Consider the following 70,800-nt stretch of genomic DNA (forward strand, 5'->3'; position numbering starts at 1 on the left):
TGGCCAAATTAGTCCCCAGACGGAACTAGGGTCAATCCTTAAATACACATTATTTAGTCCTTAATGTCTAATTTCCTATTATCAGCTAGGACTAATACCTAAAAGACCATTTTTTTTTGCTTGAAAAGGGTATACTTGAACTTTCCACATCCCTGTCCTTGTGGCTGATTATAAAAAAAACTTGGTTTTGTGAGTGATTTTAGCGATTGTTTTGTCCTTGACAGTCACTCTCTGATTTGCAAATTGGTTACGACCTCCAAGGCTCCAAACGTAGAAAATTAAGCATGTCTCTTTTGGCACTGTTGAGGAAAATTAATTGATGGTATGACATGTCTCTTTTGGCACTGTTGAGGTATGATGTTCTCCATGGTGTCGAGACTGGTGATCATACAAAGGACTCACAACGCAAGTTGTATCCAATGTTCTAAAAATCGGTCTAGGCGGTCTCTAGGCGCTAGGCGGTGCCCAACCGACTCGCCTAGGCCCAAGTCGTTTAAAAAATCGGTAGACCGACTAGGCGGGTCTAGACGGACTGATTAGGCGGTCCAGTCAACTTTTTTTATTTATTTATTTTTTGGAATGATTAAATGTCGAAAATTAAAAGCCTCGTGTAGGTTTAAGATTTGAATGAGTTTAAAAGACTAAGTCTAATGTAAATTATATGTCATTATAACAAAGAATATGTTTTTATACGAAGTCGATTGTTTGGGTAAGAACTCACCCGAACACACTAACGATCTTGTTAGGGAGATTGTTGTAGAATTGTTGAGACTGTACCTTCAATGGCTGCCACATTATCCAAATCGTTCTCACGGAATCAAGTCTCTCAAATGAGCGTAGTTCTTTGTTTGAAATGATTATTGGGTATTTATAGGAATCTTATTGCTTAAAATACCCTTTCCTTATTTGATGAGATATTTCCCTCTTTGTATGAAATCTTTCCCAAAGCTTCATATGGAAAAAATCTCTTGACATATCTCCGGACTCGCTATATATAACTTGGGTGTCATATTAGTGGCAAAGTGTCATTGCTCCAATAAGGGGCATGCCCGAATGCCACACTAGTTGGCAAAGCGGACCGCCACGATGCGGAAGGGCAAGGCACGCCTCATTAGCGGGTGGCTCTTATAGTAGTACCCAATGATAGTCGTTCGTAGGGGTACGAGTACATTGGTGACCGCCTGCCGCCTGCCGCCTGCCGCTCCCGCAACACCGACCTCACCAGGTCGCTCTTGAAAGACCAGCCCGAAACGTTGGCCGAGCTGTACGCTCGAGTGGATAAATACATCAAGCTGCAAGAGGCTTTGTTAAAGCAGAAACGCGAAGCAGAAGAAGCAACAGAGGAGGGAGAGGTTTACGAAGTCGCATCATCCTCTAGGAAGCGACCCCGACAACAAGGGCAACCCTCCAGACCCAAACCAAGAAATGATCGGGAATTCGCCGTACTCACCAGATCTCCTAGTTACATACTAGAAAAGATCAAGCGTGCTGCATTCTACCGACCAGAGATAAGACAGCCAGCAGATCGCCCAGACCAGCCCTACTGCGCTTTTCATCGCGCCAATTGCCACGAGACCGACGTCTGTTGGGGGCTCAAGCATTACTTACAAGACCTGGTCGAAGCTGGGCACATCAAGCAATACACTAATATACCAGACGGCGACCTGCGCCACAAACTCATGGCCCGCAGGATTCGAAGCAGGTCCCCACCCAGACGGAGCGCTCCGAGATCTCACGGCCGCCCTCCGCGGCCGAGGGCGCTCCTTAGCGCGCCCATCAAGATCATTTGTCGGTCGTCGTCGAGGTCGCGAAAGCACGATGAGAACCATCCACATGATCACTCTCCAAGACGATTCCGTCTCCAGTTCACGAGAAAAGAGAAGGCGCGTCGGAGCCCTCCATGAAGTATACAATTTCTCTTCACAAGCTGCAGCCGTGCCCCGCAGTTCAAGGCAAAGAACAGGAGACATCACCTTCTCGGAGGCCGACCTCAACAAGGTCTGCCTCCCGCATAACGATGCACTCGTGGTCCACGTCAAAATCAGTGACTGGACCGTCAAGCGAGTTTTGATCGACCCGGGCAGCTCTTGCGATATTCTGTTCTACCACACGATCCAAGAGATGAACTTACCAAAGTCGGTCTTCATAGACCCCATTGCACCCCTCTTCGGTTTCAACGGCTCCAGAGCCGATCCAATAGGAGACATCATCCTCCCAGTCTCAGTGGGATTCCGGGAAGATAAAGTCAGCTTCAACACGCGCTTCAGCGTCTTAGATACCAAGTCGTCCTATAACGCCATTCTAGGACGACGTTGGATACATCAGATGCAGGCCGTACCATCCACGCTGCATCAGGTCGTCCGTTTTCCCGGCCCAAGGGGAATGATGGAACTTCGAAGCAACCAGCTCGAGGCCCATCACTGTAACCAGATCATTGCAGCAACCAAGACTACGAAATCTCCCATCTTCGTCAGCAACGAACCTACCAATTATACAATGGCCAAGGATTTAGTGGCTGAGGTGAGAGCTAGCGCAACAAAACAGTATATTTGGGGGCTCCAAAGAAGAGTTTTCGATCCACCGACCCGATCTCAACCGCTACCAAAGCACCAGGCGTACCGACAGTTCAAATCCCGGAGGTCGCCCCATTGGGCAGCATCACGAACAAGCACAGCCTCGTGCTACCACCACCACCTCCCCTCTAACCAGCAGAATGGCAGGGAACTACCCCAGTTCCTGTTGTCACGCCAACAGCAGTCACTTCTGACCCTGTTGTCGTAACCACAGCGGACGCCCAGTTCCTTTGACTACTTCAGCCAGCCAGCGCACCAACACAGACTCTGCGGAGAACAATCCTCCAGAGAGCGCCCAGAACGCGCAGCGCCAAGCCCCAACTCAAGACAAGCAGCAAGTGAACCTCGGAACAGAAGACGACCCTAAACTCGTCTATGTGGGAGCCAACCTCGACCCCACACTTAAGGCTCAACTTGTAAACTTTCTTTCCATGAATAAAGATGTGTTCGCTTGGTCGTATATCGATGTGCCTGGGATGGACCCTAATGTTGCATGCCATCGGTTACACGTCAACCCCAGTGCCAAACCAGTTCGACAGCGTCCTAGACGATTATCATTACGCTTTCAAAAAGCGATCAACGACGAGGTCGATAAGCTCAAACAAGTAGGTTTCATTCGGAAGGTCGACTACCCAGAGTGGGTCGCCAACATAGTGGCAGTCCCGAAAAAGAATGGCACAGTCCGTTTGTGCGTCGATTTCACCAACGTCAATCAAGAAACTCCAAAAGACAGCTTCCCCCTACCAAGAATCGACCAACTCGTCGACCAGACTTGTGGGCACGAGCTGCTATCATTCATGGACGCGTATAGCGGGTACAATTAGATACCACTGGCTGAAGAAGATCAGGAGAAGACATCATTCATCACCGAGCAAGGCATTTATTGTTACAACGTTCTCCCGTTCGGACTAAAGAACGCCGGAGCGACCTATCAGCGGCTAGTAACTAACATGTTCCAGGACATGTTAGGCGATACCATGGAGGTCTACATAGACGATATGGTTGTCAAAAGCAAAAAAGCAGCCGACCACCTCACTCACCTCGAGCAAGCGTTCTCTAGACTACGACGAACCGGAATGAAGTTGAACCCTGAGAAGTGTCTTTTTGGAGCGTCCTCCGGAAAATTTCTCGGATATCAGGTCTCACAAAGAGGCATCGAAGCTAATCCAGACCAAATTCGGGCATTCATAGACATGCCCGACCCGCAAACAAAGAAACAGATACAAAAGTTGTCAGGTATGGTCGCTGCACTCAACCGATTCATATCCAGAGCATCAGACAAATGCCGACCGTTCTTACAGATACTAAAGAAAGGCGAGCAATTCTCATGGAACGCTCAATGCCACCAAGCATTCGCCACCCTCAAGGAGTACCTCACAACGCCTCCCGTCCTAGCCAAACCAACCGACGGAGAAACGCTGGGCCTCTATCTGGCGGTCTCCGATTTCGCCATCAGTTCGGTCCTATTCAAGGACGAGCACAAATCAGAAAAGCCGATCTACTTCACAAGCAAGACACTCACTCCAGCCGAGAAGAACTACTCTTACATAGAAAGAGCCGTCCTTGCTTTGTTATACTCGGCAAGAAAATTCAGACCGTATTTCCAAGCTCATCCAATCAAAGTACTTAGCGATCTCCCTTTGAAGCGGATTCTCCATAAAGAAAACAAGACTACCAGGATGGCACTATGGGCCGAAGAGCTGGGCGAACACCACATCGACTTCGTCCCGCCATTATCCACGTATGGTCGGTCGTTTGCGGACTTCCTAGCCGATTTCGGTCGGCGACCCTAATGGGAAGGCGACCACGAGGTCGACCTAAGAAAGCGAAAGCACGCTAAACCGGTCACGGTCTCTCTATATCGTCGATGGTTCCAAAGAACCTCGAGGCAGCGGTATGGGAATCGTATTAGTCTCCCCAGAGGGAGCTATGGTAGAAAAGGCAGTTCGTATCGACTTCGCCACGTCCAACAATGAGGCAGAATACGAAGCACTAATAATGGGAATGCGCGCAGCGATCCAGCTCGGAGTAAAGGAGATCCAAATCTTTAGTGACTCGCAACTAGTCGTTCGCCAGGTTGCAAAAGAGTACACTACCAGTGAAGGTAACCTCTCCAAATACCTTCAAGTTGTTAACAATTTACTTCCATCATTTAGCAGAGCGACGATACACCATTTTTTGCGTGACGAGAACCGTCACGCCGATAGCTTGGCGTACTTAGCCACTCAGACACCGAACTGTGTCCCTCGACAACTACTTATCGAAGTGGTCGATCGACCAGCCTACCAAGCGGACCACGTCTGCACAATCAGCGACCTACTCCCACTCTCTGAAGATCAGACGAGTCAATCCTGGATGCAGCCTATTATACAGTACATCCAGTACGGCGCACTCCCAGAGGAGCGCACCAAAGCCAAGAAGGTTCCACACCAAGCACGTAGCTATTGTTTGGTGAACGACAGATTATTCCGCAAATCCGCAGGGGGACCTCATCTAAGATGCATCAGTCCAGAGCAAGGCCAGCTAATTTTTGCTGAAATTCATGAAGGAGAATGTGGCAACCATGCTGGAGGTCGCTCACTTGCCCACAAAGCGATCTCCCAAGGTTACTTCTGGCCTCGTATGCAGATTGATGCTAAAGCGTATGTCCTCAAATGTGTCAAATGCCAAACATTTGGGCACAACATCATACAGCCAGCTCGCGAACTGATTAACATCGCGAGCCCTTGGCCGTTCCACATGTGGGGCATGGACATTATGGGACCATTCATCCCTCAGAAGAGCACCGGCTTCCGCTTTGTCCTTGCCGCCACAGACTACTTCACTAAGTGGGTTGAAGCAATTCCATTAGCCCACGTCAAAGAATCACACGTCCGAAATTTCATCTGGACTCATATCATCACCCGGTTTGGCCTACCACATACACTGGTGATGGACAACGGCTCCCAGTTCAAAGGGAAAACAGTCAAAGAGTTTCTGGCCAAATGGAAGATCGTTCATGCATTCTCCACACCTCAGTACGCTCAAAGCAACGGACAAGCAGAGGCCAGTAATAAAGCCATTTTGGAGAATTTGAAAAAGAAAATTGACAAGAACAAAAGCCAATGGCCCAATCAGCTGGAGAACATACTCTGGGCTCATCGCACTACAGCTCGCTCAAGCACGGGCGAGTCACCATTCTCACTATGCTATGGCACAGAAGCCGTCATCCCCACCGAGCTGACAATCACGACAACCCGATCTGAACTTGTCGAATCAGGCCTTAATGACTCAGTTCTAGCTCGAGAGATCGATCTCCTCGAAGAAAGGCGCGACCTAGCAGCCATCAGAGTGGCAGCCTACCAGCAGGTCCTCAAGAGATCTTACAACAAACGGGTACATCCAAGGTCTTTTCAACCGGGGGATCTCGTTTTGAAGAAAACTCAAGATGATGCGAAGCTAGCTCCAACATGGGAAGGCCCTTACATAGTGGAGCGCGTCGTAGGCAACGGCGCGTATTGGATTAAAACTCAAGAAGGAAAACTGCTGCCACGACCATGGAACACATACTTGCTAAAGCAATTCCATCCATAGTTGTCTTACGCATTGTAATTCCTATTCCCAGGCACTACAAAGTTCATATGAAAGAAACTCAAGATTGTTATCATAAATGGTGGATCTACTCAAATCTCCAAACCATACCTCTCGCACAGCAAAGCAGCTTACCAAAACACGCTCATACGCGCAGGACGCTCTCAGGAGCTTACAGGCGTATCGCCTCTCCGAGTCTCGCTAAGTTGAGGACCTATACATCTAGGATCAACTAAGCGAGAACGCCGCTCGAGTTAATAACGGCGCCGAGGGGGCTAACCACGCGCTCATACGCTAGCTAGACGCCTCGGAGGCCGCTGGGTCATCGCTCTCCGAAGTCTCGCTAAGTTGAGGACCTATCTGGCTAGGATCAACTAAGCGGAGAACGCCTCGAGAAATAACGCCGGGGGCTAAACACGCGCTCACGCGCAGCCAGGCCGCTCTCCGGGGAGCTCACAGGGCTCATCGCCTCTCGAAGTCTCGCTTTAGTTGAGGACCTATACATCTAGGATCAACTAAGCGGTAGAACGCCTCGAGAGCACAACGCCGCCGAGGGGGCTAAACACGCCATACGCGCGGGGGGACGCCTCTCAGAGCTTACAGGCGTGATCGCCTCTCCGAGTCTCGCTAAGTTGAGGACCTATACATCTAGGATCAACTAAGCGAGAACGCCTCGAGCACAACGCGCCGCCGGGGGCTAAAACACGCCATACGCCAGGGCCGCTCTCGGGGAGCTCACTGGGCTCATCGCTCTCCGAAGTCTCGCTAAGTTGAGGACCTATACATCTAGGATCAACTAAGCGAGAACGCTCTCAGGAGCACAACGCCTTCAGGGGCTAACCACGCGCTCATACGCGCAGGACGCTCTCAGGAGCCCACAGGATCATCGCCTCTCCGAGTCTCGCTAAGTTGAGGACCTATACATCTAGGATCAACTAAGCGAGAACGCTCTCAGGAGCACAACGCCTTCAGGGGCTAAACACGCTCATACGGCGGGACGCCTCGGGGAGCCCACAGGGTCATCGCCTCTCCGAAGTCTCGCTAAGTTGAGGACCTATACAGCTAGGATCAACTAAGCGAGAACGCTCTCAGGAGCACAACGCCTTCAGGGGCTAAACACGCGCTCATACGCGCAGGACGCTCTCAGGAGCTTACAGGCGTATCGCCTCTCCGAGTCTCGCTACGTTGGGAGCATACACTTTTCGAATCAACTAAGCGCGAACGCTCTCAGGAGCAGAACGCCCTCAGCGACTAACACAAACTCTCACCCGAGCAGGACGTTCTAGGGAGCTTACAGGCTCATAGCCTCTTTCATTCTTACTAGACGGGGACCGATACTCCTAGGGTTAACCAACGAAGAACGCTCCCAGTGAGCACCATAGCCCACGAGCTTACAGGGGCAAAAGCCCCTTTTCGTCCTACAAGGTCAAACGCTTACATAGCGTGTTCCCATACATTATCATAGCAGCATAACATGTAGCAAGAATACATTTCAGAAGCAAAATGCGTACACAGAATCAAAGCCATGAACAAATCAGACCATAACATATACAGCATTAATCAAGTGTTTCACCAAAAGAAGAACACATATCGGATCCAGTGACATCAGATCCAGAGCACCGACCTGCTGGGTCTACCCAGAAAATCCAGGTCGGTTACCAAATTACAAATACCAAAGGGAACGAACTGCCACTTTCGTGGAAACCAGTTCTCCAAAACTCTAAAGAAGCGAACTGCTCGGGCAAGCCCGAAAACGCAGCTCTAATGTTTAACCCTCATAGGGGCAACGAATACACAGATCCAAAGAAGCGAACTGCTCGGGCAAGCCCGAAAACGCAACTCTAATGTTTAACCCTCATAGGGGCAAAGAAAACACGTGATCAAATCAAACAAAACAAAAAGCGCATCCTCACCAATAGACCGAAGCAGCATCACGGAGCGACCACATGTTTATCCTCAGGAACAGTGCTGGTTGAGGGAACATGCCGGGCAGCTCGCAGAACAACACGCATACCGGCCTCTTGAGCACCATCCGCCTTCTTCAGCTAACAATATTTCGTCCGGCTTTGGCATTACTCACTGAGGCGGCGTATATCGCAGCGTTCGAGCCTTTACGAGCAACCCTCTGGCATTGCTTCGCGTACTCGGTCACCTCCGTGATCTCCATTTGCAGATCAACAACAGACGCAGCAAGTTTTTCATTTTCATCAGCAACAGCACGACATTTAGCCGACATAGCTTCCAGCCTTCTCTTGTCAGCTACCCGAGCAGCTCGCAGACATCCCAGCTCGACTCGGGCATCAACATCAGTTTCAGCGCGTTGCACAACACTCTTCAATTTATCATAACCAGCAAGAAACTACAAGTACGGGAGAACAATGAATATCACTCAAAGAGGATAACTGAGAAATCAACAAACATCGTACTCACCAAACAGCTCGCCATGTCCATGGTCCCCAGGAGCGTATCCATATCTTCGTCCTCGACCTCAGCTTTGTCACCGTCCAGCACGATACCCCTCAGAAGACTGGTCGCTATAGGCGCAGAGTGGAAGCTGCAGTCCGAACGCTTGACAGCACGCCTCTTCCCCGACTTCCCGACGTAGAAGAACTCACTCCCCACGTCCCCAACGTGAGGGCGAGAACTCCCACTAGCGACGTGGCCCCCCTGCTCCAGGTCGTCCATCCGTTCGGCGACCCGAGGCAGGCCGTCCTCTCGGTGGGGCGACCTGATCACCACACCCCCAGTGGCTCGCCCCGACCTCCGGGGCCGTTTAGCTTTCTTGGACCCCGATGCTACTGCCTTCCTCTTGCCACGGTCGTCGTGCACATGCGGATGAAATTCCATTTCCTCCATCAGCAGAGGAGAGCTCTCTCGCATACTGCCTTCTCCCACACCAAAAGCGTAACAACGAGCCATATGACAAGCTAAAGTAAAAAGAACAAAACAGAGGCAATGAGGAAGAGATAACACCTTTTCAATCATGATCAAAAGAACGAAAGAACAACCATACCTGAGAGGATGACCAACAACAGCAAGCACGTTCAGCGGAGTGAAGGCAGCAGCAACAGGAAGTCCAAATGCCATCGCTCTCCCCGAACAGTTTCTATTTATGCAAAAGAAACGTCTCTTCCCGAGGCAGCTCATTCAGGCATCGAGACGCCAAACGCCAATCCAACTGGCAACCATCATTTCATATTTCGCAAACTGCTCATATTCGCACACGTGCCAAGCACGCACTGTAATGGAAGTGACCATTGCTCACAGGACGCTCCAGTCGTACCAAAACTGAGTAACTAGAGGACGCTAACACCATCTACACGCACAACAGTTCAAGACTGACACAAGTCGACCAACCCACGGGGCATACAAATCACACAGACATACAATACGCAAGGAAGAAAAGCAACGAATAACAACATAGCATTAATATAAAAGCGGTATCGATCGACGACCACGGTCCGATTTCGAAGTCGCCGGATAAGCCGAAGCTCTTTGGGTCTACCCAGGAAATCCAGCCCAACTAAAATATTAGTATCCTAAAGACAGACAAAGACAAAGACGAACTGCCCAGGTAACCCCGGGAAAACAGCTCTATTGTTTTAGGCCAGAGGCCGCTTCCAAACACAAAAACCAAACACTCAACTTTCAAACAACATCATCAAAGCCTTCAACCAAAGGGACGTCCAGCACTTGGGCACAGCTCGGATCACCAGGAGATGCCGCTACTGCTTCAGTTAACGTCCCACCCAGACCGCCAACGACGGGAAGTTGATCCGCAACCACCTCACCAGCAGGAGCAAGAACGACCGCAGAACCAGCACGACCGACTTCGAGTGAGTCGACCTGTCGATCTATTGCAGGTCCTTGATCTGGCTCATCGGGCAGGTCGCCATACCTCGCCTCCAGTTCTTCTATTTCAGCACGGATGGCAAGATAGGCCGCCTTCGCCTCCTTTGCAGTAGCTTTACAACGGGCAGCGTGGCGTATTAGCTGCAAATGCCTTCTTCTTCGGATCATCGACCTCTCGTCACCGTCAAGTGAAGTGCCGGCGTCCAAGACCCTACGTAAGCGGTCGAGCATCGCCTTCCTCACTCACAGCCTCATCACCATCACCATCACCCTCAGCCAATATACCAACTGATTCATCCTCCTCCTCCTCCTCTTCCCAACCAAGGGAAACTTCACGCACCTCGTTCGAACGAGTGTCATCGGAATCCGACATCCTTCTCCTCTAAGCTTAACAAATCTAGCGACTAGTATCTAACAGAGTACCCTAACAACTCTAGCACAGAAGCTTAACACCTAACAAGGGAAACGGGTTCGAAAAATGGCAGAGCACTAACCTGAATATTGATGCGCTAATGAAGTTCTCTCTACCAGACGAAGCAGCCAAATGAAGTCTCAGGAAGCAAGTAGGATTTTTGAACAACCGCCCCTCCAGTTTCCAAGGCATTATGATTACACCCTAGCCCTAGCCACCCACGACTTCCAAGTAACTGTCTTGTCTTTTCACATCCCGAAAAAACGGGGCGTCACGTTTTCTTCTCTGCAACTGCTTAGATCCTATCACGTGCTGCACACGCGTCACACGATCGTGCTAACTAGCTCACGCGGTTAACTCCAGCTGTTCTACACTGATCGTGGCCGCTTCCCACACATCACATAGTACGCGCGTGCCATCGTTTTCTCTCAGCAGGTCGTTATCCCAACCTACTGAGAGGGGGCTGTGTAGGGGAGCGATATTCTCTATCCAGCACGCGCCTAGCATGGTGGAACTAACGAACCGACCTATGTTATCAGGTCGCATCCACGAGCCAACATCGCGCCACAAGACAGATCGCGACATCACGCGAACTACACCAGGCTGTGACACAGACTTCCTATCCATAAGCAATCATGACTCAAGGAGTACTGCGACTAATCCCGACCGATCAGCGATCCACGGCCGCAAGCTACTTGCGGTGATCCTCCTCATCATCACAGCAGACCTATGTAGATATTTCTCACGTGCTCCTATGATCCACACCCCACGTTGGTGACATCCTTTACACGTGGAGGGTGATGATACACTTTCAATCTCTATAAATACCACTCCTATGAACTACGCGGACGATTCTACTCGAGCCCGGCCCCGTGAGTAAGATCGTGAGGCGATTCGGCTCCAAAAGCCGAACTCGGTCTTACCCATCCATCCATATCAGTCCCCAGAGACTGTTTGTAAGGGATATACAATCAACACCTTTACAATGCGGTTGCCTAATACTACATTAAGTTTCTTCTTTTTGTGTGTGTTCTGTAAATTTTTTGTTGGGTTTTATTCCCCCCCCCTCCGAACACGGAGTAATTCGGTCACTAACCTGGGGCAAGAGCCCCCAACGCTGTGGTGATTACATTTAATTTTTTTGGAATATTCCAAGAAGTTTTACCTAGTAATTCTTGATTGTTAGTAAGGCGTAGAAGGGATTTGCATTTGCCTAACCCTAGCTTGTCCAGCCAAAGTTGTACCTAGTTTTGAAAAATAGTGAAAGGTGATAATGTCGTAAATTAAGTGTGCATGATTCCATTAAGAATTTAAGAGGGAATCCCTAGGAATGTTTATTTTACTTGATTAAATTCTTATGGTCGGTGGTTCTAGTAATATTATATGGTGAATATATCAGAGTAAGACATTCCATTCAGGAAAACTTAATATCATGAAACCCAATGGTGTCTTCGATCTATCTCGGTGTCTTCGTCTAATAAGATATGCAATTTTAGAGACAATTCAAATTCTGGTCACATCCGCAACAACATTTCCTCTTGAAAGGATTTCAAAGAAAGCTTACTGCCCATTTGACCATAATTGTCATGAATTTAAGATAATGGCTTGATTTGTTTCTGCCTGAGTCTACCCATTATTTTGACGGCACACCCAACAATATTTGTGATTTCTTTATATACCTAACGTTTCTTTTGAACAATATTGGTTTTATGGCCCTGCATCTGGGTTTGGTTTTGATTCATTTAAATGATCAGTACAAAGTGATTTGAACTTGAGGAAAATTCATCGAAAAATGGGAATGAGGTCGAGATAGATACTCTGGGGTTGAACATTTGCAAATCTTGAGGGACATTCTTTTGCTGGACCTTTTAGTCTTGACATGCCCTTGGATGAGCAGGTGAAGTTGTTTTAGACTGCAAATACTGCTTTCTCTCTAAAATAAAGTCCTGTACTTATATCCAGTTATTGTTATTTTAATTGGAATAGTTTTAAACACCAGTCCTAAATATTAAATCTCAATTGACATCCAAGTTTCTTAGTCTTCACACATTTAGTAGAACTTGCTTAATATGGTGACAATAAAGCCAGTTCCAATATTTTCTGGAGTTAAAAGTTTCTTACTTTCTTTCCATAATTCCATTTGTGGTTTGCTACTGCAATTGATATTACAATCCTCATTTTCCCTATATTATTATATTTCTCACTTGTTGCTTGTATATTACTTTTCCAAGTCATGGATTTTCAATGGTATTTCCTAGCCTTATTTATTTGACTTCTCAATTTACTTGAACTTTCATGCTTATCTGGTTCTTTTTCATTTTCAGGGGGATATGAGAATTATGGGAAGAGGATGGGAATTGCAGCTTGGAAATCCTATCTAGGTCTGTATTCAGGAGCATGTCTGGCAAATGTCATTTCTGAGTTTGTCTTCAGTTGTTTTTTTTTTGGTAATGTTGTGACTTTTTGGCTGTATATAATCTGATCAGATATAAGAAATTGCCATGTTGTTATTTTGGAATTCACAGCTTGAATTGGAATACGTAGGTTGACATATAATTGTCAGATTAAACCTATGATCTTGATAAATGTTGTGTGGGTCATTCATACTGCGTATCAACTTTTATTGTGGCGTGCAATGACTTTGAAACTTTGTGCCTGTATTTCTGCCACTATAGAGTCAATAGCATCTGTTGTACTCATTTCATGGATATTCCTTCTTTTACAGTAATATAATTCGTGCTGTTATTGACTTTTACTGCTGTACATTTGCTTCTTTGAGATAGCATCTTAGGTGTTTATAGTTGATTTTGGGCAGGAGACCTTCTTTTACTGACCTTAGGGAAGGGGAATTTTTGGTGGTAATTTGCTTATATGTGAAGTTTCTTTGTTATTTCCTATTTTCCTTATAAAATTCAAGTCTTTACCTAGAAGTTAATTGTTGGCTTTAGTTATTTTGCTTGCTTCAGAATTCTTCTTGATCTTGAATTTAGTAATTCCTGGACTAACGATGAGGAAATGAAGTAGACACACAATATTTAATTCCACATGTAGAGGTTGAGGTAGGAAGTGTATCTTTACGACTTTACTGCCTCCCTTTTATGTGCTTGTGAATGGGTCTCCAGATGGTTTCTTTAAAAGTACTATAGGTCTTGGGCCTATAATCTCGCTCTCTTCTATTGGAGTAGTGGAGGTTTTGAGTAGGATGATATCTGGGGTGAACTATATGGGTGTTTTGTTAAGGTTTTAGAGTTGGTGGAACTTAAGGTACCAAGACTTTTTGATTGGGATCCAATGGTTTCTACTCGTAAATTTTTAAGAGAGTAGCTTTTTGTTGTTAGTCTTTTGCAAAAATAGTTCTACCTCTGTTTGTATTGCAATGGAAAGTATATGCTGCCGAGAGAAAATAAAATATTGGGCAACTTTTTTCTGACGACAAGTGCATTTAGAAACTTGTAATCCCGTTAAGAGAGTAAATTGTTCATTTAAATTTGGCATCCTTATTCTGTCGACATGGTAATTCTGTATAATTTTGCAAGTCAGTTTATGACAAGACGCCAAGACACGTAGCTTTAATGCAGTCGAATGTTCCTCACGGTCAATATCCAGATTACTATGGATTGGTTTTTGTCTCGCTCCTTCGCTATTTGAGGGTCACCAGTCATGTCTAACACAGCTTTAAATCGGTACATTTTGGCAGGGGATCTATTTCTCTATACGATAGCTTTTAATTGGATGGATTCCAGTCCTTTCTAGCTGTTAAATTATGTCCTTCCAACTAAAGATCCGGGCATCCGGTAACATACCAAGTTATATCATTACATTATGCAGGACCGGTAAAATAAACCAGTGAAATATGCATTCTACAACAGCCGAGACAGAATTTAGGTAATGGTACTTGCTGTCTTATGGAGGGCAGAGGAAAAACGTACACTCTTTACAGTATTTTCTAGATGAAAAATCCAAATGTGCTCAAGAGGTCCGCCATCTACTTGTATTTCAACTGGTTAGACTTTGCTTCCGCAGCAGCTTTGGCAGCTGATTTTGCAAGCGCGACGGGTTTAACAGCATTCTTTGGATTTAGCGCATTGCGTATTTTAAGAACTGCCCAGGCAGTCCCTATAGCATGACCTGCAGCATCAAACCCTTCATTTGTTGCCCCCGCAGCATTCTCTCCATACCTGCAACAACAGGATTTAAATTATCACTCTATGTTATCAATCTGAAACATTAATATCACACTCTACGAAAGCCTATGGTGCTAACTGAGATCGGGAAATAGAAAAATTGATGATGCGAGGTAAAGACGGTTGTGTTGTCAGAGTTCATATCCTAGAGTTTGCATGTCTAGAAGTAATACACGAGTTTATTTTCTCCACTTTTACCAATCTATCAGTCAAAAGCAAAATGGAAGCCATGGAGATACCTGTGTGAAACAAGGTCAGTTGTTACAGTTGACGTTGTTGACATGACATTCTTTCCAGCTACTTCAACGGCATCAAAGACCCTGCCTATACAGAACAAACACGTCGGATCATTTCCTTGTTTAGGAATTTTCATTTACTGCATATTAAGCAGACAGCAGAACACAAGGTGCAAATCAAATCAAAACGTTATTCCTCATCTATAGTAAAAGTAGAAACATTCATAGACACAATTGACAAAGTTTCTGACCAACTCTTAGCCTTTGGAGTTTGGAGGTGATTCTTGGACGCGAATCAAGAAGGTATAAACAGTTCCCCTTGCCCAAGCTTAACTGTGTCAATACCATCCTGGCCACCTAAGCCAACACTAGACTCATGATCATTGCCAAAGATTTGTGGACCATATTTTACTGGTAGCCAATAAATGCAGTGTATAGGTGGAATGATCAAACGTGTCCCATCTTTGGATTTCATTTCTATCGCACTTAGTAGACAAAAGTTCAACATCCGGTAAAACGATCTAGTAGAGAAAACCTTTTGCCATCCCTTGAGAATTCATGAAAACATACTTTCATTATGTTTCATAGAACAAAAAGAAGGCAGCCCCAGTGCATCTTAGATGATGCTATACCTCATTTGATATTTTTCAACGTTGACAGCGTCAATCCCCTTTACTCCTTTCAAGATGGAAAGAAGCTGCTAAACCAGCTAGTGGGAAGCACACATTCTCAGGTGCAAAGAATGTATATAAGCAGTATATCATTGGAGGCTTGCGTGTGTATGTGTGTTTTTTGTTTTAGAGCTGGTAGATAGGATATGGAAAATGTTCAAAGATTAACAAGAAGATGTTGCAACAAAAGTAATTGGCCATGAGCAATGAATGTTCAATTTCAATTTCAAATTAAAGAGCAGTAAGGATCATAGTAAGCAAGTGGAAATATGATTGACTTACTGAATCCATCCAAGGAGGCGAGAACAATTTCCCCGGGAAGAAGACTGAAGAACTTCTTGCCTACTTTAGAGTTAACAATTGGGCTGGTGAAGAAGCCTGAGACCTTGACAACCCCAGAAAGGATTCCTTTCGCCACGTTCTCTGACATCTTGGAGATCCTCTTTACCCTGTTGCAGGTGAGAGTCATTTGATGACAAGTGGCGTGAATGATATTGTACTAAATTGAAAACAGTGTAGATGGTATATAAGAAGTCAGTTGTAAACAAACAATAATACTTGAAAGAAGAAGAAGAATACTAGACCTTTTGATCCTCCTCAAAGTGGACGGCCTGAGCTCCATCTGGGTAGAACAGGGCGCTATAGACCTCCTGAAGAATTCATTTCCCCACTTCAACCTATCGACAGTTAAGTCGCCACACCACAAAATGCCTTTAATCATGGAGCCAGAGCCAGCAGCAATCCCCCTGGCCACGCAACTGCTATAATCCTCGACATTAGGGGCCAATGTAGTCCAGTAAGCAGTGGACGTATCCTTTAACATCTCCTTCTTCTCCAGAGACTTGCTCAATTCAAGTGGAGATATCTGTTGCGCATTAACCCAATCATCCAACACTTTTGCCTCCTCCGTTTCAGGGCGCGTGAGTTTCTGTAGAGAAAAACTAGTGTACTTATCCAAGAGCACATCAAATTCCTCTAGCAATTTGTCTTGGCCCTTGGACGCAATAGTGAGACCATAATTGACCACTGTAGTAGCAGGTTGGGTAATATCATCATCGTCCGAATCATCGGAATTAGTAGTGAGTGTAGCAGGAGGAAGATGGAGGGAAAAGAAGTAGTGGGAAGGATCCAACTTAACAGAAGCCTCGTCTTTAGCCAAAGGCCATTGAACATCCTGGCCAACTCGGACAAGGACAGCAACAACGTTCTCGCCCTGACGAAGGCGGACGACAGAGAGATCACCAGTGGCAAGTTCGACGCTGTGTTGTTTGTCGATGAGATGAACTATGGAAGCAGGAATGGTAAGAAGGAGTTGTTCCACAGGAACAGTGGATATTACATCGTTGTCGTTGTCAGGAAAGAGATTGTCGACTAGCTCTTTCATGTCAAGGGATGGGTATAAATTAGTCGAGGAGGAGGAGGAGGTTTTGGTAGTTCCAGTAGTAGTATCAGGGTTTGATTGGAGCACTTGTGGGTAAAGAGGAGTTGAGTTTTTGGTCTGATGAGAAGTCATTATTTCTTCTTCAAATCACTGAAATGAGGGATCTTTATTTTTTGGATACAAGAAAAGGAAAGGACTCAAAAGAGCCGTGTCGGTTACGTGGGCGGGCAGGTCGACAGCCCGCGTAGTTCACTATTGCAACTCGACAGCTCATCGTCTTGTTTTAAGTTTTAACTAATTTCCCCGCGCTATTTTTATTTATTTTTTATTTTTTTAATCAAGGGGCATGGTATTGGCATCACCATAAATGAGACTAGTACCCTTTAACAAAAAGTAAAACAATAATAGTTATTTTTTATATGTTCTTTTACACTCCACATATCCATAATTTGCAGGTAGTTGCTGCGAGATCTCATATTCCATGACAGACAACTGCCGCGAGATCGCACAATCCACGACATATGGATATCTCATTTTCTTCTTTAAAGTTTCTTTATACACTCGAAGAATAACACCAAAACCATGACAAAAAAAATATAGAGCCATAATTTTGCTATCTCACAACAAATATTTTCATATGCTATAAGAAAATTTTGTGATCAAATTAATGAAGAATTTTTTTGATAATTAACACAAGCAAAAACTCCATTTTAGTAAACAAAATCATCTCACGGCAACTAACTTTTTTTTATAGTGGCTATTAAAACTTTTTTTTTTTAAAAAAAAAAGACCCATAACAACCACCTTTAGTGGGATATGGGATCTCGCGGCAACCCGATGCCATAGATTGTGCAATCCCGCCGCACGTGCTTGCCGTTAGTGTTTAGGGGGGTTTTGCCAATACCGCAGCCTTTTATCAGGGAAAATTGTAAATCAACGACATCCATCATGATGACGTAAGTTTAGGGGTGCGTGCGTTTGTTGTCTAAAAAAAAGTTGAATTTTGAGTTTCCCCCTCCCTCGTCTCAAAAACAAAAGAAAGAAAGAAAGAAAGAAAGCAGGTGAGTGATACTAATATTATTATTAAATTCAATCGTCGTTCATTATTTGGTTCAAAGTTCCCTCTTTTATATCTGTCTACTCATCATCAGAGAGTTGATCAATTTTGTACTTGGTTCATTGATTGAAGAAGAAATGGGCACACTCTTAAGTTTTTAATGAAATTACCCTTTGTTTATATATACAAACTGCAAATTGTCAACAAAATTCCAACTTGTCCTGCCAAGGGTAACTCAAAATTCCAAATTCTATGTCAAGGATTTGGTGCTCTTTATCCACACTTTTCTAGCTATAATATTCGTGCACAAATCGGATTTTTTTTTTATCTAATTCAACGAGCCGAAGCTTATGGTTATTGTAGACTTCAAAGAAGAGGCAACATAAAGCTTGGGGTGTGATGGAGGAAGAGTTGAAAAGCCCTTTTCATGGTCCATCTAGTGTGACTATAAGAAGAAACCCCCCTAGAAGAGCAAAGACCACTCCTGCTACTGCTACTGCTACTGCTGTTGTAAATTCTAGATGTAAACAAGTTTCTAAGTTTCCTATTCAGGAAATGCTCGACTGCCAGCTTCCTCTTCCGTCTAAATCTTCAGAGAATACGGAAACTCTTAGGGTGTATCTAAGGATAAGGCCGATCACTGTTACTAGTAATAACAACACTACTGGTACTATGAAGCCTAGCTCAAGGAAAAAAGGAGGGTGTTTAGCAACCAAGAAGAAGAAGAATGAGATGTTCGAAAATTGCTTGCTTGTTAATGATTCTCAATCTGTGACACTGTCCCCACCTCTAAGTATGCAAGATTCAAAACGTCTCAAGAGTGAGGTATACGATGGTTTCACCCACGTATTTGACTGTGGTTCTTCCCAGAATGAAGTATATGAGAAAATTATGGAGCCTTTGGTTTCAGATTTCCTAAGAGGGAAGAGTGGGATGCTGGCTACAATGGGGCCCACTGGTTCAGGAAAGACACATACTATTTTTGGGTCTCCCAGACATCCCGGCATGCTCTCTCTTGCTCTTGCCAACATTTTCCACTGCACACCATGGTAATTGGTACTTGGTAAATGTAAATATCGTTTTGCCTCATCCTGTTTGCCATGACTCACTTCGTAATCTTTTTAATGTTTATAATTTCACAGCTCATACTATATATCAATGTTTGAGATTTATTCTGAAGGGGGAAAGGGAGAAAAGATCCTTGATTTATCCTCTTCAGATGGTCAGGATTTGGTTCTACAACAATCGAATGTCAAAGGCCTTCAGGAGGTATCCACTTAATATGTTACTTCAGCTTTTGTTTATGAAAAGTTTCTTGCGTCTTTCAGTTCTTTAATATGAAATTACAATCGAGTGTGGGAATGCCTAAAAGATTTATTTTCTTCCTTATAGGTAATGGTTTTTAGTGTCACAGCTGCAGAAGCTGTCATAGCACGTGGAATGTTGAAACGTGCCACTGCTATTACCAATTCAAATTGTCAGTCGAGGTGCATCATCTTTTTCATAATATCTTTGTTCTCTTGCTTGTATATTCGCTGCCTGTGTAGTGAGCGGTTGTTATAGATTTCCTGTACCACTTACGACTTTCACATCTTACAGCTTGATGTAAATGAACAGTCCTTCAGCCAGCCCCAAGCAATATGATAAATTCACCTATTGCTTGTTTGCTTTACCTTCAATTTGGTTACTAACATAGGCTTTAGAACTTGTTTGATGAATGAAGGAGTTATTTTGTTCTAGATCCATGGGAATATCTACATGCTTAGTTAGAAACCATACTGCCATTTCTTTTAGCATCTGAATTGCTAGTTTTGAAAGTTAAATTTGCTCGAGTACAGAAGTACTGTAGCTGAAGAACTTTGATCAAAGAATGGCTCCTTTACAAATGACTGTGTTTTGTTAATTTCCTTTCCTTTTGCTCAACAATTTCATTCCAAATACAAACTCCTAGGTTGATATTGTGGAACTAATGCTTATCTTGGCTGCTGCAGTTGATATAGCTGTTATGATGCATCATTTTCTCTTTTTGCGACCCTTTGTCACTCAAACCTTTTACTATATTGTAATCTAGTCCTCATTTTCATTGATAGAGTTTTTCATTATAGGATACAGACTAAAACACTGCTTTGTTTCCTATTTCCTGTAGTCTAAGGAATTCTTTAATTATTTTTGCTCACATTTTTAATTAACTGTCATAAAAAATGAATTGTAAATGCAGTCGATCTCAATGCATTATTAACATCCGTTGTGCTCCTGAAGTGATTGATGGTGAAGTCGAAGTCCTGCCAAACAATGCCGTTCTTACTATTGTTGACCTTGCTGGAGCGGAAAGAGAAAAGAAGACAGGGAATCAGGTCTTATACTTCACCCTATTTCTTACTTGATCTTTATTTCCTGTAAACACGTAGTCTTCTTAAGGTTTGGAGATAATGTTAATTTTGATGTTGGACCTTCTTCTTCTTCTTCTTTTTCGGTATCAGGGGCCAGTTTAACATTATTGACGACGTAAATTGAACTCTTTTGTGTGAGAAATTAATTGGTTTACAGAGATATCAAAAGAAGGTCCTTTATAGCTACTAGTAATTTTTGGGCACGCTTGATGTGCGTGCATGTCCTATTACTTTGCGACGTGTGGTCAAAAGAAGACAAATTTTGGGACTCACCTATATCTTTTAATAAAAAAATAGTAAGTATGATCTGAATGACATTTTTGCCCTTTTCTAAGAAAAAATTTACCAAGTCAGTTTGAGTTTGAATGATGTTATATGCACACAAATATGATGGAGTTTATCAATTATGGTAATATGCATATCGGAATAGGGATATTTTAGGGAAGAAAGTGTGGTATTACAGTTTTGTCCTTATAATAATTTTAATTTACTGATTGTATTATGGTTTGGTGTTGTAATATGAAGAAAAGACAGGACAAAATAGGAAAAACATAATGTCCCCGGAGTCCAAATGTCACTGTAGGTAGAGCAATATTTTTTTACAATAGTTAGATAATGACCTTTTGGGATCCATTTCTTCGTCCTAAACTGTTCTTCTGTTGCGTTCTAGCCATACTCTCCACCTGATAGCAAACAGAGAATGACCCTATATGCTGAGTAAGGAGATCCACCATCCTACAAGACTAACTTAAACTAATCCAGGACATTAGCATTGCCAAGAGAAAGGACAACCCAAAAGTTCATGATTTTACGACAGTTTAACTCTTTCACACAAAGGACAGTAGTCCAAATACTTTACCTCTAAAAAGTGGCTTTTCCTAGATAAATACTCTTGAAGAACAACTGTTATGCTCTTTTAATGGAGAAACACTTTTTTTTCTTATCATGTAAACGGATGTGGTGTTGGAGCTATTGTTCTGAGGACATACAATTTTGGTATGCCATATGCAGGGAACAAGATTGTTGGAGAGCAACTTCATCAACAAGACATCAATGGTTTTTGGACTTTGCCTAAGAGTATGCTCTCTCTCTCTCTGCGCTGTTCTGTGTAACGTATGTGAAACAAAAGAAGCGTTACTTTTATCTATTAGTTTCTAGTGATATAGTTGTATACACCCTCAATGCTAATGTGCGAGTGATTCATGCCGATCAAACTCATTGGATTATCTCATCTCATTGATCTCCAGATCATCCGACAACTTGGATCTTTGCTCACACATTCCTTTTTCACCCGTTCATAAGTACATTAGTTTTATTAGTAGGTTATTTTTATAAGAAACACATATGAAGAGAAATATGAGTAGTCGGTAGGTAAATATTCACAAAGGCCATACATTATGCCATCAGCTTGCCTTGAGTAATCAATAGGTGCCCTCTTTTCTTCTTCTGAAATATTACTGTGAGGGTCATCCAGAATAACGTTTCCGGGTCACATTAATTGCGGCAACTTTTTTGTTTAAAGAAGAGTATATGTAATTGTACATGCTAATATGCTATCTTTGTAATCCTGGCATTTGGTATTAAGTCTTTTCTTGTTCATAAGATCTACATGTCAGATCCTTCATATCTTTCTCTATTTTTATTTCAGTCATTGCTAGAGCACCAAAAGAACCCCAAGAAGCCCATACAGAAGCACTTTCAGAACTCTTTGGTAATACTTTTCTTATGTTAATGGACCGTGTTATGATACCCTCCACCAATGAGATAAGGGAGCGACCATTGCCCCTAACACCTTGGCGGTTGCTATTGTGCTTGTTTAGGGCTTCAAATTTAACTATCTTAAGGTTTATTTTAAAATGTATACTTAACTTATTATTTCTCGGACAGCTGACAAAGTATTTGCGAGATTATTTGGAAGGGAAGAAGCGTATGGCTTTGGTAGGTTCTCTTATTACTATTACTAGCCACTGTGCACATTCAAGGAACGTTAATATCACCAGCACAGGGCCCCACTTTGGCTTTTTTAAAATTTAACCATTGTCGTAATTATCGTTATGCCACTTTATGTCCACTTTTTTCCAAACTAATTTAACAAAGGGCAAACGTACCGTTCTATCCCTACAAAAGACAAAAATAAAATATTAAAAACTTGTGAAATGACGATCTTGCCTGTGATGTACGCAAAAATTACTGTTACTAAGACCCAGGATTCTTATAAGTAGTTAGATTTAATTTCCTATCACAATTTGTAACTTTATGCCTTTGTCTTTTGTTTCCTTTAATGGAGAAACTATTGTTAGAGAAGACTTCAATGGTCATGTAGGGAAAATTATTGAAGGATATGATAGGATGCTTGGAGGAACTGGGTTTGGGAGACTATATAGAGATGATGGAAAAATATATTTAGGAAAGAGGGAGAGTAACACTTTAGGAGCTTTGAGAATTAATCTATTTTGATGAATAGATATTATACTACTCAATCTAAAGGAAACAAGATTACTAAATAGTTTGGGGTAGTAGCATCCTCACGATGTCATGACCTAAGAGGCTAAGACACCCCAACTAGGTCGCTACCCGTTAGGCCCCCTTCCATTTCCTTCCCTGACAACCACAGTGAGAGAGGACTTACCTAGAAAAAAGGATATGGCAAACAAGAATAATTAAAAACACTAGCAAGAAAACTCTAATTAAACTCATGCAACTCAAAATATTTACCCCTCTTTTCAGTAGTATGGATACCCAAAACCACATCATTGCCTCTGAAGCAATGTCTGAAATTTGGTTAGCATCCGACTCAAAACAGTATGGCAATGGGTGGAGCAGCCCAGGATATTTTATTTAGGATGCAATGCTTCAAGTACCTGCCGCCTCAAGTGTGTGTTAATTTTGAACCATACATGCGGTTGCATTTTCCCGTCAGTTTATATTGGATCAGGGGGTGATGACATACTTTGAGGCTTACATCTATTTTGCAGATTTTAACTCTAAAGTCGGGGGGTGATGACTATCTTGATGCATCCTTTTTGCTCAGACAAGCTTCACCTTACATGAAAATCAAGTAAGCCTATCTTGATTTTGTTTCTGTTTTTTAATTATATTAAGGAAAGTAATTGTAAGAGATGCATCATGCATGTCATATGTGTGTTTTCTGTAGCAGCCCATTTTTTTAGCCATACATAGAATTTTGGCACCATTCTATGGCTGATTTTTGGTGAAGGCGACCTCCTCGGTAAGGAGATCATCTTCACTGAAAGTCAGCTCATGCGGACAATTTTAATAATGTTAGATATTGCCAAGAAGTCAGAACTTTGATTCTATAATTGAATTTGGTGGAGGGAAATGTAGGATTGGGTATCCATTATTGCGTGTCTGTGAATGTATACGTAGAACATCGTATACACTCGTCCCTAATATACGCAAATTTCATAAACAACTTAGTAGCATTTATAGGATAATGTATCTAACGCTGAATTTTTGGAAGTTGATCTTGTAATGAAAATCGCACTTCCGAAAAAAAGCTAATTTTCTGACTATCTTTGTTTATATAAAATTAAACTGAAAAGTAAACGCTCTGAGCAGTCAAGAATTAATATTAAACGTTTGATCCAAATTTGACAGTGCTAAAGAAAAATTATTATTTGTGAAAAGATTATTGCTCAATTTATTCCAAGACTTGTGTGTTATAAAAGTTCCGAACATGTAAACATCTGTCTGATATATGTGTCTATCTACTGAAAATTATTAGAAATGTAATGTTTCTATTCTTGTAACATTTGCCTTCTTAATCGTGTAGTGGAATTTTGTGAAATTCACATTTTAACGGCAAACTTGGTTTTTCTTTTAACATTTTAAGCATATTTTATTTAAGGTTTTACATACTGTTTTCTTATGTAGGTCGTTTTTCCATCTATTTGTTTACTTCCAGGTTTGATGTTGTTGAAGAGCCTTATCATAAGAGAAACATTAGCAAATTGCCTAGAGAGGAGAAATCGAAAAGAAGGAAATTGAGCGATGTGAATGTTTCTAAGGTGATCAAGCTTCATTTTTAATGATGTATAGTGTGTTATATTTGTTTCACTACGTTATGCGTGATAATGTTAACTAAGTATATCCCATCTAATTCAGTGTGTCAAACACGTTAATGCCATGACATGTGTTCACAAACTCACATAAAGAGATGTGTCAGATAAGTGAAGACAGCATAGTCGTAAAACATGACAGCTTCCTACAAAATTGATTGTGATCACTGATTGTTACATATTCCATGCTCTTAATCACTACCATATATGGTTGAGAATCGGTGTAGCAATGGTCTTGTACTAGTTTCCACTATTTGAAAATGGATCGTCTTCTCGCAATGGGGGTTACCTCCTTCACATAAAAATCCATTTATAATGTTTAAACTTGTCAAAAGCACGTGCAAAATAATAAGTTACCAGATGGTCCATTTTCCCTATATCATTTGTACAGACTTAGGTACACGACAATGGGCACTGTAGTCCCAGCCCTATAGAAGAATCAGGGATTTAAATGCAAATATATCCACACACAAAAAAGAAATATGGTTAGAACTTTGGGTTGTGTATCTCTCTCTGTGTAGACACAAACCTGTATACGCACACATTGTTTTTTAAGAAGCCAAAACTTCTCAGTATTAAAATTTGGTGATCTTAATTTTTTTCAGATTGATGAAGATACGAGTACTAAGGATGAGTATCCATTATTGGGAACAGGTATCAATGCATAAAAATCTACCTTTTATTATATTTATTTTCATTCTACATAATTTTCCAGCTACATGGTCTTATACTTCCTCAAGTTTCTTTTATAAGAACCTTAGGCATGTTATTCCTACTTTGACTCAGAATTGATATCTGTCCCGCTTCAACAACTGGAACTTTTGAATGGTTCGATTTCATCCTCAAGGTCCATCAAAGTGGAAACGAATCAGAATGTCCAACGGGAAGAGTGCTGTATTGAGCTCGAAAGAACGAAAAGAAAGGAACAAGTAATGCAAAACTTCTCTAAGGCCCTGTGGAATGTTTTAAAGGAATACAAAAGAAAGCTTGAGGTAATAATAGTTACTAGTACACCTTTTCTGGTTTATCCTTGCTAGTTCTGACCTAAACGTAAGAAATGATTCATAATGGTTAGAGTTTAGAGAGAGCATGACAATGTTCTAAACTAGCCACCAGTTCTCTATAAAAAAGAATCAACATACCTGGGTGATATAGTTTGTATGTTATGTGCCCTCTCATTTTTTTGTATCTTTGTTTTTGTTTTTGTTTTGAAATTTTGTAAGTAAAAAAGATCCAGAGGGAGGAAAATCCAGAGGGAGGAATTTAGACAGACCTCTACCCTATTTTGTGTGAGGCAAGGGGCGCCATTGACAACCTGTCACTTTTTTCACTAACACTCAGACTGGAAGATCTCTGCTGTCTTGGTACACCCTTTGCCGCTGGTGCGCCTTAGATTGACTCGGCACCCCTTCGGCATCATAAGAGTTCTAATCCCTGAGTTTTTTAGGAAGTTTCTATTATGTAAGTATATTGAAGTGATACAAGGCCAAAACTAAGTCCCTGTTAGAGTTCGCTTCAAAGTTTCTTCTCCATTAACAATAATATAGCTTACTGCCCCTTAGAGAGTGGAGGGGGGGTGGACATAGTGAGCCTTAAGGCTTTTTATATGAAATTAGCAACAGAATTTTCTTATGCAAATGAAGTTAGCTTGTAAGGAAGTCGTAATTCGAACAAAGAGCGCCATGATTTCCTAAGAACCATGGGAGTCCATTCAACCCCACCCCCCCAAAAAAAAAAAAAATCCCCAACCCCAACCATCCTAAAATGTCTGCTAATTCTCTCCCTCTGTGGCCATTTCATCTTCTTTATTTTTTGTTATGAACCAGGATTCCAGAAATGAAGTACAATTTCTGAAGAGAAGCCTTGAAGAAAAAAATGCTCAGTCTGTGGAGCTTGAAACAGAAATTGAAGATTTGAAGTCTTGCTCACTTCACTTGAATCAACAATCAGCAGAGGCATCATCTGTTATTCAGGTGGTTACAGATTCTCAAACTAGTGTCCAAGTCAAGCCACCATAAGTAACATAACCATAAAATATGGATGGGAGTATTAAGATAATAATATATGCTTACTTGAAAGGAATTTTCTAGTAATATGAACACTGATTCCACCAGTGAACCAAATCGGGGCCTTTTTTATGCAGGTAAACCTTTTCCCCGCTGCCCTGCAATTGGTGGTCAACAACAAATTCATCATACTTCTCTCCCCTCCCCCCCCCCCTCCTTTTTCAGGCAGAATGTATTGGAGTTGCGGTTGATTCAAACTTGTCTTTTGAAGACCTCGAGGAAAATGCAAGTCAGGTCAGGAAGTCTTCGAGATTACAAGCTCATTTTTCAGATAATGTTATTCGTCTTTTCTAGGTTCTTTAGCTAAGATAATTGTACCTTTTATATGGCTAAAAACAGAGTTCCGGAAGCTCAGCTGTTCATGGACGAGTTGTCAAAGATAAAAAAGATATTGAACATGAGGAAGTCAAAGAAGAACTATTAAGTACTGATAAAGCAGGTACTTGACCTTCTCTAAAATACAAAGCAGCATCATTTATCTTTTCTCGACTGTGGAAACCGTTAGATTTTTTATGCATTAAGTATGACACATACTGGTACTGTCATTTGATATTAATGTTATTTCCTGGACAGAAAGAGGTCTCTGGTGTTCAGATTTGTTTGTTAGCTCTTCCACAGAACAGAGTCTGGTTGGAGATGGTAGCTGTTTAACAATGTCTCATAGCACACATCTTAGCCAAATGGAGCCGGTTAGATTTCAGAAATGTGTTTCTCGTTTTGAATTTATCATTTATGTCATGCCGCCTTTAGTTTCAACTATTTATGGTGCCTTCAGATATCCTTGAATATGTATGTTTTTGGTTGATGGAATTAATTGTCTAATTTTATATGAATATATGATTATATTGATAAACCAACCATTGAGTCATGACAGCTTGAGTCATAGTAGTGGAGATGATCATTATCCATCCCTTGTGACAGCTTAAGTCCCCTGGTCCTATCCATTGGGTTCTTCTTGTATAGGGATTGCATGACATCATCCCTCCTTCATTCAGACTTTTTAGCAAAAGGTTTCGCTGAAACTTCATGATTCAAATCCAATTTTCCTGAGGAAAGAAGATGCTCTTGTACTTCTTCCTGGATTGCTGTTCCAAGATTCATTTATATACATTGTTTTGCCTCATCACCGGCTCAGGCTTTTAGAGTGAAGCGGTTGCTAACATGGTATTTAGAGCGAATCATGAGAGGTTGAGGGTTCAAAACTTCAAATTTCCCATTCAACGCGCATCTAGTTGTCATAAGCCTAGGTTCCAATGGTTTTCAAGACCGGCCGCTGCATCCAAGTTGCCAAGGTATTCAGATAACAGATGCAGGTAGTCAAGGCACCACTTGGGGAAGCTGAGCGCCTTGTGCTCCACTAGTGATTCTGCTGAGGGGCGTTCTCGTGAAGTGTGCCAACTGCAGGGATTTGTTAGGGTGTGTCTACCCACAGTCGACCTGCGGTTCCTTTAATTTTACATTAGTGTGCCTTTCTCCATCAGTATGGGATTTGGAATGAACTGGTTGTTCATATCGTGGGAGGTTTCTTTGTTTTTATAGGCATTGCCAGGTTCACGGATTTCAGCTAAAGAGTCAGAGTTTGTTGACACATGCAATGCCAATAAAAGTGATTCTGATCTTGGCTCTTCTTGCAAACTTGTAGAGACACCAAGAAGGTTTGTGATGGCAGTGATTTTGTGTGTTTTTGGCTTGTTCAGATTATGAGACCTGCACAAACTTACGAAACGTACTGTTGTGGATTATTAGTGACATTAGTTTATTCTGTCATCAGTGATAGGAGGAGAAAGATAGCGTTGCCGTCCATCTTAGTGACAGATATTAACGAGCTGGATTCAAAGATTGACAGGGTGAGCTTAAAGGTGTGTGTGCTCTCTTGGTTTCATCTACAAGATGGTTGCGTCATCATTAGTCAGAATTATTTATCGTCTTTTAGGCCAATGCTTTTACCTATCATCTGTGCAAATAAGTTTTTGAATTGACTTGAATTGTTTCCATTATGTGAAAAGAAAGGAAGGGAAGGGATGTGGAAGGGTTTTGAAAAAAATTTAAGTTACATTGACACGGACACGTGCGTCCATATCCGACACGGATACGGAGTGTCTGACACGACGAAATATCGAAAACTAAGGTATATCACACACAATATGTGTCCGTGTGTGTCCGATACGGACACGTGGATACGTATCCGACACAGATTATTTTTGAAATATGGTGTGTCCATGTAACATAGAAAAAAAAATATTTCCTGTTACTTAATTTTAGTTTTGAGTAATTTTGTTATTTTTTAGTTATCATGCGGACTCTTATGGGGGTGTCTCCTATAGCCATTGCCAGGTTTAAAGGTATCACCTAATGAAGAGATACGGTCTACCGATTCATGCATTCCCAGCAAAAGGGATTCTAAGCGTAGCTCTTCATGTAAAAGTCTAAATGTTGATAAAGCAGGAAGGTTAGTGATATCATATCATGAAGTTTGTTATTCTTTTGCTGGATTAGTCGACTTGTTCGAAGTGGCTATCTTGGCATAAACTTAACTTGCTGCAACATACTAAAATGAATGTTCTGTGTTAAAATGTTTTAATCAAGTTATTTGTGCTATTAGGAAATTGTTGCCTGCATCATCTACACTGTTGAAAGAGATGACGACCTTGGATTCGGAGGTTGATATTGAGAGACCAGAGGTGAAGTCTCGTTTATCCTTTTCTCTTTCTTCCCTCCATCTGTTCATAGGAAATTTATACCTTATTTAGGTTTATAAAATGCAAATGATCCTAAATATCATTGCTTTGAATGAAATAAAAAGATGGCTTCTTGGGGGAGGGGGGAGGGGAGAGTTTATTTGCTATTTTGTTGGTTTCCTCTTACTTTAAGTAATTTTTTCCTTCATACAGATCATCTAATTTAGTCTGTGGGATGTGTTTTACATGTATAGGCATCTCAAGATTCTAAGGTGTCTACTATTGGCAAGATAGAGTCTCTTGATACATGCAATGCCAGAAAAATCCATATTGAAAATAGGTCTCCTTGCAAAAGTTCAAATTTGGTGAAACCAAGAAGGTCAGTGTTGGCATTTATTCAAGTACATTTATGGTTTGCTGCTGTATTTACACACCTATAAGTGACTTGCACCAACTTACTTTTGTAGTTATGTGCATGCTCTTTATAGGAACGTTTTAATCATCTCTGTTTACTAGCAGGAGACTGTTGCCTGCATCATCAATGTTATTGAGGGAAATAAATGATTTGGATTTGGACGTTGAGAATGAGAGACCTACGGTGAGCTCTTTAGGCTTCTTTTAAACAAACCTTTGTCATCATAACTAATAGAAGCATCATCATCTCCTATTTGCCAATGGGTATAAAAACTCCTCTGAGATAGTGGTTTGATGCAAATGATCATTAATATCATTAGTTCATTATTTTATTGCTGTTCAGCCAGTACAAAAAATTTAAGGAAGCTATGAGTCCAACTAAATTACGAGCAATGGCTCTCGGTTTATCCGTTTATGGCACCATGTTGAAACTTGCAAGTCCTGAGGTTTGAATAATGTGGTTAAGGTCGGAATCTTTTGCATAAATGCTTTTTCATTAAATTTGAAATTGGACCAAGGATTATACAACTTGAAGGTAAAGAGGATAAAATGTTGAAATAACTGAAGATTTAAATCGAGGCTGATTGGACAGAGGCAGGGTTTTAGACTTGGAGGTAAAATATTTGTTGTATTCCAGAGTCCAGAGCCAATGTTACAAAGCTCGTGGTAATAGTGCGATGTTAGGTGGTGTTAGATGTTCTTATATAAAACAAATTATGGTCGTACAATTTTTCGGTAGACTCTCGCAGCCTCGTCACAGGACTCTCGCAGCTTCCAATTGCCTAGAGCTTTTCTAATTATGACAATGCTGAATATATGGTGTATGTACCATCTGGTTTCAATCGATTGGTTTTGTTTTTTCCAGTTGGATGTCCGTTAGTGATTACCTTATGACCACAAACTAATGAGTAATGCATAAGAATTGTATACATTCATGGACGATGAGGCGCTATTCCAGTATTCCTCTCCTTGCTCATTATCTTTTAGGGTCGTTGTTAACATCTGCATAGTCCCTTGATTGAAGACCTTTTTCTCTCCATAATATTTGTCTCTTACTAATCTTTACTAGTTGATTTCACAGGGAAGTAGGGGTGGGAGGAAATTAGCTGCTGAGGAAATTGGAAGAACTCAGGGTAGCATCTGTCTTCTGAAGTTATTGAAGAACAACCTTCATCCCTAATTGTGACGGCTTACAGTTGTGTAATTAATAGTGGAGAATTTTGTTGGGTTCTTCAGTAAATCTGTATAAAAGTTATCTAAGTACATGGGCGTAGAGAGAGGGGGAACACAAGTTTGTCATTTACATTGTTCTGGCAAATTTTGGACTGCAATGTGAATGATTATAATGCTAGAACACAAGTTTGTTGTTTACATTGTTCTAGAAAATCTTGGATTGCAATGTGAATGTGCATAATGATTTATGGTCAGAAATATTTTGAAGACGTCAGGTTCTTGTGTAACATAGTTGTTTAAGTTTTTCATAAGCACTGTAAGGATTGTAGTCCTAGGAATCTAGGACATTGACAGACGACAGGAGCCTGTTCTTTTGTTTGATCCTTCAAAAGTAGAGATGAGCATCAGAATTTTGAGGTGGGTATTGGAAGCAGCCCCCAAGTGATTTTGATGGGAAATGGCAACATATTGTACTCTCTTCCAATTCCTCTCTTCGAAGTCTTATTGCTTGTCAACCCCTTACTAGAAGCTGGACTATGATTTGAATATGGAAATGAGACTTGAGACAGGATTTGGTGGATGGAATCACAAATACATGATTGGAGCACAGTTGCATATTATCAGAGACTCAGCAGCTGTTGATGTTTCATTGTTTTTTTAAAAAAAGTCAGCTCTATGACTGACTTGTACACAGATGAGCTTTGTTGCAATGTTTGCAATTGTTGAAGGGTCTGTTAGAACACAGAAACGCATCACAGACAAGCATAGATGGCGTGCATTAAGTCACACATGTAGTAGGTATATATACTTTGTAACACAAGGGAAACAATACAGGTTCTTCTATCATCTAAAATCTATAATAATTACAAGGTACCTACTCGTTATTTCCCTTTCATTATTCTTCGTCTACTTGATCCTATTATTATTATTATATGTATTAGGTGGTGGTAATGAATGGGAGAGGCTGCTGAGGTAGCTGAAACCGGATCTGTGAAACAGTGGATTGAACTGATACACCATCATGCCAACATATCCCTCGAGGTTTCTCCCGGTTGTCATTCTGTCTGCTGCTGCTGGTGCTGTCTGCATAGTAACAATAAGGATCAGCGGATAAGGGTGCAGCATATGTGGGCTTACGTGAGACATCCCAAGTCAAAGCAGCTAGAACGATTGAGGCCACCACAAACGTTGATACAAGCACTACAAAGCATCCAGAGAAGTTCCTTCCTGTTATCACACTAAACAATTTCATCACTGCTATAACACCCAAGTAAAGACTCGTCATATTCGCCACAACACCATCACATATCATTGCCATACCACTTAATCTCTCACTCTTCAGACTCTTATTATATATAGATGATGATGGATGAAGAAGGGGGTGGGGTATTCAAGAAGATTTCAAGGTGTGGAGAAGAGGTACTTTAACTGCAAGCAATCATAATCAGTACCAATAGTATGGTGATGCATTGATATCTATCTTCAATGTCTATTATAAAAAAATATTCTTTCTTGGGAGTGTAGGACATTTAAGCTTTTCGATTTTGGATGGGAAAATAATAATTGATTTCCATGTAGAAGAGGGAACTTATATACATACATACATGATGGTGTATATTATCATATAGCCATCTCAACAAGTACTCGCCTGTATTTAAAAGGGTTATTTAGTCTATATTATTTATGTATCCGTACCGCCATTTAGTGGAATAATGGTGCATTGACACTTTGACAGGTAGTGTAAAGCATTTATAACTCATCGGGTCACCATTCGCTTCGTGTTTATCTTCTTCACATCTTTCACTTCTGTTATAATAATAATGTTATTCACTTGTTATTATTCTTAATTTTATTGGACGTGGTTGCATATTTCAATTGGCTTGCATTGTGTTTGTGAGCCCATAAGGGAGTACAAAAACTACCATTTTATGATGATCCAATATGCCTAGACTTCATAGTCGTCAAAGTCGGAAAGCTTCTGCTTGGGAACTCTCAATCTGCCCATATTAACATGAACTATGAACTGAACTTGGCACCATATGGCAAAGGACATTGTAGGCCCTTGGATTTCTAAAGCTACCAGCTCTTCTCAACTCGTGGTAGTCCCAGAACACGTACAAACTTACATACAGTAGTAATAGGCAGAATACCTAAAATCGTTCTATGCAAAAAAAGACAAAGGCCTCGTTTATTTGACTACTCGACACAAATTACAAGTTACAAAGTATGCACAATAAATCAAAAGGTAGTGGGATTTGAAGAAAAAAAAAACACAAGCGAAACACCATTTATACAGACAACGGAGTTCTAGTGGCGAGGGAGGGTCTATTGTTCCTACTAATGGGAAGGTAAACATAAACCTCATGAACCTCCTGTTTACATACCTCCCCCTTGTCCCTGTCTATGGCGAAACACACATACACTGTGTCAATCACATTGTCCAGCACATGCACAAAGAACCCAAGTACCACAATGAGTAACAACCCTGCGAGGATTGCCACGAAATATGCATCAACACCTAGATTGCTTACTGCCTTTAGGACCGCACAAACCTGTTTACACACGGTATTAAATGGTTAATATTAATGAAATGATACCAATAATTTGAATAAGTCAAAATTATATAGAGACACATTATTGTTTATGGGAGTAACAACCAAAATCCTATAGACTCAAGACAGCTTAAAGAGATGACTTGGTTCATACAAATATATCAAGGAAAAGTGAGTAGTAAGCTACAGAAAATGTCAAGATAATGAAGGATGACTGTCAAAAAATATGGTGAAACTTGTAGTACTCAGACATAATATAAAAGGAAAAAAAAACACATACACCAAGCCTCTTTTCATAGAGAATGAGCTTGGGACACAAAATTCTAGGTAGCATTGGACTAAACAGCACAGTCATATACATGAAACAGTACGAGGCCAAGTAGCACGTAAGGAAAACTGGAAAGATGTACTTAAAGTAGCAGTCAAGTTTAGAATTTATTTTTGTACATTAACTAAATTATCATAAATGCGGCAATTTTTTTTTTAATTTTTAATTTTTAGTTTTTGGTTTTTGATTTAAATGTGCTAGCTTGTATGTAACTGTCAGAAGCAGGCTTTGATCACCTGCATGTATGCCACAAAGCCGATGGGATGGTTTCCACCAACAGTACAGATGCAAGTTTTACACTGGAGTATTGAGGTTTTGAAAGGATAGAACTTACCGCAATCGCATATACCGCTGACAGAACAAAAATGATGCCACCCAGGATACGAGTCGAGACAGTCTCGACAAAAACTGCAGAGAGAAGATTGCGTTTCAAAAGCTCGTATGTCATCTTAGCAGAAGACCAGTAACCTTCACCAGTTATCGCAGCAAAGTTAATTGTGAATTTGTTCAGAAAATCAACAGCTGAGAGTAAGGCATTCACGCAACACCGAAGTATAAGGCTAACAATTCCAGGAGCAGCATCTTCTCGTTTTGCAGTATCAACAGCTGCGCGGACGACACGTGCAACACAAATTAGCAAGCCTGAGAAACACACTGTGCCAAAGGATGGTCCGAAAGCGTTCCTGAAATGTCAATGACAGGATGAGGGTTATAACTAGACGTGATGGTCTCAAACATGATATTAAGTATTCTAACTAGATGAGGATGATACTTGAGCTTTCTGACATTTGACTATAGCTAAACCATAATTAGTCTACTTGTTGTTTATTGCTTATTACTTTAGCAGAAGGAAATCCATAGTCAAGCATTTCAAGAATTTCCATTCGATTGAACAAATCGTACAGACAAAGTAACCACCAGTGAAACAAGACTTCAGTAACAGAGTATCATAAAATGGAAACTTCCATAAATTTAAAAATTAAACTAGAAATGTGAAATCCATGATTGGTATCACAAGATGCCTAAATGTGCTTGGAGTTCCCTTGGGAAAGTCTTGTGACCCTTTATAGTACCTTTGATTAATTCGTAATGTGGCAATTTTTGAAGATGAATCCCTATGGGTTCAGGATCCTTTTAGCAAAGACCATTTTATGTTCGCCTCTATGTCAGTGTTAACTTAACTTTTTTTTTCATTTCATGTTTTTTTTTGGTGAAAAATAAAATGAAAATAGAAACATGAGGAAGCTTGTAGTGCTAATTAACACTATTTTATCCAGTTTGCCTTTTGGCACTCTTGGTTTTTGGCATCACAATCTGTTGAGCTTCTCAAAAGATTGCAAAAAGTTATGGACATGACGTGATGACTGCGATGTCTAATGAATTTGTATTTAGGAGAATAAGATTTGCTATTCAGATAGGACTTGTGGCGATAAGATTTGCTATTCAGATAGGATTTGTATATTAGCCCAACATGTATTCATAAGATAGGTCTTACATCTGGACCTTCCTCTCTTACAATATTGAATGATCTAACAAGAGCACATATCCATATTCCTAAAACGAGTACGCAGTTTAAACGTTAATCAGTAGCTAATATGTCTAGGAACAAATGGAGATTAGTCCTAGTAATCGGAATTAATCGGGAACTAATTGAGTGATTACCCCAATATGAAATTTTCCCTCCCCATAGATAACACATAACACGTGCCCACATATAACACCATAATTCAAAACAAAGTCATAGAAGTACACAAGTTTCACCATTTATGAGCTTCTTTTCTTGGTTGAAGACTAACAAAAATACATAATACGGTTTTCTAATCGTGTGAGGGAATGTTGGGCTCTATTTTGGGCTTTTTGGGGGTTGCAATTTTATATATGTATATCATGCTTTAACAAAAAAAAAACCTTTTTTTCTGTTAAGCTCCGCCTTTTTAGAACCGATTACTCGGAAAGCACTAGATTAATCTGCATAAACGACCCAATTGTTTGATCCTGGTCAGACCTGGGTATTTTTAACTAATCGGATTGGTCAAGTAGCGCATAGCAATTAGTCACCTATTCGTCGCCAATTAGTCAGCGCTTAAACTACCTGAAAACGACTAGTGAAAGCGCTAGAATTTAATCAAGTGGTTACAATTACGAGGAATTTACAACTACCACATCAAACTTATCAAATACACAACAAGAGAAGAGTTTTTAAGCTAGAAATGTCTTTCAAGTCCTATAACATCGCTACGTGCAGTGGAGCTTCCCATTGCCACACTACACTTCGAACTACATGTTTTTTCATGCCAGTCTTATGTAGTAGATAAAAGTCATTAAAACTATGTGTACATGAAAGAAGCTAGAGGAGCCAAAACAAAACTATGTGTTTGTTCACCATCTATAGGTCACTGCACTCTCCTTTGTAAACATTTAACTCGTGTTGACCGACTAATCTACGTCCTTAGAAAGACAATGTGGAAAGAGAAGTTTCCACAATAGTGTCTTGTATGGTTAGGAACTGCAAATTAGATATTCTCTCATCCTAAATTAATGTGTGACTCTAGTGTTAAACTGGTTTATTTTATTATACCCTGCCTCTACACAACTAGAACTGATACCCCCTTTCCTCTTATTATACCAGGACTTATTCTTCATTGAATTTAAATATGGGTCAATAAGGTGGTGGTGCCATGCTAAACATACACAAAACACAAAGACGAAATTAGGATAGTAAAAACTTGAAAGAAAAGGTGCAGAAAGTAACCTTAGAGAAGTCCTTATACTCCTGCTTGGTCTCGAGTGCTCTTTGGAAAAGTACCACTGGGCAATAGTTCCACTAGTTACAAAAACCTGAGCTTCCACCATTGCGGCCGCGGACCACAACATAGTAAGAATTGCCAAGGTATAGTAGGCAGGCACCCAGGGATCTTGCTTCCAAACGCACGAAACTACACCCTCTGATCCTTGTTTACTCTCATGGGGAACAATCTTCCCATTGAAGCGGGCAAAAACCAAAAACACGACAATGGGCACAAAGTAAACGAGAAGGGCAAATGTCAAACAAGGAAGAACTGCAAACAAACCCAAATTACTGGCAAGCGCATTGGAAGCAACCCCAATAATCCTAACAGTCAACTCGATTCGATGCCAGTTTGCGACAAGTATCCAGACAACAATTCCGATAATTAGAAAAACAAATACAAGCAGGAGAATACGATAAGGCAGTTGAAATGCATGAGTACATTGGGAGCTAACAGTACAGGCGACGAACCAATAGACATTAAAGAAAATAGGGATCAAAAGAAAGAAAGGTAGCATAGCATAAACAAGCTGTTTTGCATAATGCCTGAGTAGCCAGAGAAGTGACAGGGCAAGAGGTCCAGTGAGAAGTAAAGAAACGACAAGGGTCCAAATGAGATACTTTATGGAGGAAGTAGTGCTAGTAGTAGTAGTAGTAGTAGTGGAGAAAGAAATGAGATGGCGGCAAGAAGTGGTATTGTGGGAGTAGGCGAAAGAGGAGACATTGGAAGCATCGGGGTTTCGATGGACGATGGAGAAGATACCGAAGGAGAAAGTGGAGAGGAGTAGTACAAGGAAGAGGATTGAGAAGGGGAGGTCACGGAAAGGCCTGGGGCCGTAATTGAAAGTGATGTTTTGGTCTTCAGTGTCGTTGTCAACGTTGTCTTCGCTGACTATTGATGAAGGTGGTGGGGATGGGTAAGATATTTGTTTTGAGGAGAGAAGAGGCTCTGCTGATGATGGGGAATAATCATCTGCCATTTACCTCCAATTATTGCTTGTTATTACTACTGGAACAAGTACAGAAGAAGAGAGAGAAGAAGAGAGAAAGATAAGTACACCTACAGTAGTAGACTAGTAGTATCCTTATTTTATTTTAGTTTCAGCTTTTTTATTGGGCCGTAAAAATGACAAGTGAACGATTGTGATTAAGTGTGGCTCCCATAATCAGACTCTGTTGGATCTATGGATAATATATACCAAGACTATTACGTTTGTCCAGGATCCAAAACTAATGGAAGATGTGAAGATTAGGTGTGGAAATTGGGTCGGGTTAGCCCAAGCCCGATGGATTAAACCCCGATTTTTTGGGCTAACATATCAGATCCGTGGTTTGGGTTTGGTTTTGTAAAATGAAAACCTGACTCGGTTTTAGGCTGGGTTTGGGTTAAAATATCAAAAAACCAAAAAACCCGAGCCCGTGCACATATATGTACGTATATCTTTCAAACATTCTATTTTTGTAAAAATAAAGTTGAGAATCTCTATTTTACAGAGAATAATGTAATCAACAAGATTTGTTTCCCTGTCAAACAATCAAATCTCTTTGATTTCATTAGAAAGTTTTAATTTTAGTGTTTTTTATCTCATAATTCCAAAAAAAAATCGAGAAGTTTGACCAAACTGACATAACCCGACCCAACCCAAATTGGTCGGGCTAGGACTTGGGTTGAAAATTTAAGGATCGACTAGGGCTTGGTCTCGGGCTCGGGTTATGCCTTAACCCAACCCAATCCCCACGAGTTCCACCCTTAGTGAATATGAGATGGTGACCATCGTGATATATTCAACATGTAGTTGTGGACCAGAGATTGGGCTTGAAGCCCAATGTTCCAATTTAATTTCGGATAAAAAATACAGCATTTTCTAATTATATCAAAAACCCATCCGGTCAATTTATTGGTAATATTAGAATAACTGTATAGCAGTGGGGGCGTGAGCGTAGCAAGGGAGGAGATGAGAGGAGGAAGATGAAGGAGGGAGATGAAGAGAAGAGCAGGAGATGAGAGGAGGAAGATGAAGGAGGGAGGAGATGAGATGAGCAGGATATGAGAGAAACAAGATGAAGGAGGGAGATGAAAGGCGGAGAAGAGAGAGAGACTATTAATTGGGGAAGACAGCAGCCAAGACACATTTTATGCCCTCTAAAATAAAGCCAGCTTTAAATGTTCGCATACGCTCACTTGATTGCAAATTTGTCTTTCACCCCATCTTCTCCAAACATAAATCTAAATAGTTTGAAAACAAAAAAAACAAACCCTTCCCCCAAATTGAATTGAAAGTTTGAAATGTGTAACATGGAAATTCGAATTCAAAATTAATGACAATTCTGCCAATTTTGTGTAGTAAAAACCGATATCTACTCGAAACAAAAGACAACCAACTACTACAAAAATGAGAAACTAAATTTAAAATCTCTCTCTCTCTCTCTCTCTCTCTCTCTCTATATATATATATATATATATATATATATGTTTAATTTCAGTTTTATTTTGTGTTTTGGTTGAATGAACTTGTTTCTTGCTTAGATGAACATGAAACTTAACTGTTGATGCTTGTTGTTTGATTTTACATGTTGTTTTCAACTGTCAACTCCCACTACGTACAACATGGTTGTTGCACTGTCAATTACCATTCCAACAACCACTGTCAACTCCTACTACAATATGGATGTTGCGGCAATGTCAATTATTACTGCAACATGGATGTTGCACAGTCAATTGCTACTGCAACAACCATTGTCAACTCCCACTGCAACATGAATATTGCTGATGTCAGTTGCACTGTCAATTACCACTGCAACATAGATGTTACACTGTCACCTCTACTACAAGATAGATGTTGCACTATTACATTGACATCAAATAATTGAGATTATGTGCACTCATATACGAATGTTAAAGAACTTAATGACTATACACAATAGAAAGTGCACTTATTACTCTTGATTCAAATGTACTCTAAGTATTGTCGTGATGAAGTTAACATAAAAAGAATGGATCTTTAGCTCAAAAAGGTATAGCAATTGGGAGAATAATCCCAAGAGGATGGTGGTTCAAATCCACCAAGATTCTTTTATATGTGTATATAGCATTATTTTTGTAATATCGTTTATCAGGGTGTACTGTGTGCTTACAATTATGTAACATCCATGTTTTTAAAAGAATCTTCCAATTGTCGAAGTTTACAATTATCGACGATCACAAGCAACTGGTGGTGGCTTGTTCTTAAATGCTAGTATCCTATGTTTGTTCATGTTGAATACCTCAGCCAGTTGCTTCCTAAATTCTAAGTTTCCAACAAATGGGTTTAGCTTTATCTGCATTATGAGTACATGATTCCAAAGACAAAAATACTCAGTTTAAAAGGAGAAGTCTCCTCTAAAAGAGATGGGTTAAAAAAAAAAGTCTCACACATATTTCTTGTGCAATATCCCACTGCAACATGGATAGATGTTGCACTCTCAACTCCTACAGAACCATGAATGTTGCACTGTCAATTATGACTGCAACATGAATGTTGCACTGTCAATGATGATTGCAATATGGATGTTGCACTTTCAACTCCTACAGCAAAGTGAATGTTGCATTGTCAATTACGACTGTAACAAGAATGTTGCACTCTGCAACATGGATGTTACACTGTCAATTACGACTGCAACATGGATGTTGTACTGTTAATTATGACTGCAACATGGATGTTGCACTTTGCAACATGAATGTTGCACTGTCAATTACGACTGCAACATGGATGTTGCACTCTCAATTATGACGACTGCAACATACGACTGCAACATGAATGATGCACTATTAATGACGACTGCAACATGAATCATTTCACAGACTATGAAATTCCATTATAACAAATGAAAAATAAAACAAACTGACTAGCGAATAATCTCAAATGAGTATCAACATTCAATAAAAGTATGCAATGAGTATCAATTTCTCATTAACAAATGTCAGAAGACTAAACTTAAAAATCTCAATTAAGATAACAAAAAAAATATGGTTTGCCGAGAATATCAAAACTGATCACAGACTAACGAATCACATCAATTCTTTTCTTCTTGGGTCTACCAGGATCAATCTTCGGACTACACGGATAAACCGCAGGAGAATCAAGCATACGTTTTAGCATAGAACCATTCAGAACTGGCTTGATAGAATGTGAGTAACATTGCCTAAACGCGATCATCGTATATCCTTCGTCACCCTTACTACCAATATAAGTGATAACATATATGCAAGGGAAATTATCGATACGCCAATAGTTACAAGTCCAACTTTCTTGACATACCGTTGATTAAAGTTTGTCATCGTTGTCTTCTTCTTCGTTGTTGCTAACTATTGATGAAGGTGGTAGGGATGGGTAAGATAATTGTTTTGAGGAGAGAAGAGGCTCTGATGATGGGGAATAATCATCTGTACTACTTGCCATTTATGTGGTCACCTCCAATTATTGTTTGTTATTATAGCAAGTCTAATGGAGGGCTGCTATAATGGGCTGCTAAAAGGTGCCACATAAGCCTTTTAGTAGGCCCAACCATATTTAGCAACCCAAAATAAAAAACCATTCCAATCACACTTTTTAGCAGCTGTTAAGTTCGGGATACAGATGACAAAAACTGCCGTCTGTATGTTAAATTGCAACAGATGCCAGACTCTATGTCGTCCGTATATGGCAGTTACTAAAACACACACTCCACTCCTCTAACTTCTCCACTCAAACAAATCTTTACTCCTCCGCTCCTCCACTCAAACAAATCCCTCTCTCTCTCACTTACTCGGTCTCCTCACTCAAAGGTAACATTAAAATTACAATTTTCATTCTTGAATTGTTAATTGTTTATTGAATGCTTGAATTGAATTGCTAATTGTTTATTGAATGCTTGAATGTTAGAATATTAGAATGTTGAATGTTGAATTGGAATTGATGTTTGAATGTTAGAATGTTGAATTGGAATTGATATTAAAATGTTGAATGTTGAATTGGAATTGATGTTAGAATGTTAGAATGTTGAATTGGAATTGATGGTGGAATTGATGTTAGAATGTTAGAATGTTGAATGTTGAATTGATGTTAGAATGTTAGAATGTTAGAATGTTGAATTGGAATTGATGTTAGAATGTTAGTTTGAAATGGTTTGAAATTATGCGTGATTGGAATTGATGTTAGAATGTTAGAAGTGTTGTTTGAATTAAAGTTAAGAGGATATTGTTGATTGAATTGCAGGTGTCACGCAAAATGAGTAACAAGGGTAAACAATTTTTTGGTCGAAAATCAGTTGCTAGATTGACAAATGAGTTGACGTCAACACTAAATGCTGATGAGGATGAAAACGAAGTCTATAATTTGCAAAACCCTTCAGTAAATGAATTTCCAGACCCAGTCAATCCACTAACACATGCTACATTGGCTAGAAACCCGGAAACTCACATCTCTCATCGTGTAAATATGGTAAGCATTTGATCGTTAAATTTGGTTTCTTTAACATCATAATTTGTATTTTCTTTAATTTTAATGAAGTGTTTTGAATAAATGTTTAGGGGGAGATGAAATTGCGGTGTTGTTGGGTATCCGTGAACAATTGGTGGAAGATAATGATTGTCAAAGGAGATTGTTTTGAAGGCATAAGAAATGAAATTTTACAATCTCCGTTTGGGTTATTGTTTCGATGTGGTTATCAAAATGCCGACCGTGGTTTAATATACGCTTTGATCGAGCGGTGGTGGGACACAACTTACACTTTCCACTTTCCACAAGGCGAGATAGGCATCACTCCAATGGATATTACTATGCTCACGGGAATGAGCGTAGGAAGGGGAAAGGCCATTACATTTGGAGCATTGGGCTAAAGGGGGTATCAAACCCTCCTTTTTTGTGAATGAGTTCATGGAGAAGATGAAAGAGAGTGACGAAGGTTGGTGCCCTACGGATACATATCAGGAGAGATATTTGAGAGTATTCTATTTTTACTTAATCACGCAGTGTTTCTTCCCCACGGATAATAGTTCACTGAGATTAGGTTGGATAAAGTATTTGGTTTAGTTAGATTACATACATCAGTATGATTAGGGTGGTGCTATGTTTGGAGCTTTGATTTATGCGTTGGATCAAGCGTGTCGAGTCACAGCTAATGTTGCGGATGGTCAATGTGGTGGCTTTACCCCTCTTTTACAAGTAAGTTTTAAATTTTTAGTATTATAACTTTATGATAGTATTATAATTTTTAAATTTCGTACAAATTTGATTTTGATATTTGTTTTTATGATAGTATTGGTGGCATGAGTATGTACCTACCATGGCTCCTCTTCTGAGACCGAACATGAACCGTGATATCGTCCCACGGATTAGAGCATGGATGAATGACTTTAAAGATCGCCAAACTGGTCAAGGACGCCACAACATTCACTTAGATCGTAACCAACTCGAGACTAGGTCGGCATTGGCGATACAGTGGACACCATGGTTTCATACTCAATATGTACAGTGGACACCATGTGGACGGAGATACCATGGATGATGTTTGGTTACGTGAGGTGATTCACCGTGTATGTCATTCGTATAATCTTACAATGCACTGAATCGTCTTTGAGTTTGGAGGTATCATCGTGTGGTACCTGGGCGATAGGTGTTGGCACCAAATCATTGGGACACCTTTCATCCCACACCTTCCTCCGGAGAATATGTGCCCATTGGGAAGAGCCAGTCAGTGGAGGTCCTATCTTAGAATGCATGAAGACTTGTGGCCACAAACTTCTCTATATTTAAATGTGAATGGTGACTATGATAGTTACTGGGATCGCATCTCAAAGGGTCCTATATTGCCTGCTAACATGTACAGAACTGCTAACAGGGACTTTGTAGGACATAAGGCTATTAGAAGTGATTTGCGTATCCCACACCCTGCTGGGCCTTACTCTTCATCTCAAGGTCCTTACGAGTCTTTTGTTCCAGCTCTTTCCGATCCGGATAACCCATGGAGCTATGACATAGTTACATCTCAGGGAATGTATGTCGCCATACCTATACCTCATGTTGATCAAAGTTATCTTCCAAACCTTGTCCCGGATTTTGACACTCTAGATGTCACACCCCAAATTTCCAGAAAATTTAAAATAGGGAATTAATTATCTAAGATATAAATATCTCAATCGTCACCCTATTCAATCATTTGAAAACTCAGGATGAAACGAAACCCTAATAACCTATTATGAAACACAATATTAAATATCTGAGATCAAACTATATCAAAATAACAACTCTTCATTCACGAATAAAAAAAATAACTAACCAACTCTATTACATCTATTCTGAATCAAAACTTTACATTTCAGAAAATTTAAACCAGAAGACTCCAAGAGCAAATCCAAATCACGTGTCCTCATCCACTACACTCCACCATCTATGTTTCCAAGAACACACCCACGTTGCAAAACAAAGCAAACATGGGTCAGCAAATTGAATTTGCTGGTATGAGTAAGACTAAAAATATAAAATAGTATAGCAGTATGTTCAATCTTTCAAATCAAGAAATATACTCTTACAATAATTTCAACTTGGAAGACAATTTAGTTATGTATTCTCAAAACGGCATGCAGTTTCTTCCCCATGTAAGATTTCAAACCCCAATATACATTTCCAAGAAATCTCATATAACAGTATTCATCATTCTTACTTTCCAAAATAACTTATAATATAATTACTACTTATATTCCACTTATTACATACACATACGATAACTTATTTAAATATGAGTTTGATACACTTTACCTTTAAGCCAACATGTCGTCTTAATTAGGGTAGGACAACGTCTCTACATAAAAAGTTAATAAGTCCTACCCTCCTGCAAAACAAAGTTAGATTTCCCAAACGTAATCATTTATAGTATACATCTATTTCACTTTCACTGCAACCATCATGGGTATATATAATCTAGCATAATATATCGCCAATATTAACATTCATGTCACACCACCATATCCATATTATCATAATATATCACCAATATTAATTAACATTCATATCACACCACCATATCCATCATATTATAATATATCACAAATATTAACTAACATTCATATCACACCACCATATCCATCATATCACGCTAACCATATTCACATTCATTCGTAAAAAATTATATGCATCATATCATAATATATCACCAATCATATCCAACAACTTGCTCATACTTAAAGCCAATATTTTTCTTAAAAACCACTCGTCTACTTATGATAACGAGGAAAATATCACAACCAGGGAGTACATTCATCCCTTGTGAATATCAACTCACACAAACCATGTATATATTTCTCATAAGAAATCATGTACATCATAATACATAAATATTCATATGCAATAACTCAGTCACACGTAAAATCAATGTTTTACTTTAATATAACTCGTCTACTTATGAGAACGAGGAAAAAGTCACAACTAGAGAGTACATTTATCCCTCGTGAGTATCAACTCACACAAACCACATAAACATTTCTCATAAGAAATCATATACATCATATGCAATAACTTCATCACACGTAAAATCAATATTTTACTTTGCTTATTAATTATCTCGTTGACTCATTTATTAGAAGACATAGCCCAAACTTTAGTTCATATTCCACGATTTGCACTTCACACATTTGCCAAATCACACATATCCATGTGCCTCACTCAACAAATCACACATATCCATGTGCCTCACTCACACCGAGTACCACTATAAGACATATGTCCCAAGCGGGGATATCGTCTCCAGGAAACATATTTTCATCTTGTAAACTCGTAACTTGTGAGTCACAGCTATCTCTGGGCTTTCCATACATTTACACAAAGCCTCTTTTGGGCATAACAAAATATCAGGTCATTCATGACACATTTAATAAATACCTTGGGTCATTCCTGCCACATTCAAGGAATACCTATCATAACACTAACATGTCATTCATGACACATTCCATGAATACCTTAGGTCATTCCTACCACATTCAAGGAATACCCATCGTAACACTAACAGGTCATTCATGGCACATTCAATGAAAAATGAGATATGTCAGTTTTTGCGCCTGGCAGGTACAGACGACAGAGTTTCTGCCGTCCGTCCATTTAATTAAAACGGGATACGTACGGTATAGTTTCTACCATTTGTACATAAATAACCAACAGACGGCAGAAACTATGTCGTCCGTTTTCCATAACTTATTATGGTAGCTGCTAGCGAAGGTCTTAACTTTGGTTGGGTTTTTGACTCCTTCCAAATTTATTTCCTTTAGATTTGTCCCATCCTCAGCAGGGGGGTCAGGTTGTTTGGAGGTGCAGTTAGCACTGACGTATCTTTTGTCATGGGCCTTGCTCGTAAGCGTATTGACAAGCCTGTGACTTTGATGGACCGTTTAGCTGTATAAGAAGATCCACAGTGTGAGTCAGCGCTCTTACGAGCTTATGTTAGGCTCTCTAAATTGGTCTTCGCGATTCGTACTTGTTCACCACCCTTTTTCAGAGAGGCAGCTCAAACTTTTAATCATCATCTACGCAGTGTTCTCTAGGGTATTGTGGTTTCTGATGGTCCTGGCTTTGGTGATTTGCAGTGGGGTTTATCGACACTCCTATTACGTCTGGGTGGTTTAGGTATTTATTGTGCCACCGATGTCTCTACATTTGCTTTTGTGGTATCCCATTTCCAGACTTCTGAGCTTCAGAACCACATTCTTAGGAGTTGTGGTCAGTGCCTTTGGATAAGATTCTTGATGTTGCTAGCAGTGCCTTGAGTCTATGCCTACCCGATTTTGACCTCAATTCCCTGGCTGTGAATGCTATCGTCCCCTAAAAACCACAAAACGTTTTGGCAGAAGGGTTCTACGGTAGGATTGTTGCTGGTCTTAAGAGGGAGTTTGATTTATCTGTTCGTCAAAAGGCAGTCATGGGATGCTTGTTTGCAGTCGGAACACGCAAATGATTTTCTACTTGCTATTCCAATGGAGGGATTTGGACAGCGTATGTCACCGATGGAGTATCGTTCTATTCTCCGGTACCATCTCATGATTCCTTTGTACTCTGACGGTGGTTTATGCCCTACTTTCAAAAAGAGTATATTTGATGCTTTCGGGGACCATGCAACACATTGTCGACATTTTTCAGGTTTCTAATATCGACATGATCATGTCAGAGACATTTTATGCGATGCATTTTGGAGGGCTGGGGTACAAGTGAAAAAGGAGGCTCCTGTCAATTTTCTCACTGATCCGAATGAGGGAAGATCGACACTTCGGCCTGCGGATGTATTGATCTACAGTTGGTCTGAAGGGAAGCATGCATGTGTTGATGTAACTGGAGCCTCTCCGTTGGTAGGGCTTGGGAATGGAGTCTTTGAGGTTGGAGAAGCAGCTAATAGAGTAGCGGCAGGGAAGATTGAGAGACACAAGGATGCTTGTAAGGTTAACCAGCATTGTTTCATTCCGTTCAGTTTCGACACTTTTGGTTTCTTGGCGCAACAGTCTGTTGAGCTTCTTAACAGATTGCAGAAAGTTATGGACAGTAACGTAATAATAACAACTAGGTGTAACTAGTATGTATTTGGGAGGATAGGATTTGCCATTCAGAAAGGACTTGCAGTGCAACTTGTTGCACGCTTGTCCTAATCATTTTTAAACCTTGTTATCATTATCAATAAAATTTTCACTTAAAAAAAAAAAATCATAAATAATAAACATATTCCATTGGTGTCTTGGAAACTTGGAAGATTGGGGTTCTCTAATTAAAGAACGTACTTGCACGGAAAACCTCCCTCATATCTCTCATGTGACCTGGCTGTTGGTTTATGCACACATATTCCTCGCTTCACTGCTACATTAGCAGCAGCGTAGGCCTACGTTGTTCACATCTAATGCTTACGTAAATGATAAAATTCATATACAAATAAGTTCCTTCTGTGCCTCAAATTTCAACTTTGTGCTTACATGATCAAATTCTACACTCAAAAGAAAACTACTGAAATGCTTCAGAAGATCCAATTCTTTTGCCGACATCCTCATGAATCCTTTATGGAAGCATGGAGTCGATTTACTGATCTTCTTTTAGAATGACCCCATCATCAGCTCGACACCGTTGTCCTCGTTCGTTCATTCTTTAACAGACTTTTCGAACACCAAAAAGAAACACTTGATATCATGAACGGCGGTTGTTTCATAGACAAAGGAGCTACTGAGGCATACAACTTTCTTGATAAGCAAGCAACGACGAGAGGTACTCATTGGGGTAACACTAATTCTTCCATATCATTTAAGGACACTGTTCCCAAAGCTACATCTATGTTTGAGGTAAAACCCGATCCAGAATTAAAAACCCTGATCGAATCCCTGACAAAGAAGGTAGATGCTCTCGCAGTTCAAGTGAATGATCAAAAACCAAAACAAGTCATGAACATTAACACTTCCCCATGTCTTCTTTGCCTAAGTCCTGACCATCTTGATGTTTATTGTCCCCTGCTATATGATTCCATTTCACAACCCTCTGAAGAAACTTGCGCTTTTAACATCCCTAATGCACTTTAGAGACAGAACCCAAATTTCGCTTGACAACCAAATACACAACAGATGGCTCCTCTAGGTTTCGCCAATCCGCCTATTAGACCATCTACCAATTATACTCCATACCGTCAAGGGAATAATCCGCAGTACCAACAAGGTCAACATTAGTTTCCAAGCAATTCAATTCCTAAATACCAAAACAACTGCAGCCTTGTTCCAGTCAATCTAAGTTATGACTATTATCCTCAGCCAGTCAACAATAACCGTGAACTAGTTCCTATTGCACCACCTGTGCAACCTTCTGCTAATATATATATGTTCATCGAGTGTATTATATTCTAACAAAACAAACACTAAACTTTAAAAGGATGATTAATTGAAAATGGCAATATTAAAGAAAATGGTAATATTGTGTACACTTTGATATCGTGTATTGATTTGTTAAAAGGCTGCTTAGCTCGAGAAGCTTCAAACTAACCTCAATGATTGCCGGACATCCCCAGATCCAAAGAATTGTCTAAGCAATTCAATTCCAAAGTACCAAAACAACTGCAGCCTTGTTCTAGTCAATCCAAGTTATGGCTAAATCATCCTCAGCTCGTCAACAATAACTGTGAACTAGTTCATGTTGCACCACCTGTGCACAACCTTCTGCTAATATATATATATATATATATATATATATTCTAACAAACACTAAACTTTAAAAGGATGATTAATTAAAAATGGTAATATTAAAGAAAATGGTAATATCGTGTACACTTTGATATCGTGTATTGATTTGTTAAAGCTGCTCTAGCTTGAGAAGCTTCAGCTAACCTCAACAGTGTTTCAGACATCCCAGATCCAGCAGTGTCTCTACTTCTACTATTAATTGGACTCCGCGAGCGACTTGGTTGTTGGTCTTGCTCATGAACCCTTGGTGCATTATCAGTGGGCATCCTTCTCATTTGAGCAATGTGAGAAGGCCCCGATGCAATATTATTAGAAGTGTCCTCCCTATCCGTAGAAGTGATATCCTCCATATCTTGGTTGCTTACACCTTGGAGATGTTCATCAACAACCACTGTTTCTCCAAATATCAAAGCAAACTTTTCGTACATAGGACAACCTTCATTGCGAAACTTATTTGCTTTCGGATTTTTCTGATTCATAAATAAAAAACAGTTACATTCTAGGCTAAATATTTATAGGGGAAGTACGGAATGTAGTAAATGTAGTAGGGTGGAGATCTCTCTCTCAACAGCATTCCTCCTCATCTCACGAACCGATCTAAACTCTCTTCCCATCTGTTCATCTTTGTCTCAACTCTCAACCCAAGTGCAAGTGCAATCTCCCTCTCATCTCTCATGCTCTTTAAACTCTCCAGCAGTCTTTCATCATCAAATCCGAAATCGTGTTTTAGTTTATGACTGTAAGTGTTAAAAGTTCTTCTCTCTGTCATGAATTTATCGATGTCATCTGAAAACAGGCAATTAATGTTTTGGAGTCGGATAAATTGATCATTGAATTATTGATTATGATATTTGTTTGTTGTTGTTTATGCTTTCGGGTAAAAGTCTGGATTAGGTACCATTACATTGTATACAACTTTGGGTAAAAGTCTGGATTAAGTACTTAAAAATGACATGTATGACTATATATAGCCAATCAATCACCACGCTGAAATCTATCATGTTTGTAAAAGAGCTACCATGATAGCATTTGTGAAAGAGCCATCAAGACAGCTACTGATTGAAATATCTACCATTACATAACTCCTATATTCACAATGATGACACCCAGCGGACTAAGCTACGGTAGAAGAGAAGGGTATGTGCTCCTCTTCCCTAACAACATAATTTAAGGTGCTAATGAGTTAGCGCAAATCAATAACAATTTCCAATACATTCTAAATGTAAATGGCAGTAACAACAAAACAACGCATACCCAAAAAAAAAGTTACGTATATGAAATAAACTATGTTAAATTTTTTAAATTAATCAGAGATCGGATCGGACCGGATTTTGATGTCGAGTGATCGAGTTATTGATACTTTGACAAATGTGCGAGTCACTAAGCATGACGAGTGTTCGTATGTTTGAAGTCGAGTTGGTGGAGTCGTTGTACATGGATTGCATGCGTATCACGTGCCTGCTTGATAGAATGTCCCTTAGAGCAAATCAAGAAATCTCATGTGTTTTCGGCAATACAAATTCAAGCTAGATTACGTTGCTTTTCATGTGGGGAAAAGGTAATTCAAGTTATCTCCGGGTCTTTCTACACGGTCAATCACTAGTTCATAAAATCGACCGAACCAAATACTAAGACCTGCTATCATGGGCTTATTACTTGTACAGGTTTTGCTAATTCATGCTACCAAACAGGGTACCGTTTTTTTAGGGCTTTTTGGGTCCTATTACTGCCGGACCCCAATTTGTGTTGGGCGGACTCCCACAAAAAAAACAATTATTACAAGTGTGTCATTGGTTTCAAAAAATCTAAAAAAAAACAATTATTATAAATATGCCATTGGTCCCCAAAAAATTGAATTCGAAACCCCAAACTTAAACGACCAGGCTAGGTCATTTGGACTAAGTCCCAAACGACTTGGCCACACCGTTTGGGACTTAGTCCAAACGACACGCACACCTAATGGTCAAGAGTCCAAAAACGTAACTTTGAATTTTTTTTCAAAGTTCAAATCCCAAACGACATGGCTACATCGTTTTGGACTAAGTCCAAACGGTGTGGCCATATCGTTGGAGACTTAGTCCAAACGGTGTGGCCATTTTTTTATGAATCCAAATCCCAAATGACATGAACCAAATGTGGCCGCCATGTCGTTTGGGATTTGAAAAAATTGAAAAAATTCAAAGTTCGCTTTTGGGCTCTTGACCGGTGTGGCCGAAGTTTGGACTAAGTCCCAACGGCAAAGGCCAAGTCAAGTCGTTTGGGACTTAGTCCAAAACGACTCCAAATCGTTTAAGTTTAGAGTTTTGAATTCATTTTTTTAATCAATGCCATATTTTGTAATAATTGTTTTGGATTTTTCAAAACCAATGGCACACTTGTAATAATCGTTTTTTTGGAATCCAACACAAATGGGGTCCGCAAGAATAAAATACCTTGTTTTTTTTCCAGCAGCCCGGTCCACCCGGTTTGTCCTAGACCCAAAATTAAGACCCACTTCTGTCCTATGGGCCCGTTGTCAAATCTCAATTGATAAAAAAGCAAATGGGCCGACCTAAATAGCCCAATTCATAACCGACTTCGACCTGACCACTTAAAACCAGGAGGACGAGATTAAGGGAGAGCGAAAAGTGGTAGCGAAAATAGAAGGTATGGTGACAACGAGGGCTTCCAAGCGAAAACTTAAGGAGTCAGAGGAAACGGAGGTGGAAAAGCTAGAAAATAAAAGAAACAAATTCTTTGGTGACACAGAAACAAAGGAGGGAAAGATGGAAAGGGCTTCCAAGCGAAAGGGAGAGAGAACGGAAGAGAGTGGTACCAGAAAGAGAGATAAAAATGAAGAGAACGTGGAAAAAAAAGAAAAAAAACAACAGAGAGAAAAAGGGAGAGAAGAGGGTCGAAGGAAAAGAAAATTGGACAAGGAAAAGGATACTGAGGAAACAGAGGAGATAAAACGTGTGTGGAAGATGTTAGAAAATAAAATAAAACTTTGTAAAGGTATGCGACTAGCCTTAATTATCTTCTTGATAGTTAAGAATAACGTAGAATTTTTTTTGGAAGCAAAATTTTAAATGTTGGTTGTTTCTCGAGTCTTCCTTTGCCATCCTGTTTTTTAGACATTTTGCACTGGACACATTTAGGTTCATTATTAGTAAGCAAAGTCACATTACTTTTGATTTCGTGGTTATACAAATCTCAAAATGTAATTTCACTTGTCAAATAAATCATGTACGTCTATACTCTGATGGTAAAAGCTTGTTCTTAACTGTTTTTATGTAATATCCCTGCATATTAATTAAGGAAACAACGTTAATTGCTTACCTACTCTAATCCACCATTGGATATTCTATTAGGAAAATCAATCCATTCATACCAAGAGAGGGATAATGGCTGAATGGGTTACAATAATCATTACACTGACTTGGGCAATTAAATCGTTGAGTACCCACTACTTGTTGTTTAGCCGACCCGACTAACAATTTAATCCCCAATCACAGACGGTTTCAAAAACTCTCCCGAGTACTCGGCCGATTAGCCCCAATTAGCCGATTAATATGTGCCGATTAGCCAACTAGCCGAGTAATATCACTATTTCACTGTTAAACATCGAACTTGACATTTCGCCAATTCGATCAACCCTCAATTATTTAAAGTTCTACACTTTAATCGTATTTATTTTACTTGATTGAGTGTTTTGATTGTTTATTGATTGATTGATTGGGTTCTTAATTGGCTCCATTATGTTGGTATTTCAATGTTAAATATATTTAACAAATATTTATAAAGAAATATAATGTTATGAAAAGTTGCCCGATTAATCCCTGATCGATTACACCTACTCACTCTTCAAATGAGTAGCGACCGAGTAGCAATTTAACTACACAGACTGACATTTAAGTATTTGTTTTATGGTTGCATGACTAAGGTGAAATCAGTTTATATGTATAGATGAAGTTGAAACGGTCGATTTATTTTATTTTATTTTATTGTTGTGTGTTTTTCTAAGTATATTGTTAAGATGAACACTTTGTTTGTTTTATGGTTGTTTATTACTTGATGCAACTATGGTATTGAATTTTTATGCTAATGTAGAAACTTGTGTTTCAAGATAAAGTTCTTATTTCTAGGGTTATTTTTTTTTTACCAAACCATGCTGCTACATGATAGTATGATTCTGTAACCACTATGTTCACTAATTATTCAAGTTGCATGGTTTTGAATCTAGCTTTCTTCTTGATGAACTATTTTGGCCTTAGTTAAAATTGTAAGGATATCAAGTTATGTTTTATGAGTGGTCTCATTGTTGTTCATGACCTTGTTTTTATAAATGTGTTTTATAACATGAGATTGTTTAGTTTTAATGTGTTTTATAACATGAGATTGTTTAGTTTTGATTGATATAGCAGAGGAAATCTGTAAATTTCTCTAACAATTTATTTTTTTCTTACATAATAGGGAAACAATTATCATTTTCAGAAACAAATATTTTATTATTTGATTTGGAGGTTCTAAGATTTAGAGTGCCTGAAATTGGATGTGATCCTGAATATATTTGGGAGTATGCTAGTGCGAAGTATCTTGTTAGATGTAATGAAATTACACTTCGGTCTGTAAGACAAATGTTAATTAGGCCGCCTTTAGACGAAGTTCATCCGAGTAAATATCCAATAAAGAATGGTCATCCTACTAAAGAAGATTGGAAAAATGCATCATTTTTTAAGGATGAGTGCGATAAGATTATTTATCAGGAAATCAACAATTCAATACTGGTTGGCTTCAACAGTTCTAGATGGGATGATATTGCAATTAGAAAAGCATTTCAACATTATTATCTTGGTTCTCCTATTCCAGTTGCTACTTTAGATCTGTACAGTTGGATTTCTCAACATTTGCGGGTGCCTTCCTGTAATAGCCTAAAGAATTTAGCAGAACACTTTCATACAAAGAAACCAACTCATCGAAGTTTGGGTGATGTGAAGTCGACAATGGAAGTGTTTAAGACATTTTGTGTGGAAATGAAGTTCCATAATATAGAGTTGGAGTTGTTCAGAAATCTTAAAATATTTGAAGGTACAAATTTTTTCAATTCACTATATATATATATATATATTTTTGTGGAATCTTAATTTGCTTTCATAACGTTTGTTTTCCTTTCTTTTAACACGTAGGTTGGGGTAATAAAAAGAAAAAGAAGTCTAAAGGTACGTAACTTAATTTGTGAATTATATTTTATCACATTGCTTTGTCTTTTTTTCTTTTACTTTTTCTTTCTTTGCTTACTTCTAAATTGTTTGTAATATAATTAAAGATAATGTTTTAACATATAGTTCTAATTTTGCGCGACAAAACTTTGCTGTTACATGATATTATGATACCATATTCTCTCTTTTGTCCTCTAATTATCAAGTTGGTTTGATAGCTACCTTCCTTCTTGCTGAACTTCTTTTGGTCCCAGTCAAAACTTAAAACGGTAGAGATATTTAATTATGTTTATGAACTTTCTGATTGTGCATTATCATATTCTTTAATTGAGTTCTAATTTGACTCTATAGTTTCAACTGATATACATAGTTTAGGATTTTGTTTTTTACTACCAAGTAGTTGTGTAATTTCAGTACATTTGTTTTTTTTGACATTGCTCGTTAATATCTATATTGAAAAGGAGAAGTTTAACTGGAGATTACAAATATTACACCTTAAGCAGATGAAGCGAGCACTATATTTGTTTGAGATATTTAGAATTCAAAGCTATCTGCTATTGTATTTTTTGTAAGTAAAACTTGGAAGAGGATTTTGTTTTATAATTGCTTACTATGGTATGTTGTGTTCTTGAAACTTGAAGAAGTTGATTTGTTATGATTCTGGAATTCCATTACAGATGTCATAGTATAATAGAAGTCCAAGTCCTTTTTTTCTTAACAATCTTGTAGTATAATTGAAGTTGAAGTCCTTTTGTCTGTTAATTTTCTTATTTAGACAAAAAGAGGAGAAGTGCAAAGGAAGAAGCAAAGAAGATAGAGGAAGCAGAGACAGAGAAAAAGAACTTGAAATTGTTTATTGCGAAATTGATAGAAGATTCTGTGGGACAAACAAATGACCTTGGTTGTGCTTGGTCTGCTCTGGCTGGAGGTTCTTATGATCGTGGTATGTTCATACATTCCTTCCCCCCTCCTCTTTCATCATATTATCTGCACTAGTTATTATTATTTGACCTGAACCTGCATAGATACTTATTCTTATTTAGACTGAACCTGTATAGACTCGAGTCTTTACATTTCTCAGTGTGTAGCAGTCCTTTTATATATTGTTTTAAAGTCTCTTTCTTGAATGGAGCTCACAGGTTGATAAGGTTTACATCTGTCTTGACTAGATGTTTGGCTATCATATAGCAGCTGTGCACTAGTTCAAAATAATAGTGACTTTTTAAAACTTTATCTCCAAGTGTCTCAAGTCTGTATCAAAGTGAAAAAGTATGACATCATTGTGGAAGTGGTGGCCCTTTTTTCCGGAGTTTCCAAATTTTCCAAAAATTGATATGATATTTTCCCAATTTTAAATTTTGGAAGTAGTTTCCAGATTTAATTTTTTTGGAATAAACTTTGTTTTCCGAATTTCTATCGGGTAGGATGCGAATAATAATTTTAATTTGAAGGTTGTTTTGTGTTTGGAATTGTTAACTTGTTTGGACTTTCTAGTGTTGTTCCCTGAAATGCTAGTCATATTATTGGATTGGGAATTGTTGGTAATTATTCAGTTCAGGTGGTGATTAATATTGCTGTCTTACTTTCTAGCAATTGCGTAAATTTGTCTCCTTGGGTATTTCTGTAGGGTTAGAAATGGTTTGCCAGCTGCAAGCAATGTTATCATGGCTGTATGGAGCACTTAAGAGGTTGCCATGGTGATATAGTGCACTTGCACTTCAGGCGCACAGTGTTATTATGGCAATGGGTTTTAGTATAATCAGGTGTCGTAATTAGGTTTGTTAGATAGCATAAGAGGATCTTTTGAGATTATTTAACCCAAATTTTGGGTTTTTTTAATGGTTTGTTGTAATCGGCCGAAGGTTTCGCCACCTCAATAGGAATTCTAAAATAACAATTAGAAGCAATCCTAATTCAACTACGAGTCACCTAAGATCTTTTAAGAGCATTGAACCCGGTTACGATGGAAGAAACTTAAGACTTTGATTTAACTGTTTGAAGTTTAGACCACAACAATTTGCTTTCAATGCTAAAATTATTTTAAAGCTAAAGTGTGCCAAAGGGGCGCCATTGAGCTTTATGGCTCAGGTCATTTTTAGTACTCAACTAAGAATGATGGTAATAGATTGGGTTTTTTGCCTTTAAATTCTAGTTATGTTTTTCTTTTGTTTTGTTAGTTCTCCATGCCTTTATGGCTCAGGTCGTTTCTAGTAGTAATCAACTAAGAATGATGGTAATAGAATGGGTTTTTTGACTTTAAGTTCTAGTTATGTTTTTCTTTTGTTTTGTTAGTTCTCCATGCTGAAATAGCACATGATAAATTTTGCACTGAGGGTTATATAGTGTTTGGCATTGCAATGCTATTGCATCGTTATCTCAATTCGCTACCTAGAAACCATAGGATATATTGTTTGATTGATGTACTGTGCTCCAGATGCTCGACTTAACATCGGTTTTCACTACATTGTAGTATGCTAGAAACCATAGGCATTATTATTATTATTTATTATTTTTCTGTTAATTTATTTACCATTGTAAAATGTTTAAATTCAGAGAACAATGCACGAACTGCGCGATACTCTTCGAACTCCTGTTCTATGTCATCAATTTCAGTGATTCTTTTTGTTTTGTAATTTTCTGTTAAGTACATTGTATACTGCCCTAACTTTACTTTTTGTATGTAGAATTCAAGGAAAGGATGAAACAAGCTATACGAAGTTTGTGCCTTGAAAATCCTGAATCTTATAGTTTCATAGCTAGTGATAATATTATGGGAGAGTTACTTTGGCTTGCCGCGATATTCAGGCGTATTTTGTTGGTACAAAAATGGGATTCTGAGATTGTTGACCTGGTTCGTACAGCTGCTCACAAGGCCACAGATCGACTTGTTTATGAGGTTAAGGAAATTAGCAAGATACTTGATTTGGCGAGCGGCATTCACAGTGAAACCTGGAATGATTCTTCTCAGGTCTGGAATGATGAATCTCGGGGCAAAGTCAAAGAGTTGATGAGGTACATAGATTGGTGGATGGTCAATTCTGGATCTTTGAAAGAGAGCCTAGACTCTTGGTTAAAAAATTCTGAGGGAGAAATCTTTGAATCTTGCAAGGTTGTTGAACCCTTGTTAAAGAGTTGAAAGGATCTGGTTAGGTACTTGTAATCTGTTTTTATGTTCATCTTATTCCCTAATAGCATCTGGTTGGTTTTAAGAAGCTTATATGTACAGTAAAAAGGATACTTGGTAGGTGTTTTGAGGTTTTGAATGGTATTTTGATGTTTTGGGAGTCTTAGTTAATGGGCCCACTACCAATTTTTGTCTCAAATGATGTCTTATATTGTGATGTGAATTCAATCGAAGTTCATTTTCGATGGATGATTTTTTTTTTTTTTTTTTTTTTTTTTTTTTTTTTTTCCTTCGATAATCTGATGGATGAAATTTGCGTCCCATTTCTTTACCAAAAATTATTAAAAATCCGTCCCATTTGGAAATTACGAAATTCAATGGGCGGTACTTGCATGTATTAGTCTTAGGACCTTGTATGCTGGGAGGAATGCATTTAATAGTCTTATGACCATGGAAAGAACTAGACACCACATTTATTCTCCCAGCCATATGATCCACATAACCCAGTGTGGATCGTGGACAACAACAAAAACTACTGTATGTTGTTATTGTGGTATGGGTGCCACCGTTTTTTTTCAGTGTTTCCAAATTTTCCATAAACCGGACTGATATTTTTCCGATTTTGGATTTTCGAACTGGTTCCAAATTTGAATTCTGTGTTTCCCTTACAAAAGATGGGCAGGACGCGGAAGTAATTTTGAAAGTTGTTTCGTGTTTGGAATTACTAACTTGTTTTGACTTTCTTGTGGTCGTTGTGTGAAAAGTCATATTTTACTGGGAATTGTCGGTAATCTATATCACCTCTTTCTCTAGGGGGAATTAGCGATACCCCCCACATTTAAAGATCTCTTTTGCGATACCCCCCACATTTGAAGATCATTTGTGATACTCCCACATTTTCACCTCTTTCTCTATATTAAAGCAGGCACACATCTAAGTGAAGAGCTTGCTACATGGATCTCACTATCTTATGCGGACCTCTCTATCTACAATTATACTTTGACTTGATTAGGAACTTCTATTTTAGAAATTTGAATGATTAAGGTAATCAATTTTAAATAGATTAGGAAAGTAACTCCACATTTATTTATTTATTTATTGAAATGATGCTAGGGTTGGGCAAACCCTACTTGTATGATGATTTGAGGAGTTGATCTGCAGGATGATGATTTGTCTAATGCAGAGCCAGAACTGTTTGGCGATATGTCCACCACTCCTCTTAGAGTGACTTTGGACAACACCCCAATTCAAACTAGGGCACAGAAGAAGACAAACACAAAATAACAAACAACAACACTAGCAAAAACAGGTAGGGGAAGACCCAAAGGGCAGGGAAAGAGGAGAGGACATTAAAAAGATTCTTATGTCAATGGTTAAATTATGTAGCTGGAATGTAAGGGGATTGAATGACCCTAATAAAGCTAAAACCTTGAATAAGTATATTATGGATAACAAGTTAAGTTGTATGTGCTTCGTGGAAACAAAGGTTAGGATGGAGAAGTATCAGGAAATAGCAGGAAAAGTTTGCCCAACTTGGGCAATTATGCTAGTGATGAGTATGGGAGAATTTGGATTACATGGGATCTGAATTTTCTAGATGTTCAGAAAGAAGTTGAAGGAGGGCAGTTTATACATTGCAAAGCTACAAGTCTGCAGTATGGGTTTTCCTTCTCCTTCACTGTTGTTTATGCCAGCAATAAAAGTCAAGAAAAGTTAATTTTGTGGGATGAGCTGGAAACCTTGAGTGCAGGTTGATACCCCGTAAATTGCTTCTTAATTATCTATAGATGAATATAAACAACTAATAATCAACTACCTTATCAATATTCCTACTCTCAATTCATTATGCAATATAGAGAGTCAGGATTCGTTCCACTCTTAATCTATCTAGACTTAAACGAATTCAATTAATCAAACACAAGGAAACAATGGTGAGAACAATAAGAGTAGTGTTGTAATTTATTTAAACTAAAACTAATTATAAATTAAACTAATTTAACTAAGCAATTAAAAGGTGAATTTAATGAATTGGGAGAACATAGAGGAAGGATTAATCCATCTATGTGAAGCTATGATTATTCTAACTAGTTTCTCATGTTTTAATCTTAACATTTATTAATCTACACAAGGTAAAACAACAAAAGCCACAATTTATTATTAATCATTAACCAATCCTAGCAATCTCTGTACTAAGATATGATTAACATAAGAGAAATTCTCCTCCACAAATCTCTTTGTGGAGTTTCATTTCTCTAGTTCAACTTCTATAATCTCTATCTCTAAACAACTATAGAACTTGAACTTGAAGCACATAAGACAATAAGAAAACGAAAGAAGAACAATCATAACCCTCACATAGACTTCATAAAACTCCTCTAATGGAGTTTTTAGCTTAGTTTCATTAGGTTCATTAACAATAAACAATAATAATAAGACATAATTAAATTAAACTAAACTTGATTAAAATAACTTGAATTGAATTGAATTAACTAAAGCTTTTATTGAAAGGTTCTAATAGAGGCTATAAACTAAATCTAAACTAAACTAATGGAAGGGGAGAGAGAGAGAGAGAACCCAAATTTAAAACTAAACTAAAGAGGAGAGTAGCCTTTTCTTGTTTTAGCCTTAACCCTCTTTATATAGGAGAGGGTTAGGTTACAATTTCATGCATGGGCTTTTAGGCTAGGTTATGGACCCATAAATCAAGTCCATAACCCAATTGGATAAATCTTAGACTTTTAATTATGGTTGTGTTATTGTAGCACGAGTTTTCACCAACTTATACTACTCTGATCGAGTCAAAGCCTAGACCATTGGAAAGAGCTTTTTGAGCCGGTTATTTTGATATAAAATGGGCCTAATTCCAAGGTATGAGTCCAAATATATGACTTTTTGAAGTTATATTGACTTTTCTTCAGCTCTCTAATCCGGCTTGACTTTCACTTAACAGTATTGACTTGCGCTTTTTAAGGGCTTTTTCTCCATTAGACTTAGGCTTTCTTCATGGAACTTCTCTAGCAATCATTTTAGCTCCTTTTAGCGCCTAATCAGTAACGAATTGACATTTATTCAACTCCGAAGCCTGAAATACTCAAAAGCACGTAATTAGTGATAAACCTATATTATTAATAACATAATTGGCTAAATATAAATACTATTAAAGGGTTAAAACTACAGTTTTGGGCTCTTATCAAATCACCCCCAAACAGCATTTTGCTTGTCCTCAAGCAATTATGTGAAATTAAAATAAGTGGCCAAAAATGTATTTTTAACTAGTCTCGTTTCGCTGAGTGCAACTGCATTGACCATATGCAATAAGGCCTTAAACCACTAGGGATTCCTTAGCGGACGAGTTATAGCCTCGTGGGAGTTTTCTAGAGAAGGTACTCACAAACTTCATTTATACTACAACGACTAAGAAAAAAAATTAAAAGTAATTTTTCTCTAATTTTATCTCGGAATCTATACATCTCACTAGTATTTAAACAAGGATAATCATTCTAAAACTTAAACTAATACATGCATAATAATCAAATCGTCTTAAGATAAACAACTATGTAATTAACTATGATATAAAATGCAATGGCAGGTCCGTTTCTGAAACTTTTGGGTAGCGTGCCTAAGTAGGTTCTCACAAGGAATGTGTCAAAACACATAACACTATGATTTTTCCACTCAAGTCTGCTAACTCCAGTGTGCAGTGGGCACACGTTTCCTCACAATCTCAATGACAATCCAAAAAAGCCGAGGTCAATCAAACACATCTACCACTTACTATCACACCAACCTATTCCTCATTGAGCTAGAGGTCTTTATTAGGTGATACGGAGCGTAAGTATTGGTTAAAAAAAGGAAGGAAATAGATATTCAAAAAGACAAGTCTGAGAAAATAGGGTCTTCATATTATGTAACTAGAGAAAACCTTGTTCTTTTTTGCTTCTACACTTTGTTTCCATCATTAGCCTTTTTATTTTGGCTTTTTGACTCATTTTATTCTATTTTTGGAGTTTTTATTTTATCTCTATTTTTCTTTTTCTTTTCTTTTCTTTTCTTTGAATGGAAACTTCATTTCTTTTTCTTTTCTGAAGCAACTAACTAATTTTTGTTTACACAGGTTTTTCTCTTTTCTTTTCTTCACTCATCCTATTTCTCATACTTATCCAGATAGGTAGGCTGATTTTATTTTTTATTTTGTTTTATTGGGTAAAAGATTTGTGGTTTGTGAAAAGGCTAATGAAAGTCTATGTGGGGCGACTAGCGGATAATAAATTTCATATAGGTGTGAGTTTCTGGCTATATCGATCCAAAGATGGCCTAAATTCTCGCTTAGAATATAGTGTGGTGATCAAGCAAGTGGATGTATGATTTCTCTACTCGGAATTTACTTCTCCCTTGTGTCATCACTCAGATATTTCACTCTTATGAGGCTTTTAGGCTAGATGCTCACAGGATATGTATTAAGTACTCTAACCTAGGTCTCAGAAAAATACTGCCAAGTACAATCAAAGATGCTCATGCAAGATGTTCATGAAAAGATGCAATGACTATTACCTATATATTAATCTAAGTTTCAAAAATTAAATCCTAATTCAAGTACTACGTGAGATTTCTAGACTAATATCATTATGGAGAAGGGAACAATACCATTATCACTAATTGCCTAGTATAAACAATATTTATAATTTTTATATTTTATAAAGAAAAGTGCGTAATTTACATCCGAAAAGTGCCTAATTTTTGTAAATGTTTCTATCCCACCCCTAAACAATCAAACGCTTTGTCTTTCTATCGGAAAAAAAAATTAAACGCTTTGTCCTCAAAGTGTAAAGAGATAAGGAAAGAATTTACCATAGAAACGTGGCAAAAATTGGCAGTACCTGTAACAGAAATATTGTAAAGATGATATGATAACATGAAGCACAATTAAACTGTTACGTACTAACTAACATCAATTCTACTGGAGTAAACATGACAGACAAAGGGTGGGAAAACGTTTTGAAATGAAAGACCAAAATACGCCACCCCCAAACAAAATTGGAAAACTCTTTTTAAGTTTGAAATTTTTTGTTTGGCCTATATTCCAAGAAGGTTGTATTGTACAAAAACTTGGGTCTTTTAAATGCAGATTCCCTAAACTTACTAATACATGTTTATGTTTTTAATTTTTTTAGATTTTTATATGTTTGATTTTTGGAAAAATAAAATAAAATTACGATTAAAAATTAAAATGATACTCACTCCATAGAGAAACACTACTCAAACAACAAGAAAAAGTGCAAGAGATGAATGCGTGAGTCATATGAAACGTGGACTAAGGATCTTACACTTACAACCACTTGCTCCAAAAGGAGGGTCCGGTTACCTTAATGGTGCACTACCATAACATAAGATTGGAATGGAGTACACCGAAGAATAAAATGAGTCTTTTATAGTCAGATACTCGAGACTTTATCTAATATATATGTATTAAAATGCAGTTTACCGTATATCAACAACCAAAAAAATTGTGGGTCTTTCCATAAATAATTAACATGGAATGCACCACCAAACAGAATTAAGCCCCAAAACTTTCTACGACGCAACTTAGTTGAATAAGAAGGTGTCCAAGTGAATGATCACTACACCATAACAGGCTATTTGCAACGGCAAAAAAGCGTTGCTAATAATTTTCGCAACGCTTTTTAAGTGTTGCAAATATGGCGTCGGTAAAGCGTTGGAAATATTTGCAACGCTTAAAAAGCGTTGCAAACAGAAATTTCCAACGCTTATTATAACTATTGCGTATACATATTTAAAACCTTTGCAACGATTTTTAAGCGTTGGTAATTTGTTAAAATTTTTACCAACGGTTTTTAACCGTTGCAAAGTTGTTAGTTAATTTAAAAAAAATAATTTAAAATTCGTTTGTAACGGTTATAAACCGTTCTTCGATGGGTTGCTAATAAAAATAATAATTTCTCATATTTTTGTAGCGAGACCAGCTAAACCAATTTGGTGGTATAACTAAGACTTTTATGACCGACACAATGACACAATGACAGCTAAGGTAAAGCAACAAATGAAAACCCCCCCACTTGCTCTCAGTCAAAAAATAGTAATCTGAAACACAAAAAAACCCTACCCACTAGTGCCAAATCAGGAACAAAAATATATTATCGAGTTTAACCATAATCCCCTTGCTTTCCACATTGGTGTAAGCACAAAAAAAAAACTAGTCCTTAAATGCACCATTCAATTCCTATCTCTTACAATGTTACAACCTCTCCAAACCCAACCACATTTACAACATTTCAATCTAACATGACAAAACTGCATTTAGAACACAAAACACAACAAAATAAACAAAGAGGGCTTTCAGTTCATTCTAACAATGCATCGGCGAAGAGCGTCATCCATCCTATCAAGACAGGACCCAAGAAACAAGGCAACAAGCTATATGAGAGAAGAAACAGTTTTAAGAACTTCAAAGTAAGTCCATTGATGTCTAGATTGGTTCAGAACTGCGGGTTTTCGCCGAGGGAGCTAGAGATGTTATCACCAAGTATACTTGATTTTCCTTCACTTGTGATTAGCCCAGACACACCATTGACTCAAGACCCATTTAACAGGTCCCCAACTACTTACACAACTAGTAAGTTATCTCTAGTTGATCAAGGAAGGATTATTGAGAAGGGATTTTATCTACATTCTTCACCAATCGCGCCTCCAAGAGACTCGGTGCCTCGGCTTTTGCCACTGTTTCCTATGACTTCGCCTATATATCGAAAATGATAATAATAATAATATGTGAATGTACCTTGAAATCTAGTGCGAACGACATCGAGGGGGTGAAGAGTAGCAACGGTTCGCGAATCCAAAGAATGGCTTTTCTTTGTCGCATTCTCCCATTGCCATCTCTTCTTCCTTTTATTTATTATCAGATCCGACATATTTTCGGCTTGCTGTAGCACCACTGTGTGAGTACACTGGGATAACTTACCCTGGCAACTGACTAACCTCCTCAAAATGAGAAGAGCTTTCAGCAGGAGGTCTCGCACGCTTTCTCTGAACAACCTTCCGCTGCTTTATTTCCATATCCATAAGCCCAAGCCTAAATTACATTAGAAACACATATTTAAATGAAGATTTATTGAATTAAGGAGACTAAAACTTGAAAATTATTTCTATTTCAAAAAGATAATAAAAAAAAGTAAAGCACTGACATGGTTGAGCATCCACCGGCCCTTCTTATAATGTGTGTGGGCAAGAAAACCAAAATTACCCCAAGCCATTGAGTCCCTTGGATTCTCGATTGCTTTCAGTTCACCATTTTGATGTGCAAACTTACTAAGCAATGAAGTAATGAAATCAGATGGAGTAATTCCATCACTGTTTTGTGATTTGACAGAAGCTACAATGGTGTTGGAAATATCTAACAAAGCTTCGGCATTTGCAACTTGTTCCCTGGGATTCTGAACTGAACCCAAAAAGCAAAGAGAGAACATATAAGTGGAAGAAAAAGCGCGGTGTTTTCTCCATATTTAATTCATAAGCAATATCGAATGTGGTCATACATACACCAAAACATCATAGTGTTTTACTAAGCTTAATAAAGTCCTACTTATGTTGTACTTCAAGACAAGCGGGTGCCGCGCCAGGAGCATTGTAACAATAAAATCAAGTATGCTAGGTACATCAAAATCTGTAACTAATTCAATGATACATTTTTGTTTTATATTGCAAGCTAGCCACTGAAATCAAACTAGAGAAGCTATCATGCCCAAATGTAGACATAATAATAAAAACAAGAGGGGGAAAAGTACCTTGACTATGTAGGCTTTCGACTTGGTCGATAACATATTTGAACTTATCACCCTCAGCAGAAATATTCTCTCTCTCATCTGAAAAAATGGTGAAATACACAAAATTAAACACCCTTAATATAATATAATATAGAAAAAAAAATATAAAAAAAAAAAAGATTAACACATATAATAAGGTACCTACGAAGTACAAACCAAACTCAGTCATCAGGCAATTGAAAATGACTAATCTTGGTGATCCTTACAAGTTACAACGCAAGTAAAAGACTTTTCAAGTTTTTAGTGAGACGCTGGTTCCTTCTCTAGTTGGAAATATAACAATTCACTCGCCATAAATCAACAATCAGAAACCCGCTTGTAAACTATAGATATAATTATAAAAAAACACCTAATTTGTGACACTCTAATCATAGATTACAAAGAGACCAGAAAAGCAAGAACCCAAATAACCTGAGATGGTCAAGTAGATGAATAACATAGAAAATTTTATATCGTTAGGCATACTTGCCTTTGGAAAACTCTCACGCATTTCGTCAATCAACCACCTACAATATTAACTTAAGAGCAGTTAAATCCTAATATTTAGAGGCCAGAAAAATAGAAAATAAACATAAAGATGATGTATAGATGTCTTTATTAGTCATCCGTATGCTCAAAATCCATTTTTAAGACCTGCATATTTGAAGCAAACAGAAGAAGCTAGTACCTATAATCAAACGATGGAAATAGCCGATGTAAGGTATTCACTATGAATTCCACAGTTGCATAATCAATTGAACTTTTCCAGTTATTTTGTGGTTCAATAGCTTTACGGTACCAGGACATAGTTCCTTCCATTTATCTCCTTTTCCTTCAAACTCATAAAGCTTTGAGCTCCTATAAGTCAATGACCAAAAAGACATGCATAAGATAGAATGTCTTGAAAATCATCTAAATTTTAAAGTCAAGGAATTAAACAAGGTGATCATAGCTTAGCTTACATTTGGAGAAGCACATCTTCATCTTCTTCACAAGTTATTATCGTTCTACTTCAGCTCCACGCAATTTCAACCCTACTATCCAAAAAAGCATTTGTTCTTCCGGTTGTATGGCAAAGCAACATTGCCATCCCCGCCCCTCAATGTCCGTTGACTCGTTAAATGTTTGCATAAAGGTATCTCGATCCGAAAGAAAAATGCTGGTGTCGATGATCGATAAGAAGGTAAGACTAAAAGTTTGATCTGAAGAACTAGGTTTTGTGAAATTCAAAACGACTTATGATAGGTCCTGTAATTTCACCAAAGATCAATAAGAAGGTAAGACTAAAAGTTTGATAGGAGCTTGATCATAACAGAAAATTGTCATGGAGGAGTCAACTTCAATGACTATAGAGTTCCTTTGTGCCCGATTCTTGTCGGAAAGATCCATCTCGAGAAGCGCAAGACAGAGTGATGAATTAGCTAAAAGGGTAGTGGAGCGACTAACATAGGTATCTCAACAAAGAAAGAAAGCCGAAGGCTACTGGCGAGGTGTTGGCAATTTTGGAAAGCAATGGGATAAGTGACATATCTTAGGTAAATGCTCAAAGGGAATGGGAAGATAAGTTCAGGAGGAATAATTGCTATACTCAGAGTCCCCGTGAACATGGGAACGGTCGGATATATTGGAAAAGAGCGAGATGAGACCGGTGAAACTTCAGGATGCGGCCGATACCATTCCTTCCCTTAATCAAGTAGGTAAGTCGAGGGGTTGGAAGAGGATTGCAAGAACAAAGACGAATGAGCAAATCTTTTTTCTAATAAGCAATAGAATTTTCTAATCGGACAACAATTTCAAGCGAGAACGGCGATACATCATTTCAACGATCAATCAACCACGAAGAGTTCTCCTGAATTTTCATTCCCATGCCAAGAAAATCTACAAGCTAGGACAAATGAAAAAAGGAAGACATGGTGGGAGAAACGATTCAAAGACATCGTATGGATCCTCCGAGAATAAAAGGCAAAGACCCGTTTGCTTCGTCAGAAAACTATGTCATAAGTGTTGGAATCTCTAAGTGTATTTCGAAATACTTGTGTGTGTGCAAAGTGGAGGAGATGAACCATATGTGTTCTCTCCACTTTAGTGCATAGTAGATAGTCCCACATTGGTTATCCACCACATCGGGTTGGGTTCGGGCTTGGGCTTGGGCTTACTGTTGTGGGTAGTGGTTTTACCAATTGCCTAAACTTGTTTTGCTTTTTTCGGCTGACAAGTTTTCGGTGTTCTATTAGGAGTTGGTCTCTCTTCCTTATCTGTTTAGGAGACCAACCTAACCTCTATAAATAGGACTGTGAGTCCATAGAGGTATGGACTTGATCAAAAACTCAACTCAAAGAAACAGAAAACAAAAAACCAGTCCTTTTCTTCTTCTTCTTCTTCCTGTCAGCCGCCAGAGAGAGTTATATTGCTGTTCTAGAGGGTAGTATGTTCTAGTGCAAAGTCAGCTCTTTGTTAACCATTGAATCCTGTGAGGAAGACGCCACTGTTGCCTTTCTGCACCATTGGAAGGGGCGAAATCTTTCCTTAAGGACAGCCTAATCCGCACCTTGGTTATTCCCAGTTACTGCTGTCCTTGTTTCTTCATTGCTATTGTTCCTTCTGTTCTACTTTAGTTGCTGTGTTCATACAACTATTCTAACAATCTTAAGGAAAGAATTTCGTAGTAGAACAAAGGAGAGTGCTTTAATACGGCAATCAAAAGATAAGTCTTTTACTTTGAATTATTGTTTGTGATATTGGGTTATGACTTTAGAAATTTTCTAATAATTTCGTTTTTGTTAGGGAAACCAATTAAAGATTGAATATTTATTGATCTCTTGTGGTTTATCAAACCTTATATGGTTGTAGACCTTTCTCCTACGTTTGTGGGAGTCAAATATGAGATTTCTATCAAGAAAAACGTCAAAGTTCGTCTTTTTGACTGCTGCGTCACTCATTACGGAAACTGCTATAACTTTCAGCTCAGAACTCGGTTTTGCAATCCACTTCTTGTGTTGGATAGCTGATTCAAAGAGCTTTCCAGTGGTATAAGGCTTGACACCCAATTCATTCTGAGCTGGTTCAGAGTTACAGTTCTTTTGAACTGTTTTTCTAGAAAGAGGAAAATATGGTAATTCGATTTTTCAATCGGTTAGGTATCGTATTCTTTCACTCTTTGCAATTCTTTTGGTTTGATTATATGGTGATATTCTTGCCTTGAGTTGCATGCTAGTTTTCTTAGGAGGGAAATCCCTAAGCTTAATTTTCTTCTTTAATAACCTAGTCAACAAATTATACGTGTTTATCACTAAGATTTTAATTGGTTTGATTAGAAATAGTTTGATATTAATTTTCTTTGTACATATGTAGATGTATGTAGATGGTCTAAGAGAGACCCTAAGATAGTTAATATCAACCACACTCAAATTTTGGATAGTAATTATAATGTATTCAATGCATAATTGCTTACCTCTATTGAGTGAACATGTTGTTAGACGATGGTTATAATTGTACTGTTGTGAAAATACATGTTAGATGAAGTAACTTGTAGCTTATATCCAATATAGCATATGTTAAAGTTGTGTAGCATGCTAGTTTTGGATATTAATCATCGTGGATTTACTTTAAACTTGATGATAGTTTATTGGTAATTGTTTCTAGTTGATGACATTAATGGGTTGAGCCATTAGATGTTGTGGTAGTACTTGAGGTCTTGTTGATAGGGTATCCTATCTTGCTTGAGCTCATGTAAAAAGAGGAGGTGGAGTCCTCAGTTGTTTTGCTTATTCAGTGGCTAGATTTGCTTAAATATCGTGATAATTTTTTTTGTTGTGAGGGTGCAGGTTAAAGTTTACTTTTCCTGAACCTATGATATGATATTTACCATGTTTGGCATAAATGCATTATTTAACATTGGCATGAAGCTTAACCATGTCATATATTATTAAGTAATGAGCATCGTTGTCTACGAGAGGAAACAATATGGGAAACAATCAATATCCTCTTAAACCTAATTTAGTCAAGGAGCTGTAATGGATTGTCTTCTTAGATAATATCCTCCAGTAACTATTTTAGACAAGGAGATGTAACGCTTGTGGATTGTTTTATTAGGCATTATCCTCCTATGACTATGAATAAATAGCCAAGGTGATGTACAAGTGCGTGGATTGTCTCTCTATGTAAATTGGAATATTGAATGATGAAAAGAAGAATGATAATGATATTGTCTTGGGTAAAACCTTTTTCATCTAATTCTTCTATTCTTTAAAATTCATTTGAATCACTCGTGAATTTCCTTTCATATAGATAGCATGAACATAATATGACTATGTTTAATGTGATCCATAATCACAGACTTGAGTAAAGTATATTCTTGTCATAAGAGTGCATATTTGTTGTTGTTTCTTTTAGTGTTTGTAGCGGTATACTGTGTTTTGCATGTAAGTTTGATTAGGTTGAGTAACCATTGAACTGTGGGGGGTTGTGACCCATATGCATGACAATCGCTTTTACCAAAGTTTACCTCACAAGATCCTTTGGAAAAACAACGAACTACAAAGTATGGAAAGGTCTTGGGCCTATCCAAAAATGCTTCAAAATGTGGGGGGTGTCTTGCCAAGGCTATTGTGAATGAATCTAAAAGAAGTCTTTTTGAGACCTGGAATTATCTAGTAGATGTTCATTGGTGAAACTCATAATAGTGATATTTGTTTTCAGTTGTCATGAGTGATAACAATTTTGTAGATACCACACTATTATTGAATGTCTTATATGCTAATTTTATTTGAGGTTGTGCTTTCTGAGAAATTGGCATAGAGTGGTTGGATGTTCATAATGAACTACGTAAGAGGATCCCATAATTTCTGAATAAGAAATTTGGAAGACTATCAGTGAGTATATCCACCATTTACGGTGATGATGTTTATATGTTTCTTGAGGAAGATTCATTAACCTATAAGGAAGTTGTCTATCTATGAGAAGTGTCATTTTTGAAGGATACAACTCCTCTAAATTGGACTCTTGATTTATTGGGGGATCTATAGGTTGGATTGGATCTTCAAGAGAAAACTAAAACGTGATAGTTGTATTGCAAAATACAAGGCTAATAATAATAGCCAAGGGGTTTCAATCAGAGACAAGATTTATACTACTTTGAAACCTTGCTCATGTAACTAGAATTTCTTCTAGAATTCTAAAGACTCTAGTTGAGTAGTTGTCTTGAAACTATAATACAGTGATGAGCTTAAGGTATACAATTTAGTTAAATCTTTGTATGAGTTGATTCTTTGTAAATGGCATGAGCAATTCAACAAACATATTGGTGTCTTATGGATGTCAAAGTACCATTGTTGATAAAAATGTGTACTTTCTTTAGAGTAAAAGCAAGACATATGTGTTAATCTCTCTTTGTTTAGATGATTTAATATAATGAGTGCTAGCATTGAGAATGTGTATGAGACGAGAAATTCTATTTGAAACAAATAATAGGCCGTCATTGAAAACGACAGTTCATTATGTTGTTAAACTCATTTTGAATCGCTATATTAGGTTGTCAAGATGTTGACGTTTGAATATGGTTGAAGCCTGGGCGTACCTTAACTTTAAATCGGTGATGGTATAGGGGGAATTTCGGGCACTCTGAGAATTGAATGACCGGTGAATATAGGAATTAAAACTCATGTTGGTCTCATTATGTTGTTATAGCACTTAGTAGAAATATTTTTTCATTGAAAAGTATGGGTATTATGACAAGTAAGCATGTGTTAACACCTTTTGTGGCAAATATCCATCTTATGAAAAATAATCTCCTTGTGTTTTCTCATACTAAATATGTCAATATCATTGGTAGCCAATTGTACTTGATGGATAATGTATGTGAGACATGACATTGCCTACATTAATGGGCATCGAAATGATAACCCATTGTGTCCTTATAAGGAACTTTGATGTATATTGTCAGATTATCCAAGTACTATAGCAGAGCCATTGATTATGGACTGATATTTAGTAGATTTCCATCATTGTTAGAAGGGTAATATGTTATAAACTGGATCCAGTAATGTTTATG

General features: G+C 38.7%; 6 protein-coding genes and 2 long non-coding RNA genes across 13 annotated transcripts; 3 read left to right on the plus strand and 5 right to left on the minus strand.

Annotated features, from left to right (window-relative positions):
* Window positions 1-8,184: 8,184 nt before the first annotated feature.
* LOC147514243 (uncharacterized) lies at window positions 8,185-9,230 on the minus strand. Its single transcript, XM_086581362.1, has 2 exons — window positions 8,574-9,230; window positions 8,185-8,502 (listed from the first exon to the last, which is right to left on the minus strand). Exons 1-2 carry the CDS (start codon window positions 9,228-9,230, stop codon window positions 8,185-8,187), a joined length of 975 nt encoding a protein of 324 aa, XP_086437488.1.
* Window positions 9,231-12,310: 3,080 nt separating this feature from the next.
* LOC147514244 (uncharacterized) lies at window positions 12,311-14,551 on the plus strand. The gene is made up of 2 exons (XR_015207359.1): window positions 12,311-12,654; window positions 12,732-14,551. It is a non-coding gene; the product is annotated as an uncharacterized LOC147514244 (long non-coding RNA).
* Window positions 14,198-17,082, minus strand: LOC147514245 (protein EARLY-RESPONSIVE TO DEHYDRATION 7, chloroplastic-like). The gene is made up of 4 exons (XM_086581879.1): window positions 16,083-17,082; window positions 15,781-15,947; window positions 14,831-14,915; window positions 14,198-14,585 (listed from the first exon to the last, which is right to left on the minus strand). The coding sequence occupies exons 1-4, from the start codon at window positions 17,009-17,011 to the stop codon at window positions 14,393-14,395; spliced, it is 1,374 nt and encodes a 457-aa protein (XP_086438005.1). The 5' UTR covers window positions 17,012-17,082; the 3' UTR covers window positions 14,198-14,392.
* Window positions 17,083-17,806: 724 nt separating this feature from the next.
* Window positions 17,807-31,005, plus strand: LOC147514246 (ATP binding microtubule motor family protein). 6 transcript variants are annotated; one of them, XM_086581906.1, is made up of 23 exons: window positions 17,807-17,940; window positions 18,300-18,985; window positions 19,079-19,205; window positions 19,329-19,423; window positions 20,155-20,290; window positions 21,338-21,403; window positions 21,975-22,037; window positions 22,214-22,264; window positions 23,302-23,384; window positions 24,252-24,354; window positions 25,011-25,059; window positions 25,192-25,397; window positions 26,232-26,378; window positions 26,637-26,705; window positions 26,811-26,910; window positions 27,045-27,160; window positions 28,011-28,126; window positions 28,243-28,330; window positions 28,796-28,920; window positions 29,074-29,152; window positions 29,404-29,528; window positions 29,669-29,747; window positions 30,645-31,005. In XM_086581906.1, exons 2-23 carry the CDS (start codon window positions 18,336-18,338, stop codon window positions 30,741-30,743), a joined length of 2,772 nt encoding a protein of 923 aa, XP_086438032.1. In that variant the 5' UTR covers window positions 17,807-17,940; window positions 18,300-18,335; the 3' UTR covers window positions 30,744-31,005. The 6 variants fall into 6 exon arrangements, 4 of the variants coding, with proteins under 4 accessions (XP_086438032.1, XP_086438026.1, XP_086438042.1 ...); XM_086581900.1 differs by having other exon boundaries at window positions 17,820-17,940; window positions 18,284-18,985; XR_015207367.1 differs by lacking the exon at window positions 28,796-28,920.
* A 498-nt stretch (window positions 31,006-31,503) lies between these two features.
* Window positions 31,504-32,560, minus strand: LOC147514247 (uncharacterized). The gene has a single exon (XM_086581948.1). The coding sequence runs from the start codon at window positions 32,052-32,054 to the stop codon at window positions 31,674-31,676; it is 381 nt and encodes a 126-aa protein (XP_086438074.1). The 5' UTR covers window positions 32,055-32,560; the 3' UTR covers window positions 31,504-31,673.
* Window positions 32,561-32,900: 340 nt separating this feature from the next.
* Window positions 32,901-37,604, minus strand: LOC147514248 (Plasma-membrane choline transporter family protein). The gene is made up of 3 exons (XM_086581940.1): window positions 36,369-37,604; window positions 33,951-34,299; window positions 32,901-33,288 (listed from the first exon to the last, which is right to left on the minus strand). The coding sequence occupies exons 1-3, from the start codon at window positions 37,382-37,384 to the stop codon at window positions 33,025-33,027; spliced, it is 1,629 nt and encodes a 542-aa protein (XP_086438066.1). The 5' UTR covers window positions 37,385-37,604; the 3' UTR covers window positions 32,901-33,024.
* A 13,565-nt stretch (window positions 37,605-51,169) lies between these two features.
* Window positions 51,170-57,130, plus strand: LOC147514249 (uncharacterized). Its single transcript, XM_086581958.1, has 5 exons — window positions 51,170-51,603; window positions 53,062-53,676; window positions 53,775-53,807; window positions 54,583-54,750; window positions 56,492-57,130. The coding sequence occupies exons 1-5, from the start codon at window positions 51,258-51,260 to the stop codon at window positions 56,941-56,943; spliced, it is 1,614 nt and encodes a 537-aa protein (XP_086438084.1). The 5' UTR covers window positions 51,170-51,257; the 3' UTR covers window positions 56,944-57,130.
* An 8,079-nt stretch (window positions 57,131-65,209) lies between these two features.
* LOC147514250 (uncharacterized) lies at window positions 65,210-65,754 on the minus strand. The gene is made up of 3 exons (XR_015213172.1): window positions 65,714-65,754; window positions 65,440-65,609; window positions 65,210-65,278 (listed from the first exon to the last, which is right to left on the minus strand). It is a non-coding gene; the product is annotated as an uncharacterized LOC147514250 (long non-coding RNA).
* Window positions 65,755-70,800: the final 5,046 nt, after the last annotated feature.

The sequence above is a fragment of the Coptis chinensis genome, chromosome 2 (assembly GCF_015680905.1).
Source record: "Coptis chinensis isolate HL-2020 chromosome 2, ASM1568090v1, whole genome shotgun sequence".
NCBI lineage: Eukaryota > Viridiplantae > Streptophyta > Magnoliopsida > Ranunculales > Ranunculaceae > Coptis > Coptis chinensis.

What these genes read in the sequence shown, in the direction of transcription:
- LOC147514243 (XM_086581362.1), bottom strand. Translation starts at nt 9,230, where the DNA reads ATGGCATTTGGACTTCCTGTTGCTGCTGCCTTCACTCCGCTGAACGTG. An exon ending in TGGACATGGCGAGCTGTTTG is followed by an intron (nt 8,503 to 8,573) that starts GTGAGTACGATG and finishes CCGTACTTGTAG; the next exon opens with TTTCTTGCTGGTTATGATAA.
- LOC147514245 (XM_086581879.1), bottom strand. Translation starts at nt 17,011, where the DNA reads ATGACTTCTCATCAGACCAAAAACTCAACTCCTCTTTACCCACAAGTG. An exon ending in ACTTTGAGGAGGATCAAAAG is followed by an intron (nt 15,948 to 16,082) that starts GTCTAGTATTCT and finishes CACCTGCAACAG; the next exon opens with GGTAAAGAGGATCTCCAAGA. An exon ending in CGCCTCCTTGGATGGATTCA is followed by an intron (nt 14,916 to 15,780) that starts GTAAGTCAATCA and finishes TGTTCTGTATAG; the next exon opens with GCAGGGTCTTTGATGCCGTT.
- LOC147514246 (XM_086581906.1), top strand. Translation starts at nt 18,336, where the DNA reads ATGGAGGAAGAGTTGAAAAGCCCTTTTCATGGTCCATCTAGTGTGACT. An exon ending in AGCACTTTCAGAACTCTTTG is followed by an intron (nt 22,038 to 22,213) that starts GTAATACTTTTC and finishes TTTCTCGGACAG; the next exon opens with CTGACAAAGTATTTGCGAGA. An exon ending in AGGCATCATCTGTTATTCAG is followed by an intron (nt 26,379 to 26,636) that starts GTGGTTACAGAT and finishes CTCCTTTTTCAG; the next exon opens with GCAGAATGTATTGGAGTTGC.
- LOC147514247 (XM_086581948.1), bottom strand. Translation starts at nt 32,054, where the DNA reads ATGGCAATGATATGTGATGGTGTTGTGGCGAATATGACGAGTCTTTAC.
- LOC147514249 (XM_086581958.1), top strand. Translation starts at nt 51,258, where the DNA reads ATGGTGACAACGAGGGCTTCCAAGCGAAAACTTAAGGAGTCAGAGGAA. An exon ending in AAAGAAAAAGAAGTCTAAAG is followed by an intron (nt 53,808 to 54,582) that starts GTACGTAACTTA and finishes TTTCTTATTTAG; the next exon opens with ACAAAAAGAGGAGAAGTGCA. An exon ending in TGGAGGTTCTTATGATCGTG is followed by an intron (nt 54,751 to 56,491) that starts GTATGTTCATAC and finishes TTTTGTATGTAG; the next exon opens with AATTCAAGGAAAGGATGAAA.
- LOC147514248 (XM_086581940.1), bottom strand. Translation starts at nt 37,384, where the DNA reads ATGGCAGATGATTATTCCCCATCATCAGCAGAGCCTCTTCTCTCCTCA. An exon ending in AGTATAAGGACTTCTCTAAG is followed by an intron (nt 34,300 to 36,368) that starts GTTACTTTCTGC and finishes TTGACATTTCAG; the next exon opens with GAACGCTTTCGGACCATCCT. An exon ending in CAGCGGTATATGCGATTGCG is followed by an intron (nt 33,289 to 33,950) that starts GTAAGTTCTATC and finishes GTGTGTAAACAG; the next exon opens with GTTTGTGCGGTCCTAAAGGC.